This window comes from Mesoplodon mirus, assembly GCF_964341445.2.
Source record: "Mesoplodon mirus genome assembly, contig: SUPER_3_unloc_5, whole genome shotgun sequence".
NCBI classification, from domain to species: Eukaryota; Metazoa; Chordata; class Mammalia; order Artiodactyla; family Ziphiidae; genus Mesoplodon; species Mesoplodon mirus.
In genome coordinates, this window is record NW_028295690.1 from 541,866 (window position 1) to 613,954 (window position 72,089).

General features: G+C 42.3%; 1 pseudogene across 1 annotated transcript; it reads left to right on the forward strand.

Annotated features, from left to right (window-relative positions):
• Positions 1–17,109: 17,109 nt before the first annotated feature.
• Positions 17,110–52,229, forward strand: LOC309801731 (piwi-like protein 3; annotated as a pseudogene). The gene is made up of 15 exons: positions 17,110–17,168; positions 29,302–29,498; positions 31,487–31,598; positions 37,780–37,906; positions 38,113–38,230; positions 38,948–39,062; positions 40,234–40,412; positions 40,854–40,926; positions 46,591–46,775; positions 46,901–47,004; positions 48,991–49,061; positions 49,421–49,574; positions 50,281–50,401; positions 51,260–51,413; positions 52,095–52,229. The product of its transcript is annotated as a piwi-like protein 3 (transcript).
• Positions 52,230–72,089: the final 19,860 nt, after the last annotated feature.

The window sequence follows — 72,089 nt, forward strand, 5'->3', positions numbered from 1 at the left end:
CCTGGGAAGGCGGTGTGGTGTGCGTAAGTTCAGTGTCAGAGTTTCTGCCTCCTGAAGTTGGAAATGGGGGCCTGGGGAAAACAGGAGCCCAATGAAAATGACAGCCTGGGAAGGAGGTGTGTTGTCCATAGGTTCAGTATCAGACCTTATGCCTGCTGAAGCCGTAAATGGGGGTTGGGGAAAACTGGACCCTAATGGAAAATGACAGCTTGGGAATGAGGTGTGTTGTCCATAGGTTCAGTGTGGGAGCTTCTGCCTGCTGAAGCCGTAAATCTTCGCTGGGGAAAACAGAAACTGAGTGGTAAAAGATAGCCTGGGAAGGAGGTGTGTTATCCACAGTTTCAGTGTCAGAGCTTCTGCCTGCCGAAGCCTCAAATGGGCGGCTGGGGAAAACTGGACCCTAATGGAAAATGACAGCTTGGGAATGAGGTGTGTCCTCCATAGGTTCAGTGTCAGAGCTTCTGCCTGCTGAAGCCCAAAATGGGCGGCTGGGGAAAAGGGGAGCTAGCTGGAAAATGACAGCCTGGGAAGGAGTGTGTTTTCCGTAGGTTCAGTGTCAGATCTTCTGCCTACTGAATCCTTAAAGGTGGGTCTCGTGAGAACAGGAGACGATTGGAAAATGATAGCCTGGCTAGGAGGTGTGTTTTCCATAGGTTCAGTTTCAGAACTTCTGTCCGCTGAAGCGGTAAATGGGGGGCTGGGGAAAACAGGAGCCAACTGGAAAATGACAGCCTGGAAGGAGATGTGGTGTCCATAGGTTCAGTGTCAGAGCTACTGCCCTGTGAGCCATAAATGGGGGATGGGGGAAAACGAGCTGAATGAAAATGACATCCTGGGAAGGAGATGTGGTGTCCATAGGTTCAGTGTCAAAGCTTCTGTTGGCTGAAGTCATAAATGCGGGACTGAGAAAACAGGAGTCTAATGAAAAATGACAACCTGGGAAGGAGTTATGTTGTCCATAGGTTCTTTGTGAGAGCTTTTCCTGCTGAAGCCATAAATGGGGGTCTGTGGAAAACAAGAGACAAATGGAAAATGAGATCCTGTGAAGGAGGTTTGGTGTCCACAGGTTCATTGTCAGAGCTGCTACCTGCTGAAACCGGAAAAGGGGGGCTGGCGGAAACAGGAGACCAATGTAAGAAGACAGCCTGAGAAGGAGGTGTGTCGTCCATAGGTTCAGTGTCAGAGCTTTTGCCTGCTGAAGCCATAAATGGGGGGCAGGGGTGATCAGGAGCCAAATGGAAAAGGCCCGCCTTGGAAGGAAGTGTGTTGTCTATAGCTTCAGTGTCAAAGCTTCGGCCTGCTGAAGCTGTAAATAGAGGGCTGGGCAAAATAGGAGTCGAATAGAAAATGACAGCCTGGGAAGGGGGTGTGGTGTCCACAAGTTCAGTGTCAGAGTTTCTGCCTCCTGAAGCCGTAAATGGGCAACTGGGGAAAACAGGATCCTAATGGAAAATGACAGCTTGGGAATGAGGTGTGTTGTCCATAAGTTCAGTGTCAGAGCTTCTGCCTGCTGAAGCCCTAAATGGGTGGCTGGGGAAAAGAGGAGCTAGATGGAAAATGACAGCCTGGGAAGTAGGTGTGGTGTTCATAGGTTCAGTGTCAGAGCTTCTGCCTTTTGCAGCTGTAAATGGGGCATTGGGAAAACAAGAACCGAACGGAAAATGACAACCTGGGAAGGAGGTGTGTTATCTATAGGTTCAGTGTCAAAGCTTCTGCCTGCTTAAGCCTTAAATGGGGGACTGGGAAAAGTGGAGCCGAATGGAAAATGACAGCCTGGAAGCAGGTGTGTAGTCCATAGGTTCATGGTCGGAGCTTCTGCCTGCTGAAGCCGTAAATGGGGGGCTGGGAAAACAGTAGCCGAATGGAAAGTGACAGCCTGGGAAGAGGTGTGTTCTCCATAGGTTCAGTATCTGAGCTTCTTCCTGCTGAAGCTGTAAATGGGGGGCTGTGGAAAAGGGGAGCCGAATGGAAAATGACAGCCAGCAAGAGGAGTGTTCTTCATAGGGTCAGTATCTGAGCTTCTTCCTGCTGAAGCTGTAAATGGGGGGCTGCGGAAAACGGGGGCCGAATGGAAAATGACAGCCTGGGAAGGATGTGTGGTGTCTCTAGGTTCAGTATCAGAACTTCTGCCTGCTGAAGCCGTAAATCTGCGCTGGGGAAAACAGAAACCGAGTGGTAAATGATCGCCTGGGAAGGAGGTGCGTTATCCACAGTTTCAGTGTCAGAGCTTCTGCCTGCCGAAGCCTTAAATGGGCGGCTGGGGAAAACTGGACCCTAATGGAAAATGACAGCTTGGGAATGAGGTGTGTTCTCCATAGGTTCAGTGTCAGAGCTTCTGCCTGCTGAAGCCCTAAGTGGGTGGCTGGGGAAAAGAGGAGCTAGCTGGAAAATGACAGCCTGGGAAGGAGTGTGCTTTCCGTCGGTTCAGTGTCAGAGCTTCTGCCTACTGAATCCTTAAAGGTGGGTCTGGTGAAAACAGGAGACGATTGGAAAATGATAGCCTGGTTAGGAGGTGTGTTTTCCATAGGTTCAGAGTCAGAACTTCTGCCTGCTGAAGTGGTAAATGGGGTCTGTGGAAAACAAGAGACGAATGGAAAATGAGATCCTGTGAAGGAGGTTTGGTGTCCACAGGTTCATTGTCAGAGCTTCTGCCTGCTGAACCCGGAAAATGGAGGCTGGCGAAAACAGGAGACCAATGTAAGAAGACAGCCTGAGAAGGAGGTGTGTCGTCCATAGGTTCAGTGTCAGAGCTTTTGCCTGCTGAAGCCGTAAATGGGGGGCAGGGTTGATCAGGAGCCAAATGGAAAATGCCCGCCTTGGAAGGAAGTGTGTTTTCTATAGCTTCAGTGTCAAAGCTTTGGCCTGCTGAAGCTGTAAATAGAGGGCTGGGGAAAATAGGAGCCGAATAGAAAATGACAACCTGGGAAGGGGGTGTGGTGTCCATATGTTCAGTGTCAGAGTTTCTGCCTCCTGAAGCCGTAAATGGGCAACTGGGGAAAACAGGATCCTAATGGAAAATGACAGCTTGGGAATAAGGTGTGTTATCCATAAGTTCAGTGTCAGAGCTTCTGCCTGCAGAAGGCCTAGATAGGTGGCTGGGGAAAAGAGGAGCTAGATGGAAAATGACAGCCTGGGAAGGAGGTTTGTTTTCCGTAGGTTCAGTGTCAGAGCTTCTGCCTGCTGAAGCCAGAAATGGGTGCCTGGCGATAACAGGAGACCAATGTAAGAAGACAGCCTGAGAAGGAAGTGTGTTGTCCATAGGTTCAGTGTCAGAGCTTCTGCCTGCTGAAGCTGTAAATAGAGGGCTGGGGAAAATAGGAGCCGAATAGAAAATGACAGCCTGGGAAGGGGGTGTGGTGTCCATAAGTTCAGTGTCAGAGTTTCTGCCTCCTGAAGCTGGAAATGGGGGCCTGGGGAAAACAGGAGCCCAATGGAAAATGACAGCCTCCGAAGGAGGTGTGTTTTTCATAGGTTTAGTGTCAGACCTTCTGCCTGCTGAAGCCTAAATGGGGGCCAGGGGAAAACAGGGGCTGAAGAGAAAATGACAGCCTGTGAAGGAGGTGTGGTGTTCATAGGTTCAGTGTCAGAGCTTCTGCCTTTTGCAGCTGTAAATGGGGCATTGGGAAAACAAGAGCCGAATGGAAAATGACAACTTGGGAAGGAGCTGTGTTATCTATAGGTTCAGTGTCAAAGCTTCTGGCTGCTTAAGCCTTAAATGGGGGACTGGGAAAACTGGAGCCGAATGGAAAATGACAGCCTGGAAGCAGGTGTGTTGTCCATAGTTTCATGGTCAGAGCTTCTGCCTGCTGAAGCCGTAATTGGGTGGCTGGGAAAACAGTAGCCAAATGGAAAGTGACAGCCTGGGAAGAGGTGTGTTCTCCATAGGTTCAGTATCTGAGCTTCTTCCTGCTGAAGCTGTAAATGGGGGCTGTGGAAAACGGGAGCCGAATGGAAGATGACATCCTGGGAAGGATGTGTGGTGTCTCTAGGTTCAGCGTCAGAACTTCTGCCTGCTGAAGTCGTAAATAGAGGGCTGGGGTAAGCAGGAGCCGAATCGACAATGACAGCCTGGGAAGGCGGTGTGGTGTGCCTAAGTTCAGTGTCAGAGTTTCTGCCTCCTGAAGTTGGAAATGGGGGGCTGGGGAAAACAGGAGCCCAATGAAAATGACAGCCTGGGAGGGCAGTGTGTTGTCCATAGGTTCAGTGTCAGAGCTTCTGCCTGCTGTAGCCCTAAATGGGGGGCTGTGGAAAACTGGAGCCCAATATCAGAAGACAGCCGGGGAAGGAGGTGTGTTGTCCATAGGTTCAGTGTAAGAACTTATGCCTGCTGAAGCCGTAAATGGGGGTTGGGGAAAACTGGAACCTAATGGAAAATGATAGCTTGGGAATGAGGTGTGTTGTCCATAGGTTCTTTGTCAGAGCTTTTCCTGCTGAAGCCGTAAATGGGCGACTGTGAAAACAGGAGCCGAATGGAAAATGACAGCCTGGGAAGGGGGTTTGTTGTCCATAGATTCAGTGTCTGAGCTTCTGCTTGCTGAACCCAGAAATGGGGGGCTTGTGGAAACAGGAGCCGAGTGGAAAATGAGAGCCTGGAAGGAAGTGTGTTGTCCATAGGTTCACTGCCTGAGCTTCTGCCTGCTGAAGCCACAAATGGGGGGCTGGGGAAAACAGGAGCCAAATGGAACTTGAAAGCCTGGGTAAGAGGTGTGTTTTCCATAGGTTCAGTGTCAGAGCTTCTGCCTGCTGAAGGCATAAATGGGGGCTTGAGAAAACAGGAACCTAATGGCAAATGCCTGCTTGGGAAGGAGGTGTGTTGTCCATTGGTTCCTTTCAGAGCTTCTGCCTGCTGAAGCCGTAAATGGGGGTCTGTGGAAAACAAGAGACGAATGGAAAATGAGATCCTGTGAAGGAGGTTTGGTGTCCACAGGTTCATTGTCTGAGCTTCTGCCTGCTGAACCCGGAAAAGGGGGGCTGGCGGAAACAGGAGAACAATGTAAGAAGACAGCCTGAGAAGGAGGTGTGTCGTCCATAGGTTCAGTGTCAGAGCTTTTGCCTGCTGAAGCCATAAATGGGGGGAAGGGTTGATCAGGAGCCAAATGGAAAAGGCCCGCCTTGGAATGAAGTGTGTTGTCTATAGCTTCAGTGTCAAAGCTTCGGCCTGCTGAAGCTATAAATAGAGGGCTGGGGAAAATAGGAGCCGAATAGAAAATGACAGCCTGGGAAGAGGGTGTGGTGTCCATAAGTTCAGTGTCAAGAGTTTCTGCCTCCTGAAGCCGTAAATGGGCAAATGGGGAAAACAGGATCCTAATGGAAAATGACAGCTTGGGAATGAGGTGTGTTATCAATAGGTTCAGTGTCAGAGTTTCTGCCGGCTTAAGCCTTAAATGGGGGACTGGGAAAACGAGCCGAATGGAAAATGACAGCCTGGAAGCAGGTGTGTTGTCCATAGGTTCATGGTCAGAACTTCTGCCTGCTGAAGCCGTAAATGGGGGGCTGGGAAAACAGTAACCGAATGGAAAATGACAGCCTGGAAGCAGATGTGTTCTCCATAGGTTCAGTATCTGAGCTTCTTCCTGCAGAAGCTGTAAAAAGGGGGCTGCGGAAAACAGTAGCCGAATGGAAAGTGATCGCCTGGGAAGAGGTGTGTTCTCCATACGTTCAGTATCTGAGCTTCTTCCTGCTGAAGCTGTAAATGGGGGGCTGTGGAAAACGGGAGCCGAATGGAAAATGACAGCCAGCAAGAGGGGTGTTCTCCATAGGTTCAGTATCTGAGCTTCGGCCTGCTGAAGCTATAAATGGGGGGCTGCGGAAAACGGGAAACGAATGGAAAATGACAGCCTGGGAAGCAGGTTTGTTGTCCATAGTTTCAGTGTCAGAGCTTCTGCCTGTTGAAGCTGTAAATAGAGGGCTGGGTAAAATAGGAGCCAAATAGAAAATGACAGCCTGGGAAGGGGGTGTGGTTTCCATAAGTTCAGTGTCAGACTTTCTGCCTCCTGAAGCTGGAAATGGGGGGCTGGGGAAAACAGGAGCCCAATGGAAAATGACAGCCTCCGAAGGAGGTGTGTTTTCCATAGGTTTAATGTCAGAGCTTCTGCCTGCTGAAGGCTAAATGGGGGCCAGGGGAAAACAGGGGCCGAAGAGAAAATGACAGCCTGCGAAGGAGGTGTGGTGTTCATAGGTTCAGTGTCAGAGCTTCTGCCTTTTGCAGCTATAAATGGGGCAATGGGAAAACAGGTCCCGAATGGAAAAAGACAGCCTGGGAAGGATGTGTGGTGTCTATAGTTTCAGCGTCAGAACTTCTGCCTGATGAAACCCATAAATGGGGGGCTGGGGAGAACAGGAGCCAAATGGAAAATGACAGCCTGGGAAGGCGGTGTGTTGTCCATAGGATCAGTGTGAGAGCTTCTGCCTGCTGAAGCCCTAAATGGGGTGCTGGGATGAACAGGAACTGGGTGGAAAATGACACCCTGGGAAGATGGTGTGTTGTACATAGGTTCAGTGTCAGAGCTTCTTCCTGCTGAAGCCCTAAGAGGGGGACTGTGGAAAACAGGAGCCCAATATAAAAAGACAGATTGGGAAGGAGGTGTGTTGTCCATAGGTTCAGTATCAGAGCTTATGCCTGCTGAAGCCGTAAATGGGGTGCTGGGGAAAACTATGGCCTAATGGAAAATTACAGCTTGGGAATGAGGTGTGTGGTCCATAGCTTCAGTGTGAGAGCTTGTGCCTGCTGAAGCCATAAATCGGCGTTGGGGAAAACAAAACCAAGTGGTAAATGATAGCCTGTGAAGGAGGTGTATTATCCACAGTTTCAGTGTCAGAGCTTCTGCCTGCCAAAGCCGTAAATGGGCGGCTGGGGAAAACTGGACCCTAATGGAAACTGACAGCTTGGGAATGAGGTGTGTTGTCCATAGGTTCAGTGTCAGAGTTTCTGCCTGCTGAAGCCCTAAATGGGTGACTGGGGAAAAAAGGAGCTAGATGGAAAATGACAGCCTGGGAAGGAGGTGTGTTTTCCGTAAGTTCAGTGTCAGAGCTTCTGCCTACTGAATCCTTAAAGGTGGGTCTGGTGAAAACAGGAGACGATTGGAAAATGATAGCCTGGCTAGGAGGTGTGTTTTCCATAGGTTCAGTGTCAGAACTTCTGCCTGCTGAAGTGGTAAATGGAGGGCTGGGGAAAACAGGAGCCAACTGGAAAATGACAGCCTGGAAGGAGATGTGGTGTCCATAGGTTCAGTGTCACAGCTCCTGCCCTCGGAGCCATAAATGGGGGACTGGGGAAAACAGGAGCTGAATGACAATGACATCCTGGGAAGGAGATGTGGTGTCCATAGGTTCAGTGTCAAAGCTTCTGTTGGCTGAAGGCATAAATGCGGGACTGAGAAAACAGGAGTCGAATGAAAAGTGACAACCTGGGAAGGAGGTATGTTGTCCATAGGTTCTTTGTGAGAGCTTTTCCTGCTGAAGCCATAAATGGGGGTCTGTGGAAAACAAGAGACGAATGGAAAATGAGATCCTGTGAAGGAGGTTTGGTGTCCACAGGTTCATGGTCAGAGCTTCTGCCTGCTGAAGCCGTAATAGGGGGTTGAGAAAACAGGAGCCCAATGAAAATGACAGCCTGAGAAGGAGGTGTGTTGTCCATAGGTTCAGTATCAGACCTTATGCCTGCTGAAGCCGTAAATGGGGGTTGGGGAAAACTGGACCCTAATGGAAAATGACAGCTTGGGAATGAGGTGTGTTGTCCTTAGGTTCAGTGTGGGAGCTTCTGCCTGCTGAAGCCGTAAATCTGCGCTGGGGAAAACAGAAACCGAGTGGTAAATGATAGCCTGGGAAGGAGGTGTGTTATCCACAGTTTCAGTGTCAGAGCTTCTGCCTGCCGAAGCCTTAAATGGGCGGCTGGGGAAAACTGGACCCTAATGGAAAATGACAGCTTGGGAATGAGGTGTGTTCTCCATAGGTTCAGTGTCAGAGCTTCTGCCTGCTGAAGCCCTAAGTGGGTGGCTGGGGAAAAGAGGAGCTAGCTGGAAAATGACAGCCTGGGAAGGAGTGTGCTTTCCGTAGGTTCAGTGTCAGAGCTTCTGCCTACTGAATCCTTAAAGGTGGGTCTGGTGAAAACAGGAGACGATTGGAAAATGATAGCCTGACTAGGAGGTGTGTTTTCCATAGGTTCAGTGTCAGAACTTCTGCCTGCTGAAGTGGTAAATGGAGGGCTGGGGAAAACAGGAGCCAACTGGAAAATGACAGCCTTGAAGGAGATGTGGTGTCCATAGGTTCAGTGTCACAGCTACTGCCCTCGGAGCCATAAATGGGGGACTGGGGACAACAGGAGCTGAATGAAAATGACATCCTGGGAAGGAGGTGTGGTGTCCCTAGGTTCATTGTCATAGCTTCTGTTGGCTGAAGGCATAAATGCGGGACTGAGAAAACAGGAGTCGAATGACAAATGACAACCTGGGAAGGAGGTATGTTGCCCATAGGTTTTTTGTGAGAGCTTTTCCTGCTGAAGCTGTAAATGGGGGAATGGGAAAACAGGAGCCGAAAGGAAAATGACAGCCTGCGAAGGAGGTTTGTTGTCCATAGTTTCAGTGTCTGAGCTTCTGCTTGCTGAACCCAGAAATGGGGGGCTTGTGGAAACAGGAGCCGAGTGGAAAATGAGAGCCTGGAAGGAAGTGTGTTGTCCATAGGTTCACTGCCTGAGCTTCTGCCTGCTGAAGCCACAAATGGCGGGCTCGGGAAAACAGGAGCCAAACGGAAATTGAAAGCCTGGGTAAGAGGTGTGTTTTCCATAGGTTCAGTGTCAGAGCTTCTGCCTGCTGAAGCCGTAAATGGGGGTCTGTGGAAAACAAGAGATGAATGGAAAATGAGATCCTGTGAAGGAGGTTTGGTGTCCACAGGTTCATTGTCAGAGCTTCTGCCTGCTGAACCCGAAAAGGGGGCTGGCGGAAACAGGAGAACAATGTAAGAAGACAGCCTGAGAAGGAGGTGTGTCGTCCATAGGTTCAGTGTCAGAGCTTTTGCCTGCTGAAGCCATAAATGGGGGGAAGGGTTGATCAGGAGCCAAATGGAAAAGGCCCGCCTTGGAAGGAAGTGTGTTGTCTATAGCTTCAGTGTCAAAGCTTCGGCCTGCTGAAGCTATAAATAGAGGGCTGGGGAAAATAGGAGCCGAATAGAAAATGACAGCCTGGGAAGAGGGTGTGGTGTCCATAAGTTCAGTGTCAGAGTTTCTGCCTCCTGAAGCCGTAAATGGGCAAATGGGGAAAACAGGATCCTAATGGAAAATGACAGCTTGGGAATGAGGTGTGTTATCAATAGGTTCAGTGTCAAAGCTTCTGCCTGCTTAAGCCTTAAATGGGGGACTGGGAAAACGAGCCGAATGGAAAATGACAGCCTGGAAGCAGGTGTGTTGTCCATAGGTTCATGGTCAGAACTTCTGCCTGCTGAAGCCGTAAATGGGGGGCTGGGAAAACAGTAACCGAATGGAAAATGACAGCCTGGAAGCAGATGTGTTCTCCATAGGTTCAGTATCTGAGCTTCTTCCTGCTGAAGCTGTAAATGGGGGGTTGCGGTAAACGGGAGCCGAATAGAAAATGACAGCCTGGGAAGGATGTGTGGTGTCTCTAGGTTCAGCGTCAGAAATTCTGCCTGCTGTCGCCCTAAATGGGGGGCTGTGGAAAACAGGAACCCAATGTAAGAAGACAGCCTGAGAAGGAGGTGTGTTGTCCATAGGTTCAGTATCTGACCTTATGCCTGCTGAATCCGTAAATGGGGGGCTGGGGTAAACAGTAACCTAATGGAAAATAAGAGCTTGGGAATGAGGTGTGTTGTCCTTAGGTTCAGTGTGGGAGCTTCTGCCTGCTGAAGCTGTAAATCGGCGTTGGGGAAAACAGAAACCAAGTGGTAAATGATAGCCTGGGAAGGAGGTGTGTTAACCACAGTTTCAGTGTCAGAGCTTCTGACTGCTGAATCCTTAAATGGGCGGCTGGGGAAAACTGGACCCTAATGGAAACTGACAGCTTGGGAATGAGGTGTGTTGTCCATAGGTTCAGTGTCAGAGTTTCTGCCTGCTGAAGCTGTAAATGGGGGGCAGGGGTGATCAGGAGCCAAATGGAAAAGGCCCGCCTTGGAAAGAAGTGTGTTGTCTATAGCTTCAGTGTCCAAGCTTCGGCCTGCTGAAGCTGTCAATAGAGGGCTGGGCAAAATAGGAGTCGAATAGAAAATGACAGCCTGGAAGGGGGTGTGGTGTCCATAAATTCAGTGTCAGAGTTTCTGCCTCCTGAAGCCGTAAATGGGCAACTGGGGAAAACAGGATCCTAATGGAAAATGACAGCTTGGGAATGAGGTGTGTTGTCCGTAAGTTCAGTGTCAGCTCTTCTGCCTGCTGAAGCCCTAAATGGGTGGCTGGGGAAAAGAGGAGCTAGATGGAAAATGACAGCCTGGGAAGGAGGTGTGTTTTCCGTAGGTTCAGTGTCAGAGCTTCTGCCTGCTGAAGCTCTAAGTGGGTGGCTGTGGAAAAGAGAAGCTAGCTGGAAAATGACAGCCTGGGAAGGAGTGTGCTTTCCGTAGGTTCAGTGTCAGAGCTTCTGCCTACTGAATCCTTAAAGGTGGGTCTGGTGAAAACAGGAGACGATTGGAAAATGATAGCCTGACTAGGAGGTGTGTTTTCCATAGGTTCAGTGTCAGAGCTTCTGCCTGCTGAAGCCCTAAATGGGTGGCTGGGGAAAAGAGGAGCTAGATGGAAAATGACAACCTGGGAAGGAGGTGTGTTTTCCGTAGGTTCAGTGTCACAGCTTCTGCCTGCTGAAGCCGGAAATGGGGGCCTGGTGGAAATAGGAGACCAATGTAAGAAGACAGCCTGAGAAGGAAGTGTGCTGTCCATAGGTTCACTGTCAGAGCTTTTGCTTGCTGAAGCCGTAAATGGGGGGGGGCAGCGGTGATCAGGAGCCAAATGGAAAATGACCACCTGGGAAGGATGTGTGTTTTCCATCGCTTCAGTGTCAGAGGTTCTGCCTGCTGAAGCTGTAAATAGAGGACGGGGGAAAATAGGAGCCGAATAGAAAATGACAGCGTGGGAAGGGGGTGTGGTGTCCATAAGTTCAGTGTCAGAGTTTCTGCCTCCTGAACCTGGAAATAGGGGGCTGGGGAAAACAGGAGCCCAATGGAAAATGACAGCCTCCGAAGGAGGTGTGTTTTCCATAGGTTTAATGTCAGAGCTTCTGCCTGCTAAAGCCTAAATGGGGGCCAGCGGAAAACAGGGGCCGAAGAGAAAATGACAGCCTGTGAAGGAGGTGTGGTGTTCATAGGTTCAGTGTCAGAGCTTCTGCCTTTTGCAGCTGTAAATGGGGCATTGGGAAAACAAGAGCCGAATGGAAAATGACAGCCTGGGAAGGAGGTGTGGTATCTATAGGTTCAGTGTCAAAGCTGCTGCCTGCTTAAGCGTTAAATGGGGGACTGGGAAAACGAGCCGAATGGAAAATGACAGCCTGGAAGCAGGTGTGTTGTCCATAGGTTCATGGTCAGAGCTTCTGCCTGCTGAAGCCATAAATGGGGGGCTGGGAAAACAGTAGCCGAATGGAAAGTGACAGCCTGGGAAGAGGTGTGTTTTCCATAGGTTCAGTATCTGAGCTTCTTCCTGCTGAAGCTGTAAATGGGGGGCTGCGGAAAACAGGAGCCGAATGGAAAATGACAGCCTGGGAAGGATGTGTGGTGTCTCTAGGTTCAGCGTCAGAAATTCTGCCTGCTGAAGCCGTAAATAGAGGGCCGGGGGAAGCAGGAGCCGCATCGAAAATGACAGCCTGGGAAGGCGGTGTGGTGTGCCTAAGTTCAGTGTCAGAGTTTCTGCCTCCTGAAGTTGGAAATGGGGGGCTGGGGAAAACAGGAGCCCAATGAAAATGACAGCCTGGGAAGGCAGTGTGTTGTCCATAGGTTCAGTGTCAGAGCTTCTGCCTGCCGTAGCCCTAAATGGGGGGCTGTGGAAAACAGGAACCCAATGTAAGAAGACAGCCTGGGAAGGAGGTGTGTTGTCCATAGGTTCAGTATCAGACCTTATGCCTGCTGAAGCCGTAAATGGGGGGCTGGGGTAAACAGTAACCTAATGGAAAATAAGAGCTTGGGAATGAGGTGTGTTGTCCTTAGGTTCAGTGTGGGAGCTTCTGCCTGCTGAAGCTGTAAATCGGCGTTGGGGAAAACAGAAACCAAGTGGTAAATGATAGCCTGGGAAGGAGGTGTGTTAACCACAGTTTCAGTGTCAGAGCTTCTGACTGCTGAATCCTTAAATGGGCGGCTGGGGAAAACTGGACCCTAATGGAAACTGACAGCTTGGGAATGAGGTGTGTTGTCCATAGGTTCAGTGTCAGAGTTTCTGCCTGCTGAAGCCCTAAATGGGTGACTGGGGAAAAAAGGAGCTAGATGGAAAATGACAGCCTGGGAAGGAGGTGTGTTTTCCGTAAGTTCAGTGTCAGAGCTTCTGCCTACTGAATCTTTAAAGGTGGGTCTGGTGAAAACAGGAGACGATTGGAAAATGATAGCCTGGCTAGGAGGTGTGTTTTCCATAGGTTCAGTGTCAGAACTTCTGCCTGCTGAAGTGGTAAATGGAGGGCTGGGGAAAACAGGAGCCAACTGGAAAATGACAGCCTGGAAGGAGATGTGGTGTCCATAGGTTCAGTGTCACAGCTCCTGCCCTCGGAGCCATAAATGGGGGACTGGGGAAAACAGGAGCTGAATGACAATGACATCCTGGGAAGGAGATGTGGTGTCCATAGGTTCAGTGTCAAAGCTTCTGTTGGCTGAAGGCATAAATGCGGGACTGAGAAAACAGCAGTCGAATGAAAAGTGACAACCTGGGAAGGAGGTATGTTGTCCATAGGTTCTTTGTGAGAGCTTTTCCTGCTGAAGCCATAAATGGGGGTCTGTGGAAAACAAGAGACGAATGGAAAATGAGATCCTGTGAAGGAGGTTTGGTGTCCACAGGTTCATGGTCAGAGCTTCTGCCTGCTGAAGCCGTGAATAGGGGGTTGGGAAAACAGGAGCGCAATGAAAATGACAGCCTGAGAAGGAGGTGTGTTGTCCATAGGTTCAGTATCAGACCTTATGCCTGCTGAAGCCGTAAATGGGGGTTGGGGAAAACTGGACCCTAATGGAAAATGACAGCTTGGGAATGAGGTGTGTTGTCCTTAGGTTCAGTGTGGGAGCTTCTGCCTGCTGAAGCCGTAAATCTTCGCTGGGGAAAACAGAAACCGAGTGGTAAATGATAGCCTGGGAAGGAGGTGTGTTATCCACAGTTTCAGTGTCAGAGCTTCTGCCTGCCGAAGCCTTAAATGGGCGGCTGGGGAAAAGTGGACCCTAATGGAAAATGACAGCTTGGGAATGAGGTGTGTTCTCCAAAGGTTCAGTGTCAGAGCTTCTGCCTGCTGAATCCTTAAAGGTGGGTCTGGTGAAAACAGGAGACGATTGGAAAATGATAGCCTGGCTAAGAGGTGTGTTTTCCATAGGTTCAGTGTCAGAACTTCTGCCTGCTGAAGTGGTAAATGGAGGGCTGGGGAAAACAGGAGCCAACTGGAAAATGACAGCCTTGAAGGAGATGTGGTGTCCATAGGTTCAGTGTCACAGCTACTGCCCTCTGAGCCATAAATGGGGGACTGGGGACAACAGGAGCTGAATGAAAATGACATCCTGGGAAGGAGGTGTGGTGTCCCTAGGTTCATTGTCATAGCTTCTGTTGGCTGAAGGCATAAATGCGGGACTGAGAAAACAGGAGTCGAATGACAAATGACAACCTGGGAAGGAGGTATGTTGCCCATAGGTTTTTTGTGAGAGCTTTTCCTGCTGAAGCTGTAAATGGGGGAATGGGAAAACAGGAGCCGAATGGAAAATGACAGCCTGGGAAGGAGGTTTGTTGTCCATAGTTTCAGTGTCTGAACTCCTCCTTGCTGAACCGAGAAACGGGGGGCTTGTGGAAACGTGAGCCGAGTGGAAAATGAGAGCCTGGAAGGAAGTGTGTTGTCCATAGGTTCACTGCCTGAGCTTCTGCCTGCTGAAGCCACAAATGGCGGGCTGGGGAAAACAGGAGCTAAATGGAAATTGAAAGCCTGGGTAAGAGGTGTGTTTTCCATAGGTTCAGTGTCAGAGCTTCTGCCTGCTGAAGCCGTAAATGGGGGTCTGTGGAAAACAAGAGATGAATGGAAAATGAGATCCTGTGAAGGAGGTTTGTTGTCCACAGGTACATTGTCAGAGCTTCTCCCTGCTGAACCCGGAAAAGGGGGGCTGGCGGAAACAGGAGAACAATGTAAGAAGACAGCCTGAGAAGGAGGTGTGTCGTCCATAGGTTCAGTGTCAGAGCTTTTGCCTGCTGAAGCCATAAATGGGGGGAAGGGTTGATCAGGAGCCATTGGAAAAGGCCCGCCTTGGAAGGAAGTGTGTTTGCTATAGCTTCAGTGTCAAAGCTTCGGCCTGCTGAAGCTGTAAATAGAGGGCTGGGCAAAATAGGAGCCAAATAGAAAATGACAGCCTGGGAAGGCAGTGTGGTGTCCATAAGTTCAGTGTCAGAGTTTCTGCCTCCTGAAGCCGTAAATGGGCAACTGGGGAAAACAGGATCCTAATGGAAAATGACAGCTTGGGAATGAGGTGTGTTGTCCGTAAGTTCAGTGTCAGCTCTTCTGCCTGCTGAAGCCCTAAATGGGTGGCTGGGGAAAAGAGGAGCTAGATGGAAAATGACAGCCTGGGAAGGAGGTGTGTTTTCCGTAGGTTCAGTGTCACAGCTTCTGCCTGCTGAAGCCGGAAATGGGGGTCTGGCGGAAACAGGAGACCAATGTAAGAAGCCAGCCTGAGAAGGAAGTGTGCTGTCCATAGGTTCAGTGTCAGAGCTTTTGCTTGCTGAAGCCGTAAATGGGGGGCTCTGGAAAACAGGAGACGACTGGAAAATGACAGCCTGGAAGTAGGTGTGCTGTCCATAAGTTCAGTGTCACAGCTACTGCCCTCTGAGCCATAAATGGGGGACTGGGGAAAACAGGAGTCGAATGAAAAATGACAACCTGGGTAGGCGGTATGTTGTCCATAGGTTCTTTGTCAGAACTTTTCCTGCTGAAGCCGTAAATGGGGGGCTGGGAAAACAGGAGCCGAATGGAAAATGACAGCCTGGGAAGGAGGTTTGTTGTCCATAGTTTCAGTGTCAAAGCTTCTGCCTGCTGAATCCGTAAAGGCAGGGCTGGTGAAAACAGGAGCCGAGTGGAAAATGATAGCCTGTGAAGGAGGTGTGTTGTCCATAGGTTCAGTGTCAGAGATTCTGCCTGCTGAAGCTGTAAATAAAGGGCTGGGGATAATAGGAGCCAAATAGAAAATGACATCCTGAGAAGGGGGTGTGGTGTCCATAATTTCAGTGTCAGAGCTTCTGCCTCCTGAAGCTGGAAATGGGTGGCTGGGGAAAACAGGACCCCAATGGAAAATGACAGCCTCCTAAGGAGGTGTGTTTTCCATAGGTTTAATGTCAGACCTTCTGCCTGCTGAAGCCTAAATGGGGGCCAGGGGAAAACAGGGGCCAAAGAGAAAATGACAGCCTGTGAAGGAGGTGTGGTGTTCACAGTTTCAGTGTCAGAGCTTCTTCCTTTTGCAGCTGTAAATGGGGCATTGGGAAAACAAGAGCCGAATGGAAAATGACAGCCTGGGAAGGAGGTGTGTTATCTATAGGTTCAGTGTCAAAGCTTCTGCCTGCTTAAGCCTTAAATGGGGGACTGGGAAAACCGGAGCCGAATGGAAAATGACAGCCTGGGAAGGATGTGTAGTGTCTCTAGGTTCAGCGTCAGAACTTCTGCCTGCTGAAGCCATAAATAGAGGGCTGGGGGAATCAGGAGCCGAGTCGAAAATGACAGCCTGGCAAGGCGGTGTGGTGTGCCTAAGTTCAGTGTCAGAGTTTCTGCCTCCTGAAGTTGGAAATGGGGGTCTGGGGAAAACAGGAGCCCGATGAAAATGACAGCCTGGGAAGGCAGTGTGTTGTCCATAGGTTCAGTGTCAGAGCTTCTGCCTGCTGTAGCCCTAAATTGGGGGCTGTGGAAAACACGGGCCCAATGTAAGAAGACAGCCTGGGAAGGAGGTGTGTTTTCCATAGGTCACTGTCAGAACTTCTGCCTGCTGAAGCGGTAAATGGGGGGCTGGGGAAAACAGGAGCCGACTGGAAAATGACAGCCTGGAAGAAGGTGTGGTGTTCATAGATTCAGTGTCACAGCTACTGCCCTCGGAGCCATAAATGGGGGACTGGTGAAAACAGGATCTAAATGAAAATGACATCCTGGGCAGGAGGTGTGGTGTCCCTAGGTTCAGTGTCAAAGCTTCTGTTGGCTGAAGGCATAAATGTGGGACTGAGAAAACAGGAGTCGAATGAAAAATGACAACCTGGGAAGGAGGTATGTTGTCCATAGGTTCTTTGTCAGAGCTTTTTCTGCTGAAGCCGTAAATGGGGGGGCTGGGAAAACAGGAACACCAGGGGGAGAGGCCCTCTGCTGCCCATGAGTGGTCCCAAATATGGGCTGTGGGTTGGTTTGGGGGCCAAAAGGATGGTTAAAATTGAAGTGGCCTAGGGCACCATCGGCAGATGTGCGGTGATGGACACTGTTACGCCTGCAGGGTGCCTCTGCTCCACCCTGAAACCTGGGAGAGACCTAAAAATTACAGCTTGGGAAGAGGCTGTCGTGTCCATGTAGAAATCAGAGTTTGCAGTAGACTGGAAGGTGAAACTTCCCGATGCCGTGGCCATGCTATTGGAAGGGATTCCCATAGAACTTATTGGCCGCCCGGTTGAAATAGGGGGATTGATGGTAGGGACTGGAAGAGGGGTAAGTAAGTATAAAGGGGGGCTAGAATCTACACAAACAGGTGTTGGGGGTTCCTTTTCATGGAATGGTTGCTGGAAGGAGAAAGCCTGGATGCTAGGAGGTGTGGGGAGTTCAGAAATAAGAGGTGTGTGGCTGTGGCTGAATGAAAAGGTCCTTCATTCTTCTTTAGTGGAATTCCCAAAATGGGATCAGAAGCTGAAGGAGGAAGAGAATCAGCAGGACTGGCAGCTTAGGGACTGTGTATCTTGTTTCCTGATCAATATTAGGTGTTGGGGAAGGTGGAGGGGCAGACAGGATGAGGGACGTGGAATATAGGTCGGCCAAGGCGGTGGTAGCAGCAGGGACCTGCAAAGTGTGAGTGGCCGTGGGCAGGGAGTCTGCAGTGTGTGAGGCAGGTGGGGAGAGAGAAGGGGCAGGCTGAGGGGCACTGCAGTCTTCCTTGACCGTCCTTATATGATTCAGGATCTTGTTCCACTGACAGTCAGTGTTCTTCTCCAAGGTGCTTGGGTTTTTGGCAGCAGCTAAGCGCAGAAGCTTAGGAGGGGACAGCTCACCTTGATCCCATGTCAGTGCCTCGATCCCTGACGGGAGCGACCTCAGCCCTGGCAGCGGCAGAAAAAGCGGCAGGGGAATCCCCCTTGCAGGGCCTACTGCTGGTAGATACCAGGGAAGAGGAGCTTTTTGATGGGATGCGTGAAGACTTTTCACGCTGCAGCTCCTTCCCAGCCATCAGTGAGCCTGGTGATTTGGGCTGGTGGTCTTCACCCAGCACTTCTTTTGTTGGCCTCTCCAGCAGCAGGGAGCAGCATGCGGTTGGGGCAGAGAACACCATGGCATGGGATGGGACCTTCACCTCCCTCTCCTTTGGGGAAGGAAGTGGGAGGTGACTGGATGGTACCAGATTCCTAACGTTGACTACCTGCTCAGGGCAGAAGTAGTATTTGGAGTACTCTGATAGCTATCCTAATAGATAACATTTTGTTCATTTCAATAGTTTTAATGAGAGAGCTGGGAACTAGGGACACACAGCATCAAGGTTTTTATAATGCATTTTGTAAGAGTTCTTTTTAAGTGTGTACAAATATAGAAAATATATGCACTCATATACACCTCTGTTGCTTTATTTAGCGCTTTACAAGAGCCCCTCAGTGAAGGGGTAGTAGCAGCTCTCAGTATCCTTCCTTTATGATGAACTTAATTTATGCAAAGTTACATCATAATTTATTTGTAACTGTGAAACTAGACTTAGTTATTGAGTAGACCCTCCCTAGAAACCTATGGCATTAATAAAACCAACAAAAATTTGTTCAATTTCCAATGATACACACACTACAGACTGAATTATGGGCCATCCATTTTAATGAAGGGAAGAAGTGCTGTAACAAATACAGAGCAAACGGAATATGAAGTTTTGTCCTCCATTAATATTAGTGACGGGTAAAGTGGGCTCCAACGCCTTCAAGGTAGCTGTAGACCATCATCTCTGTGTCATGGGCAGAGGGATGTTCAGCCAGGATGTCTTTCTCTGTCACTGAGAAAAATTTCCATAATATATAATGATGCTTACTGAAACAGATATGGGGCATTTGGGTAATTAGGAATCCGTTAGCATATTTTTCTCTCTTCTCTTTTTCATATATGTCATCTTTTTCAGCAGATGTGTTTGGCTAATATTGGGAGGTAACACGAGTAAGAAAGGATATGATAAGATTCCTTAGACATTCTTGTTTCTTAAAAAAGAACTGCTTCCTTTCTCTGTTAGAAGTAATTTCATATTCAGATGGAAAGCATGGCTTCCCGAAGCTGTTAACATGTTCACTTAGTCTTGGATGTGACCAGTAGCACAGAACTCTGGTGGAACTCAGTAAGACTCCAAATGGTAGCAAGTCAGCATGTCATGGAAAGCACACCATAAGCAGGGTAAAAACTAGATGTGCAGGGGCAGCAGGAATGGTGGCAGGCACACATATTGCACGTGTCTCCTCTGCTCATGCGTACATTTTATCGTCCCATAAACGTTCCTTACAAAACGTAAGTTCAAAGATAAAATTATTAAGAATTTCAAGACAGCAGTAGCAGAGCATGAAACCAAGCAAGCGTGGGGCCTTCCTGAGCATTGTTCATGAGGGACGTGATAAACTGATAAAACAACCAAGGCTCTGAGATACCCACACCATGTCAGTGACAGAAGTCCAAGCTACAGATATTGAAGGAACCCTCAATGCCGCTCAGGTACCGAAAGCCCTGTCACTGAGAATGAACCAAAATATAAATTTGGGAGGATAATTTATGGACATTTAGGACTTTGGATTTTTAACCCACAATAACAAGAAAACTTCATTTCAAAAGAAAGTGTGAGGTCTTCAAGTTTGCTTTGGTTATTGAGGGTCCTTTGTGGTTACATATCAATTTTGGGGTCGTTTCTTCTATTTCTGCAAAAATAGGGGATTTTGATAGGCATTGTATTAAATCTGTAGATAGCTTTGTATAATATGGACATTTTAACAATAGTTCATGAACATGGGGTGTCTTTCCATTTATTTATGTCTTCCTTAATTTCTTTCAATAATGCTGTAGTTTTTGTTTGTTTTTTTTTTTTTTTTTTTTTTGCGGTACGTGGGCCTCTCACTGTTGTGGCCTCTCCTGTTGTGGAGCACATGCTCCGGACGCGCAGGCTCAGCGGCCATGGCTCACGGGCCCAGCCGCTCCGCGGCATGTGTGATCTTCCCGGACCGGGGCACAAACCCGTGTCCCCTGCATCGGCAGGTGGACTCTCAACCACTGCGTCACCAGGGAAGCCCAATGGTGTAGATTTCAGTGTACAAGTCTTTCATGTCTTTCGTTAAGCTTATTCCTAAGTGTTTTCTTCTTTTTGATGGTATTGTAAATGGAACTGTTCTCCTAATTTCTTTTTCAGATCGTTCATTGTTAATGTACAGAAATGCAAGTGATGTGTATATGTTGATTTCTTACTCTGCAAACTTTGCTAAGTTGTTTATTCTAATAAATTTTTTGTGAAATATTTAGCATTTTCTATATCTTTTTCAATAGTTTCCCTTTCAGCCTAAGTGTATCCTTAAATCTAGGGGACATTATGACCTCCATCTGAGGCTTTCATCTTAATTATCAACTTATTCAGAGTCTTAGTTGGTTAATGTTCTCCTTATTGTTTGCCACTTTGGAGAATCCAACAAAATGTTCTACTCAAGGTGAGACCTCTTTTCTCTTCCACCTCTGAACCTGAATATCACTTATTACTTACTTCATTCTCTTAGAAGTTTAGCATTCGAAGTTTAAGTGGTGATCCTTCTTAAAAGAGGTCAATATGCTCACCGAATTCAAGACCTCGGGTGAGTTGTGTCAAGTGTATAGGAATCATATTGACTTCTTGGCTGTTAGCACCCCTGGAAACATTTCTAAAGTGGCATTTGAGCTTGATATTCAGGTTTATTGGACACCACATTAAAGAGGTTAACAGAATAAGAGTAGGCTGGTCTTTCCTAAAGCAGACTTTATTCAAGAGTGACCTTGTAGCCACGTGCATCAGGCTCATCCTCATTGAGTCACTGAGAGCCCTCAACCCCCTAAACTGTAAACTCCTTATAGACAAGAATTATATTTTATAGCTGTTGTTCCCCTTCCCTATGCCTAAACATGCCTGAAATAGAAGGTGCCTCTACGAACAGGTGTTGCTTTATTTTAAACTACATTAAGTACATGTATATGTTCATTTCCCTCTGGGAAAGGAGGCTGCATTCCACAGGATTCAAATATAAAGCCTTTAAACTTCTTTGAACCCATAGATATATAAGTAGTTGCATAACTATCCTCCCTCTATACAACTCTAAGATGATCATATCAAAGTATGGTCATTAATTGTTTTTAATTGCAAACAGATAATAAAGCAAAAGGAACTTATTCCACCAAAGTAAAGGCCAAAGTTCGAAAAGACAAATTAATATGGGATTTGTTACTATTTAAATAGTAAAGAACACTGACAAGAAATATCACAGTGCTGGTTGCTATTATCATCTTTTCATTTTCCATTACAGTTGTTTATATTATCTTCATGGAGTTTCACTGAAGTTATCAAGGTTTTTGAATAGTCAAATTAAAAACCAAAATCCCTTGAAATGCCAATACAAAGAAAAATGAGTCAGAACATGAAAAAATGCTTTAGACAAGTTGACAACACATATTCTTTGCTCATTTCTCTTTTTGAGAGAAGTTCCTTTTTATTCGCACCCACATGTACAAGACACTGAATAAAATACAACCCCATCACTCGATGGTGATAAAAAAAGGAAAGACAAGCTGTTTCCAGAAAATTCCTCTATTTATTCCTAGTATCTTGTTGCATCTGGCAAAAAAGAGCATTTTGAAATATTCTCTGAAGTTTTGTATTTTATAATTTGCTTATTTATCTCAATGTAAATATTAAAAACACATGAGAAATATTTTGACATTTGGCATTTGACTATTTCTATCTATTTCCTTAATGTTTCCTTTGCCTCCTATGATGATCTTTTGGGATAGACAGCACATACCGCTCTCATACTCCCCAGACTCTACAGCCCCATACACATGCAAAATAGCTTGTGGGGATGTGTTAACATGCACTTGGTTGAGGCAGGAAGGCTGTAGGATACATCATTTATACACCTCAACATTTTAAGTGTTTTTGGAAAGTAACCCTAGTTTGAGTGCAAATTCCATCGATTTATCAAATGCATTTCAGGTATACCTAGATATGTCCAGTCAAATGGAAAGGCTATATTACTGGGAGACTATTTACATGAGCAAGTGAAAAGAAATCAGTGGAAGAATATATTATAACCAAGAGTCAGATATAATAGGTCAATCAAATAGAATGTAGATCCCAGAAGCATATCCACACATATAAGGACAATTGAATTTTCAACAGAGGTTCAAAGCCAATTTAGAGGAGAAAGGATAGTCTTTTTGACAAATGATGCTGGAAGCATGTAGTACACGGATATTGTGCATAGATAGCTATATGCAAAATTATGACCTCTGATCCCTACTTCACACCATATAAAGAATTAACTAAATGTAGATGAAAACATGAATCTCTAAAACATGGACAGAATCTTTTTGACCTTGAGTTAAGTGAAGATTTCCTACAGATGATACCAGAAACAAGATCCATAAAGGAAAAAAGTGATAAATTGGGTTTCATCTTTGGAAGCCATTATTAATAAAAGCCACAGGTTGGAAAAAAATATTTACAAATTATATACATGAAAAGACTTGTATCTCTAACACATATAGAACTCTCAAAACTCAGTAATTAGAAAAAATTTTAAAAATTAACAGTATGGGTAAAAATATTTTAAAAGAGATCCTGCCAAGGAGGTGTACGGATGCAAATAAGCACAGGAAGTTGCTCACTGTAATCAATTATTAGCTAAATGAAAGTGAAAGCCCCAGGAGATACCACTACATTCCTATTGAATGTCTAAAATTAGAAAAGTCCAACCACACCACGTATTGGTGAGGCAGTGTAGGAACTGGAAGTCTTTTACACTGCCAGTGGGAAGGAAGGTGTCATAGTCACTTCAGTCAACAGTTTGGCTGTTTCTTTATAAGTTGAACATACACCTACCGTATGATCCAGCCTTTCTGCACCTAGATATTTATGCAAGAAAAATGAAAGTATATGTTCATACAAAGACTTGTACATGGATCATCATAGCATCTTTATTTTTAATAGACAGAATTGTAACAACCTCAAGCACGCATCAACAGGCGAATGAATAAACGTACTGTGGTATCCTCATACAGTGAAACACTACTCAGCAAAACAAAGTGATAAACTATTGATAGCCACAAAAATATGAATTACTCTCAAAATGATTACATTGAGTAAAAGAAGCCAGATAAAAGAGTCCTCACTGTGTGAATCCCTTTATATAAATTTCTAGAAAAATGCAAACACATCTATAACGATAGAAAGCATATCAGTGGTCATTTGGGGATGTGGAGGGGTGGAATGTGAGGGGGGAAAAGGGGCTTTATGAATGAGGCATAAAAACACTTGCAAGTGATGGATATGTTCGTTTTCTTGATTGTGTTGGCAGTTCCATGGGTATATGCATAGTTCAGAACTTAAATTGTGTTCTTTAAGTATGTGCAGTGTACCGTGTGTCCGTTATATTTAACAGAGCCATTAAAAAAGGCTAAGAACAGACGTTTGTCTCGACAAATGTAGCAAAGAACAGAAAAGTCAAGTACAGTATGATCTCTGTCCATTGAATTTTCCTATACTTTATTTCCCTCAAAAAATATATCCCAGTTCTTAAAAGAGATGGGACTCTTAATAAAAGGTAAAAACAAAACAAAACAAAACAAAACAAAAACCGGCAAAGCCATCAGCAGGGTGAGCTCCAGCTACTTTTCAATTGTGAGACACTAGGTGCACGGTGCAGACATGCCAGGATGTTTGTTCTTCCTGCACAATATTTTAGAGAGGAAATTAAACCACCCCTGTTAAATGCCTGCAAGTGACGGCCAGAGTGGAGTTTGGAGAATGATGGCTGTGATCTTTAATATGGTTGTGCCTTTGTAAAGACTCTCACTCAGAATTTCCAGGGTAATTTTGGAGTCAACTTGTTTTTGTTTTTTGGATGATATATATGTCTTAACTCACCTCAAGAATATATACACGTAGACTTGAAGTTAGGGACCAGCTGGTATAAATTTGTGTGGTTATCTCCTGACCTTACCTTGTAGCTTCCTTTTGTTCCTTGATTGTAGTTAAGCTTCATCTTCCCTCAAGGCCTTTGTATTTGCTGTTCCCATGTCTTGGAAATAATATTTACAGAAAAATTGTCCATAAATGATTCCTTTCTATTTGGCACTCATCTCTTAAAGATATTTTTTTCCTTGATTGTCCTACGAGCCTAACTCAGTCCCAATTTATCAGATTACCTTACTTCTTTCACAGAATAATAATAAAAACAAATATTATCTTTGGTGTCTCTTTGTATTTAGATGAACTTCTTCCCAAAGAACTCAAGCCCCGCAGTGACAGAGGTTGTTACTTTTCTTATCCCTTATTCTGTGTCTTAGAACTGTGTCTGGCATGTAGTAATCACTTGAGGTCTGTTGACTGGGTAAAGAAGATGTGAGTAGATGAACAGATTTGGAGTTATTTGAGGTCGCGCTTAATGACGGATGGTGTTGGTGATTCAAATTGTAGGTTTTAGAGTTGGAAGTGATCTTGCTGGTCTCACAGCTACAGCAAAACTCTCCCTACTGTAACATCCCTGACAGACGATCAAGTCTGAGCTTGAATAACTGTATATGGAAGACCCTAACCAGGGCACCCTCCTAGTTCTCTTCAAGCAGATCACAACTTTCCATGGGAGTTTGCTCCCAGTTATTCAGCTGTAATTAGGAGAAAACGGTTTGACTTACCCACAATCATCTTCTCATTCTCCCTGTTCTAGTTCCTAGAGAATAGACAGGAAGAGTTTCCTCTAAATTACATCCTTTGGATTTGCATTCTTGCTTGTACCAAAATAAACACCATGCTATGGCAAAATTCCCCTTGATTGTCTGCCACTTATTGCTACATTGCTTGTTAGTGTTTAGAAATAATTTGTCTTAATGTTCCACATTATAACTGATGGAGTACCTAAATAAAAGAGATCTCAGTGTTATGTCAGAAGCAATCATACAGATATTTTAACTTACCCTTTTCATGTATTTAATGCTGATGCTGTGTGGAATTGAGCAATAGAGTCACCGCATTATTGCCATTGATGAAAAAACATATTTATGGTGAAATTTTTGGTAACTTTGAAAGCTTTACCTGATGCGGAAATTGTCAGCTACATCTTAGAGCTCTGAGCATTTCTCAAAAAGCTGTGATACGAAACATCTCTGCCTTTTCTTGTATTTCTGTTATGTTCAACCACTTCACAAAAAGCATTCTTCATATTCCTGAAATAATGATGGGCTTAGTTGAGATTCTTTTGGGACCTAAGGGACCCACATGTGTTCATAATAGTGTTGAGTTACACAGAGCCTGGATGTTTGGCTCCAGACTGAAAGCCCCATGGAGTCGCTTTTTCACATCTGTTTACCAGTGTGTATGAATGGGAGAAAACCAAAGTTCTGGTTCATTTGATCAAGGTGAGCCAAAGTCCTTTTACTTTTGCTGTGACAAACAGGTAAAGAGGTGTAAAATATCTGAAACCAGCCACTTAGGGTTTGGTAGAATGCTTAGAGGATATACAACAAAAAGAAAAACAAGTGAGTACTGCTGGCAAACTGTTTCAAGGACAGATAACGAAATAATAATAATAGTAACAACAATAGTAAGGTTGATTTTAAAAGACTTAAGAGTGGCATAGATTCCTAACCACTCTACATGTATTAACTCCATGCCACATCTTTGTAGAATGGGTGAGGTTATTAACCCCTTGTTTTTTAAAAAGGAAGTGAAACAAAGAAGAAACACTCCTGAAGTCCCACCACTAATAAGTGGTAAAGCTGGGGGAAAAAGATCCAGGCAAATTAATTTCAGAGTTAGTGGTCTTAACCAGTAGGTTATGTCCCACAGGTAATATTTGCACGTTTTGAAATCACTTTTCAAATACTATTTCTACCCCTAAAGTACACAGGGAATACCCAGAGAAATTGGCATTATAATTATTGTTATTTCTTTGCCAATAATCTGTTAACTTTTGGCAGTTCAGTATCCTTCCCCAACTTCTTAAAAATTCAGCCAACAATCCCAAAAAAATAAGGGCTAGTGAAAATAAATGTCTTCTAAATCCAGTTCAAGAGAGCAACTAAAACCTAAGGCCCCCAAGGATGTAAAAGAGAAAGCAAAAGAAAAGAAGAGACAAGAAGCCCAAACCCAATGATTAAGCTCCACGTTGTTAGGTAAAGGGGCACTTAACTAATGCTTCTTTAACACCTTGTGCACAGAGACATGGCTCTACAGAAGCCAAGGAGTCTCCCTTTCATCACTGATTTATGGTATGCTTCTGGCAGGGTCACTTCCTTCTTTGAGCCTCAAAGCTTTTCATGAATATAATGAGGGAATTAGAACAAAGTGAGCTCTCACAAGCCAGCTCTCATGTTCTCTCGTGGTACCTGTGAGTCTAGGTAAGTGCTGAATGTCGTTAACATGACAGGTTATATTTTTCTTAACCATTTCTCTTCTCCTGATTTTTATGTAATTTCTAATACATAGTAGAATACTAGAAAAGAAAAAATACCAAACTGAAAAGTAACTGATACACTAACTTTCCATTCTCATTTCACTGCCAATTCAGCCAAAAGCCATCTGTAGAATTCTGATGCAGACCATGAAAACACACTCTAATTGTTCCAAAGTCTTTGCCATACTTGGTAGTCCTGTGATTTCCATTGGCAGAACTATCTTGGACTGTCATCTGCAAATCAATGAAAAAGAAATTAAGTAATAGGAATTCATATCAATGGTATTGGAGAAAGAAATCCTTGAAGTTATCTTATTGTGTGAACCTTCATCCATGTACAAAATTGACAAGAAAAGTTAAGCTTTAAAGGCAACATATTCCCATGAATAGAAGGGAGAACATAACACAAACAATATACAATGCTGAAATTATGTACATGCACATATATACAAGTGGTCTTGAAATATATTCCAGGATATTAATTGGATTAAGTTTTGGGGCACTAAAGCATTTTTTCTCATAGAGAACATTATTCTTTAAGACACATACAGACACACACATATCTGCCCTGCTGGCCTCTCATAGTTTCAGTTGATTCCAATCATTTCCCCATATATTTATTCTCAGATTAATGATTTTTGAACAAGTGTTCATCTCTTTAGAAATACCTGTGCCATGACCGCAGAGTGCTCAGATTTTTTTTGGCATTTGGTGGCATATGATGGGGAAAATGATGAGTTGTGTGACAGGAGAGGTACAAGGTGAACCTTAGAGTAAGTAAGACTTTGTGCATAGTTCTTAATCCCAAAAGGAAAAGAGAAGGATAGCAACAGCAGTCATTGGAATAAAGGACCTCTCAGATGAATCAGCATTAGGATAATTCATTGGTTACTGACTGTCCAGTCATTTTACGTTATAAAGTATTCCTGAGTGACTGCATCATTTTATGAAAGGATCTACCTAACTATAGCTATGTCTTGCTGGAATTAGTTTAGATGGCAATAATGTGCATAGAGAATGGCAATTCTGAATTCATGTCTTCCCAAAATTGAAGACACTCATTAAGGTACAAGTTTACCCAACACCAAAAATGATTTATCCATACTATACTAACTGAGACTGTGTCTTACCATTCTTGTTTGTTAAAGGAGATAACAAGGCTAACTTTTAGTAGAGTAATAGCAGTATACTTAGAAAATGCTTTCAGGTTAAGTTTTGTAAGCAAAGTTCAGTGTTCACCCACCAAAAGCAAATCAGCTCATTTAGTATTGCAGGAAATGCCTTCATACTTTTTCATTGCCACTAAAGGAATTGAAAACACCTGTTGGATATATTCCCTCCTAGAATGTCATTTGTACACTTATTCCTAATAGGACCTGTTATTTTAAAAGCAAACTCCTATTATACAGCGCAGAATAGATACTCAGTATTTTTAGTGATCACATGGTTTTGGGTTCTAAGATTTGGGCTCAGACTTGCATTTCAAGCATTGCAATCTGGGCTTGTTAAATGATTTCCTTGCAACCAGGAAAAGTTGTTTATCTGAATCTAGAGCCCAATTAAGTAAATGTGATAGTGGTGATAGTGGTTGATGAAGCAGACTAGCATAGCAGCTAGGGCAATTATGGACAAGTTCCTTTCAACCTCTCTGTGCCTCAGTGTCTTCCTCTGAAACTGAGTTTCTTCATCAATGGTGATAAATACTGGTACCAATCTGACAGACTTATTGGAAGAAATGAAGGAGTTCACAAATTTCCTAAAGGCTTAATGTTTAGCTTGTCGTTACTAAATGCTGGTAATTAGTAGTAAAACAATATCCCTCTATTATTTATTATATCAAAATAATAATGATAAGGGCCTGTAATTTTATTTATTTATTTATTTAGTTTTGTTTTTTGCGGTACACAGGCCTCTAGCTGTTGTGGCCTCTCCCATTGCGGAGCAAAGGCTCCGGACGGCAGGGGCAGCGGCCATGGCTCACGGGCCCAGCTGCTCCGCGGCATGTGGGATCTTCCCGGACCGGAACATGAACCCGTGTCCCCTGCATCGGCAGGCAGACTCTCAACCACTGAGCCACCAGGGAAGCCCAGGGCCTGTTATTTTAGTAGTTCTATTTTTTGGTCATATAGTTTAGACTAACACATATTGTTTAAATGTGAAACCAAGAAGAAAAACAGTTTTGTTTCTTAAACCTGGTCAAGGCACCCAAATCACCTAATTCAGAAATGTTTCTAATTTGGCATCTGCTTTGAATCTGTCACATCCAGAGAAAGTTTATTGTCTCAGAAAGTGACAGCCTTGTATTTGTGTAGCATAGAAAAGAAGATACAAGCTAGATAAGATACATATACCCCTTATCCTAGTCATGCCACATAGAGTGCAAAACTATTCCTGCTGGGTTCAAACATTGTGATCCAGAGCCTGCCATTGCCTATTATCAGGAGCAGCAAAGGGTAAGAACCGTATGTGTTTTCCCTTAAGTTGGTCTACAACACAGATACTGTCAATCAGCGTCTGATAGTACCCTCCCCATGGACAAACTTCTGTGCTCTTTTGAGCATGCTCAGATGGAGTCTACCATCAGTGTGGTGGGAGTTCACTTCGCTTCAAGTGTGTCCACGTTGAAGGGTGAAATTAACACATACTAACGAAATTGTGGCTGTCCAAACTAGGAAAATAGTTAAAGAATCAGGACAGGAAGAATCAGGCAAATACTCATTCGGCATCAACCCAATAAAAAAGCTTCTTGGTGAGAAAATAGTTGCCAAAGATGAAAACCCAGAATAGTGCTACTTTAGCCTAACCACAGTGTCAAAGCAAATAACACACATACACAAAACGCAAAAGGAAGCCCTCTTCACACTAATGCCCCAAAGTCCTTTATGGGTCTTCAAATTGAGCAGGTATGTTGGTTGATTACTTGGGTAATTTCTCTGAAAATATTGTCAGTCATCACACTTGTGTCTCTGTGTATGTATTACTCCTTGGTATACGTGTATATAATTTACATATGTATGTATCACATATATCCTCACATTTGAGTACAGATAATAGTTTAAGCCCATAGGTGATAATAAAAATGGTTTAACAAAGATGATGTATTACTTATAACTAGTGTATCTGGTAAAAATCTCTGTTTGAAGGTCCTTCAAAAGACCAGTGATTATTAAAAATAAGAGATTAAAACTGACTCTAAAAGCCTCAATTTTAGACAGTGAGTTTAGGTTCCCTAATACCTGGATTTACGTCCAGAGCTGGGATCTTGACACCCACATCTAACTTATTTGCAGATCGGAAATCTGGCCTGGCTATATTACTTCCATTCTTCCATATGAAACTGGTCTTACCCTCTGTGCTGATGTGAGCCATAAACTGCTCCGAATGGAAACTGCTTATGATTTAATATCACACACTCGTGAAAAAGCCAGAGGAGAAGATGCAAAAGAGAAATTCTTAAAAAATTAGTTGGGTCATCTGTTCTTACAAAGTATGTCTGCTTTTTGGAAACCTATCCAATCACTTTGACTTTTTTTCATTAGAGATGTTCCTAGGGTTTTTGAATGATTAAATGTAGACATTCAGAAGTAGAAATAGCATGAAAATGGCAAGAATCACTGGATAATTTTTCTCATCTGGTTGTACAGCATGGGAGAGGAACATGTGTCAGTTGTAAACTCTGAGGCTCTTGTGAGGCCTACTGTTAACTCAGTTGTTGGCTCTGAACGCTCACTTGCACTCAAGAGAGTACGCATCTTCCAAATTTCTCTTTTCCTTTCTCTGTCTAGCTATTTTTAAAAATTGGTGCTTAATTACAATCTACTAGAAAATTTCCATTCGAAGGAAGCTTTTATTTTTAATCTCCCTCTACACCAGAAATCTTAAATTGATAAGAGGATGTTTTGGCTAAGTAACCTTAAATCCAATCTTTAAGAAGAGCAAAGTTGGAAGACTCGCACTTCCTAATTTCAAACCTTATTATGAAGCTACAGTAACCGAGACAGTGTGACGCTGGTGTAAGTATAGACCTAAAACTCAGTGAAACAGAATAGGGAATCCATGAATTAACCCTCACTTTTATAGTCAGTTGACTTGAACAAGGGTATGGAGATAATTCAATCAGGGAAAGAACAGTCTTTACAACAAGTATTGCTGGGATAGCTGGATATTCACCTGCCCCTTCATCACAGGATACACAAAATTAACTCAAATTCACTAAAAAATTAACTCAAAATAGACCTAACTAAAAGAGGTAAAAATATAAAATTCTTAGAAGAAAACATAAGAGTAAATTTTGACTTTGAGTTAGGCAAAAACCTTATTAGATAAGACACCAAAAGCACAAGTAATGCCCAAAGAAACAAATAAATTGGACTTAACCAAATAAAATGTTTGTTCTTTAAGGTATACTGTCAAGAAAGTGAAAAGACAACTGGCAGAACAGGGGGAAATACTTGCAAATCACATGTAGTAAATAATTTGTATCTACATACATAAGGAATATTTACAACTCAATAAAAGAAACTCAACTTTAAAAAATGGGCAAAGGATCTGAATAGACATTTCTCCAAATAAAATATACAAATGGCCAATAATCACATGAGAAGATGCTCAACATCATTAGCCATGAGGGAAATGCAAATTAAAGCCACAATGAAATGCCACTTCCTATCTACTAGGATTGCTAAAATTTAAAAAGGAAGATGTTAACAACTGTTGGCAAGGATGTGTAAAAATTGAAACCAACCATTATACACTGCTGGTATATGTATGGCCTCTTTGGGAAACAGTCTGGCATTTCCTCAATGTGCTAAATATAGGATTACCATACGACCCAGCAATTCCACTCCAGCTTATATACCCAAGAGAAATGAAAACATATCCACCACAATTGGTATATGAATGTCCACAACATCACTATTCATAATAGCTTGAGCATAAACAACCCAAATGTTCATTAACTGGTAAACGGATAAACACAAATGTGGTATATCTATACAATGATATATTATTTGTCAATAAACTGGAATGAAGTAGCAATACATGCTACAGCATGAATGAACCCTGAAAATATTATGCTAAGTGAAAGAAGCCAGTCAGGGAAGATCACATATTATTTGACTCAATTTATATGAAATGTGATGAGTAGGCAAATGCATAGGGACACTAAGTAAACTAGTGGTGGTTTAAGGACTGGGGGAATTGGGTGGAAACAAGGAGTGACTGCTCATGGTTCAGGTGTTTCTTCTTTGGGTGATGAAAATATTCTAAAATCGCGTTATGATTGCATTACTCGGTAAGTATACTAAAAAACATTGGACTGCACACTTAAATGGGTGAATTGCATGTTATGTGAATTAATCTTAACAAAGCTATATATATCCTGCAATTACCTGTAGGATTTTAAACCACTTCTTTCTTACATGGTTTCATGCAATAACGTCAGGAATAATACCACATATTACATTTATTCCACAGGTATGACAACAGAACCTATAGGGTGGATGGTATTACTTGGGAGAAGTCTCCCAGCTCTACATTTACAAGATCGGATGGCAGTGAAACCTCCTTTGTAGACTATTACAGGGAGTTATGAAATTTTATTTCTTCAAACATATTTGTCTTAAAATTTTTCATGTTATACAATTAAGTATATTTCTCAAGTCTTAGTTAGACACATATATATGTATTTGTATATATTCTCCTTTTGGGGTATTATAGCGTGGCTTATATCTGTTATCCATGTATTCAGTGTTTTGTGTATAGGGTAATGTCACATAATTAGAATGGCTCCAAGATGGCCCTCCCTGTCAGGCTTAGAAGTGGCTATGGATGTTTTGACCATGTAGATGGATTGTTAGGTAGAAATAAAATATGGTAAGACTTCAGAAATGAGAACTTTATGTAGGAGTTTCAGCCCTACAGAACTTGGTTCAAAAAGAAGAAAAAATGACCAGTTACAATCTGAGATGATGTCTGTTATGTGCTAAATCTCATAATTCATGGATTCCTCTATTTATTTATTTATATTTGCCTGTGTTGGGTCTCCATTGCTGTGCGCGGGCTTTCTCTAGTTTCGGCGAGTAGGGACTACTCTTCATTGTGGTGCGCGGGCTTCTCATTGTGGTGGCTTAGTTGCTCTGCGACATGTGGGGTCTTCCCGGACCACCGAACGAACCCGTGTCCCCTGCATTGGCAGGCGGATTGTTAACCACTGTGCCACCAGGGAAGTCCCTCCTCTATTTTTTTAATTTTTAATTTTTTAATTTTTTTTTTTTGCGGTACGCGGGCCTCTCACTGTTGTGGCCTCTCCCATTGCAGAGCACAGGCTCTGGACACGCAGGCTCAGCAGCCATGGCTCACGGGCCTAGCCGCTCCGCAGCATGTGGGATCTTCCCACACCAGGTCATGAACCCATGTCCCCTGCATCGGCAGGCAGACTCTCAACCACTGCACCACCAGGGAAGCCCTCCCTCCTCTATTTTTAATTTGAGTGCTCACAAATAAACTCAGGCCAGTTGGTGAGGTTGGTTTTCTAGCTTTAGCAGATGAGAGAAAGGTAATTGAAGGAATGGCAGATATTTGTGGCAAATGGAAAGAACTTATAGATGGATGCTTTTTTTTAAGAAAGCTTGTATTATACTGGGAGTCAAAACATAGCTACTTGGAACAATTGCAGGTACATAACCCTCTGACATCCCTTCAAGGGAGGGTTATTATGACATTATCCTCATTTGTGTTCCACACTTATTACTTGTTCATTCAATCCCAAAAGCATTTAGTGAGTGCCTATTGTATATCTTGGGTATACATTAGTAAGACTATTTAGTTCTCAGCTCTTAAGGCACTTGCATTCTCATGGCAGACAGAGAGATGACAAACGAGAAGAAAACTATTCTAATAGTTATAAGGGATATGGAGATAATTAAAATTGGGTGGTACTATGGAGAACATCTGGTGGCTATTAGTCTGCAAGGTCATGGATATCTTCTCTGCGAAGCTGATATGTAAATGGCAGCAAGGAGCGAGCTAGGTACGGATGAGGGAGAAGAGGTAGAACAAAGGCACTATTTTTGGGGTGGGCATGGTGTACCCAGAGCCCAAACTAGGCTGGAGTGTTCTCTAGAGAAGTAAATTGGATTTTATTGTCAAATCATATTATGTAGGGCTTCCCTGGTGGTGCAATGGTTGAGAGTCTGCCTGCCGATGCAGGGGACACGGGTTTGTGCCCCGGTCCGGGGAAGATCCCACATGTCACGGAGCGGCTGGGCCCGTGAGCCATGGACACTGAGCCTGTGCATCCGGAGCCTGTGCTCCGCAATGGGAGAGGCCACAACAGTGAGAGGCCCGCGTACAGAAAAAAAAATCATATTATGTAGATATTTGTAAGATTTCTGTCTAATATACAGAGAATGGGCTGTACGGGGGTAAAAATGGAGGCAGGAAAACCAGTGAGGAGGTTATTAAATCAGTTGACTTAAGTGATGATGGTGGCCTGGAGCAGGATGGGAGAAGTGGGTGAAAATGGAGAGGACATAGTGAAGGCTTGGTTGTAATAAGTGTAATAAGATTGTTCTGGGATGAGATAGGCACAGATGGAATTGCAACCTGAAATATCAGTAAGTTAATTTTAAAAGGTTTATTTCTGGCTTGAATAAAGTCTAATGAGAGTCAGGGAGACTCAGTGATCTCATCTGTTACCATTTTGTGGCTCTACCATCTCAACAAGAGGACTCCAAGGTTGTCATGTTAGAAGAAAAGAGGTAGAAGCAGCATACTGGCTCTTAGGTCCCTTAGACTGAAAGTGATAGGCTAATGCACTACTTTCACTCATATTTCTTTGTTAAAATTCAGTCCTATAGCCTGAACCTACCTAAGTGGACACTCTTTTCTTTCGTGTACAGATGTGGTGAGTTCAGTATCATCTCTCTGCCAAAGGGGGTAAAAAAAGTATGCTCTTTGGGCATGCTGATGAGTCTGGAGTCCCACGGTGTAAAGCCTGGAGTTTTCATTTTGGGAATTATTAGCTCTTACCTAGTCTTGGATTTTGATATGCAGTCACCTAGGCAGAATATATAGATGACCAAGAGAATGTAATATTTCAGGAAAGAAAGATATGCGTCTCTGTAGAATGTTAAGATGAGGTTAAATGAGAGCGTATACATATGCCCCAATTCACCAAACTGTACACATTATGGGCAGATTTTTGTATACCAATTATACCTCAATAGAGCTGGGGGAAAAATACACAGTGAAGAGTATATTGAGTTTCATAGCATGGAGTTCACTGCCAAGAGCAAATTGTGTAATGGTGGGCATTGAAGTCCAGGTGGAGGGTACTGAAGGAAAAATTTAGCAATGTTTGCATAGAAGGGAAGAGAAATGCTATGTAGATGAAGGATTTTTTTAAGTCAGAGAATACTACAGTGTGTGTTTATCCTGGTATAACTAGAGAAGGAGAAATTGTTAATACGGAAGGCAAGATAAATGAGGGGTAATGATAGGAACAAAATCCCTGAAGGAAAGAAGAGGTTAGAATCCATAGCTGTAGTAGAGATTACAGACCCTTTTCTGGAGCAGGACACATCCTCCATAGTAATCAGAGGGCAAGAAGAACATACATATGTGTAGAGAGAAGGCAAACACTGGGCAGAATATAAGTGTATTCCTGTCTGAATCCTCAGACATTCACTTCTCAGTGAGTATGAAGCAAGACCATTGGCTGAGTTAGTTGATGGGCAGCGATGAGGGAGATGTATAGCAGATTTGAGAAGAGATGAGAAAGTGTGAAATGCTGGTTTTTTGAACGGGTAGGAAGCATAACTAGGGAATCTGAACAGAACACCCCTTTTAGATTGTGGCAGACTAACTCTAGAACCAGTCAGCAGGGTTTGGTTGTTGGTTGCATGGGCAGAACAGACAGCTGGGTTTTACCAGGGTTTGAGACTTGCCAACGTAGCATGATCAAGGCATAGTGAAGGAATGAATGGCATTTGTGAGGACGTGATTGTGACAGGCTATGGAATGCAAGCTGGGGAAGTAAGGGAGGTGAGGCTGTGAGAGAGTTAAGGACCTCTCTCCTTCTCAGTTTATGTGTGCTGAATCCTCCACCTAGGCTGATGTTTGCTTGTTCATCCTACAAATTTTATCTCAAAGATCTTTGATTAAGAAGAGCCGTTCTGGATCCATCCATGTTGCTGCTAATGGCATTATTTCATTCTTTTTTCTGACTGAGTAATATTCACTTGTGTGTGTGTGTGTGTATACACCACAACTTCTTTATCCATTCATCTGTCGATGGACATATGATTTACTTATATGTGCAATCTAAAATATGACACAAATGAACATATCTATGAAACAAACAGACTCACAGGTACAGAGAATAGACTTGTGGTTTCCAAGTGGGAGGGAGTCGGGGAGGGAAAGATTGGGAGTTTAGGATTAGCAGATGCAAACTATTATATATAGGATGGAACAACAACAAAGTCCTACTGCATAGCACAGGGAACTATATTCAATATCCTGTGATAAACCATAATGGAAAAGAATATGAAAAAGAATATACATATGTATAACTGAGTCACTTTGCTATATAGCACAAATTAACACAGTATTGTAAATCAACAATACTTCATAATTTTTTTTAAAAAGAGCCATTCTGGATATCCCAACAGTACCCCTCCCTCCCATGCATACACTGACCTGCAACATCAGGCCTCTGTGAGGTCACCCTTTTCTGTTATGTACTTGTATTTCATAACACTTATCCCAATTTGTAATTATATATTTGGGTGATTTTTATAAATCTCTCCCCTCCCCAATAGACTATGAGTTTCATAGGACTAGGAGAGCTATGATTCTGCTCTTTGCAATACATATCTCTTATACCTTACACCATGACTGACACATAGTAGTTCATACACATAGGTTGTAATAGATAATTCATGCATGTTAGAATCAGAGAGTAGTGGGATTAGTAATAATTTGAGAGAGTGTGTCACATTAAGGCAAACTACCTTCTCAGCATGTGTTGATATATAGAGTCTTACATGTAAACATAAGAAAATGGTTCCAGCAGATTTACTTGAGTGAAATGGATGTGCTGAAATATTTGAATGACTAGGGTAGTCTCAGGATGCCCTGGTAGGAGCTGAGTCTCATAAGAGTCTCATAATGAGATCTGGGAAAAACTGCTGAATTCATAGATGAGGCATTAGAAAGTAGGCACAATCCTACCTTTCAAATAATGGAAATAGGGACAACAGGACTGATTTGTTTTTTGGACCTAAAACAATAGACTGCAGGTTTCTTCTTCAGCAAAGATGGGTTTATTTGGGATCAGTGGAGAATTGCAATTTGGGGTCTGCAACCCTGGTGAGCCATGTGCAAGTCCCACTTGAGGAGGACAGGAGAACCCTTTCATAGAAGAGAAAAGAAAGTTGGAAGGGCTTTAGTAAACAAAGAGACCATGGCTTTTCATTGGCCAAGGTCTTGCCTGGGAAGAAGAGAAGTCTTTCTTCTTCCTGTTGGGCTCTGCTATCATGGCAGGGTATGAGAGAGCTCCCCCTCTGGTCTCCTGACTCTATTTAATTGAGGTTTGTTTATTTTTTTATTTTTATTTTTATTTATTTTTTATTTTTTTTTACAAATTTAATCAGTTATACATATACATATGTTCCCATATCCCCTCCCTTTTGCATCTCCCTCCCACCCTCCCTAGAGGTTTGTTTATTTTTTACAAAAGCTATAAGAAATGGGAAGTGTGATTTCTAAAGTTCTCTATAGGAGGAAGAGCATGTCCAAAGGCTTTGATAAACTGGGTGATAGGAGCTGTGGATGAAGCTTAAAATGATGCCATGATTCTACATGCATGTATATACCTGCACAAGTGCCCTCCTTAAAGAAGGGTCTAGGACAAGGAAATAGGGGGTGAATCTTAGCTGCCTTCAAATAACTACAGTGCTTGAAGGAAAAAATATATAATCTGCAACAATAGCATGAGAATTAATAGTAGCCACCCAGCTTGAAAAGAAAAGAGCCATGAAACCTCGATTTGAAGTCTTCTTGCCCAAAGTTGGAACTCCTTTTGAAGCTCTCAGATGCTTAAATGACAGATGATACCAGAATTCATGTGGTTAACTTATTGATGAGGACCTTGCTAGTAAGCAGCTTAGGAAGATCTACAAAGAATCTCCACTTTGTGTTGGGGAGTAAAGTCACTCTGTTGTACAAGAATTTGCTGCCTTAGGGATAGGAACTTCTGTATGTGATGTCTTAGAAGATGCCTTTCCCTACTGGAAGCAGAGACTAAGGGTTTAGGGGAAATAAAGTAAGAGGAATGTTGGGAATAGATCTGGAATTGCCACTCTAAAAAGTTGCCAGGTTTTTTTGTCCCCCATTAGTAGAGGAATCCTCTTGAAAATTCTCAATATGTTTTAGGAACTTTCAAGGCATTACTGTGGTGAGAAAAACATACTACACAAGTCTCACCCATCTACATCTATAATAAAAAGGGTAGCACAATGATTCCATTATATTTTGTGGGTGTTCTACTCTCCTTGGCCATCTATGTTTATAAGTGATCCCTGGGACATCAAATTAAGAGAATATTAAGAGTGTTTTGGAGGCTTTCTTAAACTGGGGGAAACAATATCACCACACCTCTAGGCCTCCATTTGTGATCCAAAAATGCACTTTTGTACCTATTTATTTGATGTTACTAAGGTTTTGCTAATAGGCATGCCAGTGTTCGTTTTTCTGTTGAACAGCACTGTGGTACAGTGGTCACTACCTTAAATCAGCCACTTTTGATCACCAAGGGCAAATGGAAAATGAGCCGACAGGACACACTCCATCAACCTATAATGCTGGTTCCTGAGCTATGCCACCTGACAGGTACTGTGGATTTATACCATTTTCATAAAAGAGAGCCCTTCTTTAAAGTCACCAATATTACTTTACAGGATTTTCACAAGACTCCACATGACCCAGACTTGCTCTCTCTGATTTTCTTCTTCTTCCGGATACAACAGTTAAGTTTTCTCTAATAGAAATCTATTCTTGCTAGTTTGGAGTGTTATCTTTCGGATTTTTTTTTTAAGGCTTAACGGATGACCTGCATAAAGACTACAGAATGATGAGAGAGTTGTCCACCTATATGAGGATGGATCCAGGTAGAAGGCAGCATAAATTGCTAACATTCATGGATGCTTTAAGGGAGTAAGTGCGTGGCAATTCCCTGGCTGTCCAGTGGTTAGGACTCCATGCTTTCACTGCTGAGGGCCTGGGCTCAATCCCTGGTCAGGAAACTAAGATCCTGCAAGCTGCACAGGGTAAGTGCTACTTTTCTGTGTGTGTGAAGTGGAGACCTGTGTGGATCACTTGGCATCTCAGATTCTTCAATTAAAAAGTGACAATTGGGGCTTCCCTGGTGGCACAGTGGTTGAGAGTCCGCCTGCCGATGTGGGGGACACGGTTCGTGCCCCGGTCCGGAAAGATCCCACATGCCGGGGAGCGGCTGGGCCCGTGAGCCATGGCCACTGAGCCTGCACGTCCGGAGCCTGTGCTCTGCAACGGGAGAGGCCACAGCAGTGTGAGGCCCACGTACCACAAAAAAAAAAAAAAAAAAAAAAAAAGTGACGATTGGGAAGAAAGTGATATTTGGGGAGTGGGGAGGTGCAACTCTATTTTTTTCTGTCATTGCAGTGTCAGAGGAGGCCAAGAGGGGCTAAGAATGAAATAGATTCTAAGTGTCTGCACAAATGTGAGAACAAAGACAAGATTGAGTCTTAGGGAGTTTACCTGTAGCATCTTGACACAAAACACAAGCAATAAGGAACTTTAGATGAGAGGAACACTGACTTGTGTTTTGCAAATGGATAATTGCCTCTGCATATTTTCTTGGATTTGAGCATGTGGAAATATTTTTTCTTTCAGAAATAATACTGTGCAAAAGGAGCTTCGAGACTGGAATTTGGAACTTGAGACAGAGTTTTTATTCTTTTCTGGAAGAATTTTGCAAGATGTAAGAATTCATCAAGGAAGAAGAATTGTAAGACAGCTGCAGAATTGTCACGTCAAAGTTGGGTCAAATTAGTAACAACCCAAAGGGGAACTAACTCGGTCATGTCAATAACTATGACTGCTGTTTTCAGACTACCTGTCATTTCCATATGAGAGGACAAGCCATCATTTAATAAGAATGCAGGTAACATGCTTGGCATATAGTAGACTCTGTATTATATCTTTATTAGTATTGTGCACATTCTCTCATAGTAAAATGATCTTCCAAATGTATCCTTAAGAGTCAAATACCATAATAACCCATGGTATTCTAGTGTGACTAACCTATATCTTAAGGAAAAATAGCTGACATTAGACCAGATGTGAAAGACTACAATGTACATAGATTTCCTTGGACTGCCTTTTTTTTTTTTTTTTTTTTTTTGCGGTACGTGGGCCTCTCACCGCTGCGGCCTCTCCCGCTGTGGAGCACAGTCTCTGGACGCGCAGGGCCAGCAGACATGGCTCACGGGCCCAGCCACTCCACGGCACGCGGGATCCTCCCAGACCGGGGTGCGAACCCGTGCCCCCTGCATCAACAGGCGGACTCTCAACCACTGCACCACCAGGGAAGACCTGGACTGCCTTTTTAAGTCAGCGTTTAATTCCACCCCCAGGATTCTCATCTCAGTTGTTTGTGATTTCATAGATCCGTGAACTTTGAATATCTGTCACGTGCAATCTTATGTTACCTGTTCTTGTCCTTCAGCATTTTGAATGAGCATTATAATGACAGTAGAAAGCAAGTGGTTTGTTGATTTCTTAATTTTAATGGACCTTTACCTAGAATATAATGTGTTGGAGCTTTTCAGGATCAACTGACAAATGAGAATTTCATGTTTAGATTTCATGTAAAACTCTGTCCAAGTTCTTACTCTGTATCTTGTGGGGAGGGGTAACAAGGGAGGGATTTACTTTTTTTGCAAACATGTTTGAAAACATGTCAGCTTTTGTATTCATTAGTTATAATAAACTTATTTTTAAAGTACTTAAAAAATCTTGTCATGGCTGAAGTTTAAAATGGTAATGTTTCAATGGGAGATAGCACAGATTTACAGTGGAAAGGATTGTAAATGGATAATTGCCTTTGCATATTAGATGATGTTGGTTTTCTTTTTTTTTAATGAAGTTTTATACCATGTCTTGGAATTCTCTTCCAGTTTGACAACCATAATGAAGATTGGTCAAGAAACACAAGGGTACCTGTACTTAGAGCAATGTCACTGGATCATTGGCTAATACTCTACACTAAGGGAAATTATGGAACAGCCCTTACCTTTCAGCAGAATCTACAGAAAATCACACCCAAAATGGGCATAATTGTCAGAAATGCAAAACTGTAAGTAGAGCAGAAATTATCTACAATTTCAAAATCGATTGCTGGCAATTTGAAAGTGGAAAAACTTCTTAAATTGTAGGAATCTGTCACATTATCCAAACTCTGAAAGTGTGTAAGCAAAAAAGTAAAGTCTGCTCCAGCCCACACATATTAAATCAGGCTTTTGTGATCTATGGATTTCTGGCTATTGGGCTACATCTTGAAGACATGAGAATTAGCAACTTGATATGAGTGGACGGGGGAGGAGGGAATAGCAAAAACTACTTCCCAGTCTTGTTTCCAAAAATTGAACTTGTTTTTGTCTTAAAAACCTTCAACTGAAATACTTACCTTGGCAGTTTATCTTGCCTTGTTTTATATCATGTTTCATTGGCTGTATAAAATGTGACATGTTTCACTGTTCATTACTTTTGAAGTATAGATGAAATACTTATTTTCTAGGCTTGAAGCAGATGATACAGTCCATTCTTATATAAGCACCTTTGAAAAACATGCTTCACAAAAAACACAGATTGTAAGTGTCTATTTGATGTGTGCCCCGTCCTTAGTGAGCTGCATTTGTATGTATTTTAGAATTTGGATGTTGCCATTGGTTTCCTAAACCAGCCAGAAAATATAAATTTACCCCTATAATGTAGCTGAATACAGACTTTGGGGTTTAAGCTACTACTTAATATCACCATGTTATGCTCATTCTTTTAGGCTTGAGGACTTAGAATTATCTTTTAAGTCTCAGATTAAAAAACACCATACAAATATTAAGTAATATGGATTATGGTAGGCACACATTCATCATTTCTCTCTCCAGCTGTAACCTGCAAAGTCTATGATCTGTTCTCTTCCAGTAAGTGTTCTTTCTTTTGTCTGGTATTTTTCTTGGGATTTTTCCTTTCTCCCATCTGTTGTCACTACGTTGTATCTGAATTACTAAAGCAACATCTTTTTCCTTTCTTCCTTGGATTCTTTTCCCAAACTCATCTCCCATTCTTCCCTCATCATCCAGGATGCTCTTTATATTTATCTATCTATCTATCTATCTATCTATCTATCTATCTATCTACCTATCTATCTATCTTGGCAGTGCCAGGTCTTAGTTGCGGCATGTGGGCTTCTTAGTTGTGGCATGCAGGGCCTTTTAGTTGCAGCATGTGGACTCTTAGTTGTGGCATACGGGATCCAGTTCCCCAACCAGGGATCGAACCTGGGCCCCCTGCATTGGGAGCGTGGAGTCTTACCCACTGGACCACCAGGGAAGTCCCCAGGATGCTCTTAAAAGGGATCTTTGTTTCTTGATCCTGAAACCAGGATATTCCTCCTATTGTCTTTTCCATAGAGCCTAGACTTTTCTCTCCTTTCAGCTTCTACCAAGCAACCTTGTAGGCTACTCTGAAGGATACCTTCTGTGAGCCATTATTATACTCAAATGAAATGTCTTACTTTTGAAATCCTGTTCTTAAATCTGTGTCTTGCTTCCTGTTACTTTGATTGAATGCCATGCTTCATGCTTCTCTGGTGCTGTAGCCTTAAATGCTCAGCTAGGTCAAGGAAGCCTCTGGTGGGACTCAGCAAAGCATCACGTGTTAGAATGGAGTTCAAGAGGCCTTGGTGGTGGTTTGCATCCCAACTCATCACATGACTTTCTTTGTTCATTTAGCATCTGCCTAGAAAGTGAAAGACTGCCTTTCTAATTGTGGGAATTTCTCTTAAGAAAGTTTATCTGAAACTTGAATGGGAATTTGCCCCACTTTTACTAATTTATCCTAGTTTTGCTTTTTGGAACAATATCTTTTATTCAGGGCAGTCCCTTAAATATTTTAAGGTATCTTTTCAAATGGTGGGGAGAGCATGCCTACAATCTTATGCATTCCAAACAACTGGGAATGACCAATAAAATAGGAACTGGAAATTATGTGTAAAACATCTTCTGGCACAAATGTAAGTCTCCCTAGACCAGGAACAGAGGGGAATTCTCGTATATAAGCAGGGGTGAAGCCATGTGGCTCACAAATTTCAAACGCTGTGTGGCGCTGGGTGGGGGCCAGAACCAGGCTGTGTAAGGTAATCCACTGAATGTGATGGGAAGACATCAAGTCAAATATTTATATTATATCCCAAATTAAACATTAACTTCCCAAATATTAATATGAATTGGTGGTAACACTACCAAGAGTTCATAAGTACTCACATAGTTTGGGAATAGTAAAGAATTTAATTCCTATAAACGTGTGAGCTGGTGGAGTAAGGCAGAAATAGAGGAAATAAAAGCATAGGTAAACTATAGACAATTTTAAAACCAGGAAGGAAAAGCAATCTAGTACTGTATTAATAATTTAAGGCTAAAAGAATAAAAATAGCCCTCTTACACATAACATTAATAACCTATTCCTCAAAATCAGATATTGGCAGTAAAAATGGCAACTGTGAACATAGTCCCTGTTATTTTAAATAGAGAATCTTTTACAAATTTTCTGTTTAAAAATGAGTACACACCAATCCAATCTAAAACCTCCACTATCTATTTTCCTGAATATTTTAAAACTTTTTTCTTTTCACTTTATATTTTCAGACTTACAGGAAGAGTTGCAAAGACAGTACAAATCTCTCTATAACCATCATCCAGATTTCCCAACCAGTAAATTTTAGCACATTCCTATAATCATTCTCTCCCTCTCTATATCTACCTACATATAATCATTCTTTCCTTCTCACTATATATACATATATATGTATATATATACACGTGTCATTATTCATAGTAGTTACATGTGTATATATATGTTTTTTCCTGAGCCATTTATCTGATCTATACCCCTAATCCAAATTCTTCCAATCATTCCTTTTTACAGCAAAATAAATTATTTGGTCCATCAAGGGTCAGCTGAGGCATCTAACCAACAGGCTTTTTCAGTCTTCTTTTAATCTGGGAAGTATCTTCAATCTGTCTTTGGGTTTTATGGCCTTGATATTTTAGAAGTGTACTGGCCAGTTATTTTATGGAACAATCCTCAATATAGGTTTGCCCATTTCCTTATGACTAGATTCAGGTAATGCATTCTTGCAGAATATCACAGAAGTATTCTATGGTTTACTAAATCCATCATATTTGGAAGACCATGATGTTGATTTAACTGGTCTTTTTTTTTTTTCTTTTCATGGTTTAAGTCATCAGCTCTCCATGTAATAATTTTTTATCATTATTAGAGTTTAGTTGATGTACAGTGTTGTGTTAGTTTCTGCTGTATTAACTGGTCATTGTAATTTTGCTCATTTGATTAAGTTGAGGTCTGGTAGGTTTCACCATTATAAAGTTACTGTTTTATCCCTTTGTAATTGATTAAAGTTATTATGGTGCGACACTTTGAGACTATGCAAATGTTCTGTTTCTCATTGAAGTTTCACTCATTAATTTTAGCATCCATTGAGGATTCTTGTCTGAAACAGTTGTTAGTTAACATAGTCTCACCAAATAGTGATGTCTATGTTTCCAATATCCCTTCTATATTTATTAGTTGATATTTTATTATAAGGAAGAGCTCTTCATTCTTACTTATGTAAACACAGACTCATGGATTCTTATTTAATGGATCATAATCTTTTAATCTCATTGGATGCTCACTTTGTCCCCTTCACACTCACTATCCTACGAAAGAAACTACTTCCCTGACTTCTTATCACCATAGCTTAATGTTGTCTGTTCTTGAACTTTACCTAAAGAGCCATGTGGCTTCAGTCTTGTGTTGGTTTTTCTTTGGCTCAGCATTGAGGTTTATCTTTGTTGGGTGTAGCTGTAGTTTTTTGTTCTCTTGCTCTAGATAGTAACCCATTGTTTTTAACTTAATGCATCCTATTGTCAAACATTTGGGATATTTGTAGTTTTGCTATTACTACAAATAATCATGACTACTATCATGACTACTTTTGTACTTGTCTTTAGTGCTCATATGTATGCATTTCTGCTGGGATGTACCTGGGAGAAGAATGTTCCTTGTCACTAGATGCTGCTAATCAGATTTCTAAATGGTTATACCAAGGTGGTACACACCCACCATCAGCTGGAACATTCTCATAGCTTCATGTCTTTAAAGCATAGTATTATAAATCGAATCTGTTTAGAGTGGTAGGCTCAAGATTTAACACGAGTACCCTTTCCTTGGCAGGACCTGGTCTTTGATTTCTGTCCTTCTCCCTCTTTGAGGAGAGGCTGTTAGTCTTTTCAGAGCCTCCCAACCTCTCAGCCGTGTTTACTGGGATGGGCAGATACCTCAGGAGAGAATGCAGCCTCAGTTGCTGGGATCACCTCTCTGGGTCCCTACTTCTCTCCTATCGTAATCCTATCATTCTTTATTGCCTTGTTAAACTGGCTGAGCCTGAAACAGGCATGTTTCTATATCTTCATCAGCTTGAATAGCTCTTAAGAGGAGACAGGTCCATGCTATTCCAGAAGCTGAAATTTTAGGAGACAATATTAGCTGACCACTCTCAGGAAACTCAGATCAGCAGATTTAAAAAAAAAAAACAGAATCTAGAAGATTTTAAACTTGTAGCTAAAAGCTTGACCTATTAACCTACTCACATATATATATATATATATATATATATATAGAGAGAGAGAGAGAGAGAGAGAGAGAGAGAGAGAGAGGAAGGAGAGACAGGGAGATGTGTGCGTGCACGTGGGCATGCATGTGTGTGTGTGTGTGTGTATAAAATATGGACTCAAAAGATTAGGTGCTCTTTAAAAGTGCATCTATAAGTTCATTTTGTCTTTGTCTTCAACTGATCACACTGGGCTTGGAGAAACCTAGCCAAATAATGTAGGACCAGGATCCTATCGACCACATACACTGACCACAGTACATTACAATTAGAAATCATTAAACCACGTACACCTGAAGAAACCATTATTTTTTTAAGTAACAGTGATATTAGAGAGAATAATGGAAATTTATTAAACTCTTACAACCGAGGGACTATATAAATAAGTACTAGGCATCAAAACGTGGGTGACACAGCAAACTAGAAATGAGACCAACAGCCCTTGACGAATACACTGGGAATGAAGTCTGGATTTTAATGCACCAAGAACCAAGTCAACCAAAGTAAAATAGAATGAATGAAATCAACAGTAAAAAGAGAAACTAAATAGAAAACAATCTGCAAATAAATCTAAAGCTTTGGAAAAGTTAAAATTAGATACTGTCAAGAATAAAGAAAAAGAGTAAGTCTCAACAACACTAGGAATAAATAGAGTTCATTATTAGAGATTTGCTGGTGGTTAAGGAAATATTAGGAGAACACCATGGGCTAGAGTGGGCCACTAAGTTCGAAATAGGTTGATTATATTTTTCAAAAAAACTGGTTAGTGTGGTGAATTATAGTGTGGTGAATATTTCTTAGTCCATGCAGGTAATGCATTTAATAAAATCTCATACTTCTTCATGTGAAAAGAAAAACTCACTTAATCTACAATGAGAAAAGAATTATCCTAATCTGATAAAGAACGTCTGCCAAAAACTTCTATAAGCATCATTATGTTCAAAAGAATATACTGATGATTTTTCCCATTAGTCAGAAACAAGGCAAGCAGTAGCCTCTCTTCCTAACTGCTCAGTGTCCTACTGAAGGTCCTGGCGAGGGTTTGGAAACTTGCTCTGCTGCTTGTAGATCAGGCAGTTTCCATAACAGCCCCCAAGCTTGTTTGCTGGTGGGGGCAGATAATAGTATTTATCTCAGTCGATTGGTGAGAGAATTAAGTGAATCAAGTAGAATGCTTGGGAAGTGCCCACACAGAGCCATCATCCCATCGACGGTGACTGTCCTGAGGACGGTATAGATCAGTCTGTGTTTTTAACCCACCCATATTGACTTCATGATAAACTTCTGGAAATGGAATGACTCCTGGGAATGGAATGACTAGGATGAAAGGGTTTTGCAAGTTTAAAGGATCGATGCATATTGCCAAATGCCTGTCTCGCAGCCTGTCTCTTCCATACACTCACACTCACACTTGTTGAATGCAGTGTGATTCTAGACCCTTCACCCTCATGGATTCAGATATCTATTTAATAAATAGTCTCTACTTTGTCAGTGCTCCACCTATATAGCTTCCTCGACACGCATCCATTTCTCACATCACTGTGTTCTTGCATTTTGGGGAATGTCATGTTTGCTTTCTTTCAAGGTCCTTTTCTTGCTGCCCACTGAAAATAAAGAAATTTATGAAGGCATAAAAAGATATCTGTGTGTCAGTTACCCGATTCCAAGCCAGTGTGTGTTGAAACGGACCTTAGAGAGACCATCACTACAAAGATTGCCCTACAGATGAACTGCAAGCTAGGAGGTGCCCTCTGGAAGGTGGATATAGAAGTACGTGGGGATTTTGTTGCCTTCTCTTGCTTTCATCTGTCTTTGGTAGAATTTGTTAAGGTCCTATTTAATTGGAAATTTGCTTTGTGTTCTAACTCAAGCTGCTACCTGGTTTAAAATTTAAGTTGCAGAATGCAATGTTCATCATTATCGATTGTTTCCATGGTATTGTACATCGACGGAAGTCAGTCGCAGGATTTGTGGCAAGCATCGATCCAGACTTGATGCGGTGGGTAAGCTTTGGCAGACAGTGTTTAGTGGGGAGCTATCTGGAGGCCAGATAGGAGAGGCGGACCTAACACACATTGTTGGCAAGCTCCATGGGCAAGTTGTTCTTAGAGATGTGCTCTCCTGATCTTCTGGCAAAGTCAGGCTCCCAGAACATTCTGTATGGAAGCCTCTGATCATTCTCTATTGCTGCCTAACAACTATGACAAAATATGGCAGCTTAAGACGACACTCACATGACCATGGACAGTCCTGTGGGTCAGATGTTGGGCACTGCGTGGCTCTCAGGGCCTTACAAGGCCAAGATTTTGTTTTTTGGCTGCACTGCGCAGCATGCGGGATCTTAGTTCCCTGACCAGGGATTGAACCCATGCCCCCTGAGGAGGAAGTGCAGATTCTTAAACACTGGACAACCAGGGAAGTCCCAAGGCTAAGTTAAAAGTGTCACAGAAGCCACATTCTCACCTGGAGGCTTGGGATCCTCTTCCCAGCATACGCCGATGTGGCAGAGCCAATTTTCTTGTGATTGTGGGACAGAGGACCCCACTTCCTTGCTGGCTGTCACCTACAGCTAGTCTCAGCTTCTAGAGTTCCATCCACATTCCTTCTGATGTGCTCCTTGCCTCCCCTCCAACTTCCAACCCGCCAATTCACACTGTGCTCTTGTTCTCTTTTGAATCTCTCCATCTTCCTCTTCTGTCATCAGCCAAAGAAAACTTGCTGATTTTAAAGGAGCTCATGAGGTCGGATATCATCCATCTGGAGACTCTCCTTATCCTAAAGTCAACTGTGCCATATAACATCATCACAGGGGCTAGATCTCAGTATGTTCACAAGTTCCAAGGATGAGGACAGGTAGAATTCTGCCAACCGCAGGATTTGATCAGTGAGCCTCTGCATAGGGACACATGAGGAAGCACTTAGGATATACGTGGGTGAAGACACCTATGGGAACATACCTAGTGGCCTGTAGGTATCATAAGATCTTGTCTTCATACATTTGTATATAATGTACCTGAATAAGGAGATGTGCTTCTATAGCCTATGATTCTCCTTTTCTCCAGGGACCTTCTTTTTTCTGTGCTTAGAGTAGAAAATAAAACCCATAGTGCAGATGGGTTTGCATATTCTTCTCTTGTGCATTATGGTATGTGGGACAGTCACAAACCACCACTATGTTCAATGTTGTTTGTGGCCCACCAAGTATAATTCCACAGTATCCTTTAAGGATCTTTTTTTTCCAGTCATACTCTAAATACAGTAACATGGATTTACTCTGCCTTTTTTAGTAGAAAATGTTGTGATAATAGGTAAAAAGTTAAGCTTGCATTCATGCAATAGATATTTTTGAGCACTTGCTATGTGTAAATACTGAGAATGCAGCAGTGAAAATGTAAAGCCAAAATACCTGATCCCATCCATCGGAGTACAGATTCAGATGAAGAGGCAAACATACATCATACCCTATCAGGTCATCCTAATACTCTGAAGTAAACAAAAACGCAATAAGGGGATAGAAACTCTAGACAAACAGGTGATTTTACTTGATACATTGAGCAGTGGTCACAATAGCTATTACTGTTTTGAAGCAAACTGCTCCCTCCAAAGCAGATTCATATGGATGAACCATTGTTTAAGACATTGAACTAGAAGTAGGAGTCTCCAGAAAAACACTGGGTTTGCACTTTGTGGAATTCCCCAGGAGCTGAAACAATATGAGTCATATGTATTCAAAGCATGTATAATTTGTAGTTAATGTTAACAAATGTTTCCATTCTTACTCTTTGTGTGCATGCAAAATGTTACAAAATGCCTAAGATATGTGAAGAGACCAATACTTGGATCTCTACAGCAGGATGAAGAATGGATCTTTAATTGGGTCCTCAACCACTGATAGTGAATTTTTTTTGGTCATGGATTAATTTCATCATTTTGATTCTGAATTAATCTTGTTTTCCAAACTAATGGCTTATTTTTCTCCATACAGGTGGTTCTCTCAATGCATCATCCAGCAATCGGGGCAGGAGCTTGTCAATGGGCTGACGACCTGTTTGCATAGTCAGTGCCTGGTGGAAGTTGGAGGGCTTGAGTCTATACTGGTGGAGATACTGCCCCCCCACCTGGGACATCTGGCAATGAGTGAAAACATTTTTCATTGTCACAATGGGGATAGAGTGCTAGGGATGCTGTTAAATGTCTTACCATGCATGGGACAGCAACACTCCCTGTCCCTGACCACCACAAAGAATTATCTGGCTCAAAATTTTCATACTGTTGTTAAGTATGGACTAGACTGAAGATTTAAGCAGTGTCCTGAAAGCTACCATGTTGACAAATGAACATAGAAGTTGTCAAAAACAGTGGCCACTTTGTTCCAAGTTATGGTTTATTTATATGTGTTTCTGACTTCCTTTCAGCTGCCTTGAAGCTCTGGTATGAACAAAATTCATCTCTGCCACATTCTACCATTGTGCATCGAGTTGGAGTGGGAGATGGACAGTTTCAAGCACTGATTGACCAAGAACTAAAACAGATGGAGTCCTACTTAGAAAATGCTTACAGAGGACACAAGTGGGTATATTACTCATTAAGTGCAGATTTTGTAAGCTTTACATTTTAGTTTCCGGGGGCAGGGGGAAATATCTACAACAGTTGTGATGTGTGAATTGGAAAGCTGGATACAGAGGGCTTCAGTGGATGGGTGGGGAGAAAAAAACAGACCCTTCCCACTTTGTGTTCCATGCCCATGTCAGAGGAGAAAGCAGAACTGAAGCCTTGCAGTAGCAGGTTGTTTCCCCATATGGAACCGCATGATTCTTCTCTTTTTCTAATCTCCTTCCAAACCTTGATGGAGGAGGGCTTGCTAACCTCAGATATTCCTAAAAATCCATGAACATAGCCTGTCAATGGTTTGTACTATGCAGCTCCTTTATCCTGGAGTTCTGTACGTCCCAGGACTGGGGATTCCTCTCAGTTCCCTTCTCTGGCTTCACCTGTTTGTCAGTGAAGCCTGGCGCCCAGCACAGACAGTACTAGTAATCCTGACTTTGGGAGGAAGGGACCCTTCCCCTAGGATCTGAATGGCTATGAATAGAAACCTCCTCCTTTACTTCCTGAATCAGGCTCTTGGAGCTAAGACAGTAAAATTGGGGTGTGTGGAGAGATACCATCTGCAGACTCCTTTTAATGGCTCCTATGTGTGGGCTGTTTTCGACACTCTGAATGCTTCTGAGATAATGCAAAGCAAACAGAGTGACATTGATCTTAATCTTTTAAGTGTCAGACTAACTTTCATCGTGGTGAAGAAACAAACATCAGATTTTTTATTGAAAAGGATGAAGACTTGACAATCCATCTCCAGGAACAGTTATTGATTTAGAGGTGACTAGGATGGAATGGTAAGCCATCTTTCTTTATTTTAAAGATTCCTTTTTATTTAAATAGTAACAGAGTTTTTTAAGGTTTGCATGATTTGGACGAGAAAGGAAGAATTGACCTAAAGAAGGTTAAAAATGATAGGTATATTAGATGATAATTTTTTCTGTCTTCAATCATTTTGTTTTTCAGAGAATTTTAAAAACAGACAAATATTTATTGATCGTTCTATGATTCAGTTGTTAGGAAGAAGGCTAGAACTTCTGGTTAACTTTAGACTTCTAAGTGAATTATGCAAATAAGAAAGTTATGCAAAACCACAGCAAGAAATAAAACAGGACATTCATACCAACTGATAGGGAGAAATGAATTAAATTTGAAGGCAGAAACATTGATTTTTCTAGTAGAAGGCATGAAAGGATTGAAGAAAACAAAGCAAATGAAAAGTACAATTAACATAAAGTATAACATAAAATGACATAAACATTCAATATTTACAATAAATTGGTTAACCTTACCACTTATATAACTTAGTTTGAATATATTCTGGTGATTTGCAGAGATGGATATTCCGATCTTTCCCTAAATCTCTGAATCACATTACCTATGACCATGTCTAACATGATAATTTGATGTTTGCTGCCTCTAGGCATCAGTGCATATGCTTGTGAGTTTAAATCCCATGAGTGTTATTGTCAATGATTTCACTGTCCTTTGTGGATTTGCTTTAGCAAATCATTGCTCAAAATTTAGCCAGGCTTCTAAATATAAAGGAAACTCTGTATCATAGATTTCTGTAAATTGTTACTTCAAAGACTAGGTTTGCTACATTGTTTTTCTTCTAAAATAAGCTTGATACCAATTATGTTCTATAATTCTAGGTATGACTTTTTTATTGTGAGTCAGTCTGTGAAAGAAGGCACTGGCACTGGCACTCCCACTCATTATAATGTCATCCATGACATGCTTTACTTGAGCCCAGATGCAGTACAGAGTCTAACTTACATACTATGCCACATGTATTACACTTTTTTAGTAAGTATTCTTTTTCTTTAATTTGGTAATGTGCATCTGTTAATCCTATACTCCTAATTTATTGCTCCCCCCTGCACTTTCTTCTTTGGTAACCATAGGTTTGTTTTCTGTCGCTGTGAGTCTGTTTCTGCTTTGTAAATAAAAATAAGTTCATTTGTATGCTATTTTTTGGGTTCTACATGTAAGTGATATCAAATAATATTTGTCTCTGATTTACTTCACTTAGTACGATAATATCTAGGTCCATCCATGTTACTGCAAATGGCATTATTTCATTCTTTATGAATGAGTATTATTCTATTGTATACACCTACCATATCTTTGTCCATTCATCTGCTGATGGACATTTAGGTTGCTTTTGTGTCTTGGCTATTGTAAATAGTGCTGCTATGAACATTGGGGTACATGCATATTTTTGAATTAGAGCTTTCATCTTTTCTGGATATACGCCCAGGAGTGGGATTGCTGGGTCATATGGTAGCTCTGTTTTTAGTTTTAAGGAGGCTCCGTACTGTTCTCCATAATGGCTATGGTATTTTTTGATACTGATTTTCCTTCAGATCTGTGAAACTGTTCAAAATTGAATCTACTTTTTGAACCTTGGATATCCATAAAAATTTAAACTTAGGGAAAGTAGATATAAAGGTAAAAAAAAATTTTTAGTTGATCTTTCTCCTAAAGGGTATCATCCGAGTTCCTGCTCCTTGCCATTATGCCCATAAGCTGGCTTACCTGGTGGGCCAGAGTCTTCACCAAGAACCACATGGATCTCTGTCAAAAGTCTCTTTTACCTTTAACATAGAGAAGAAAGCATGATGGGATGTTGAAAACCACAATTTGTAAATTTATTTTCTCATTCTGCATCTGTACATCTGAAATTTTTTTCCTAGATGCACGATCAGAGTTTAAAACCATTCTTGACTGGACATGGATGAGACTCCAAGTGTGTTATGCTATTTTCAATACTACCACTAACTTAACATGAGGCTTCTCTTCTCCAGGCGGGAGAACTGACAGTGAGAGTTTTGTTTTACAATTTACCTCTCAAATGTGTTACAAGGACTTTATGATTAAACATGCCTGAATATTCTGTACTCCAAGCAATGCTGCTCTAATTGTAAAGGTTGGGGGACTTCCCTGGTGGTGCAGTGGTTAAGAATCTGCCTGCCAATGCAGGGGACACGGGTTCGAGCCCTGGTCCAGGAAGATCCCACGTGCCGTGGCACAACTAAGCCCATGTGCCACAACTACTGAGCCCACATGCCACAACTACTGAAGCCCACGTACTCTAGGGCCCATGCCCTGCAACAAGAGAAGCCACCGCAATGAGAAGCCCGTGGACCACAATGAAGAGTAGCCCCCACTCACCACAACTAGAGAAAAGACTGCACACACCAATGAAGACCAAACGCAGCCAAAAATAAATAAATAAATAAATAAATAAATTTTTTTAAAAAGGTTGGTCATTAGTCACATGGAGAATATATATATCTATGAACAAGTAAATTCTACTTGGAAAATCATACCTACTTTATTTTTGTAACATCCTTTTTCTCAAGGACAACAAAGACATAAAAGTGGCAAAATTAAATGGGAATTTATTTGTGTGTAATATTTTGTATGAAAGAAACAACCTATGTATGAAATAGTTTGTTCTTTGTACCTGCATGGGAATCTGAATTTTTTCTGGTGGAGCTGCAGTAAGGAGAGCTTTGCGATTTAAAAGTTGGTGGCTCAGGAATGTAATATTTTGTCACTTTTTCCACAAAGAAGGTAAATTAAGGGCTTTGTTAGCATTTCTGTTTAATTCATTCTCTTGTGCATGTCTAAGAGTGACATTATTGTGTTAGCTGTATCATCATCAGAAGAAAGTCTTGAATAAGTTGTTTAAATGAAGCTATCATGTTTTTCCTGAAAGCAGACACATTTTTTTTCTCTCTCCACTTAAAACTATCTTTAAATAGACTTAAGAAACAATATGAGGGACTTCCCAGTGGCTCAGTGGTTAAGAATCCACCTGCCAATGCAGGGGAGACGGGTTCAAGCCGTGGTCTGGGAAGACCCCACATGCCGTGGAGCAGCTAAGCCTGGGCGTGACAACTACTGAGCCTGCACTCTGGAGCCCGCGAGCCACAGCTACTAAGCCCACACACCACAACTACTGAAGCCCACACGCCTAGAGCCCATGCTCCACAACGAGAAGCCACCGCAATGAGAAGCCTGTGCACCACAATGAAGAGTAACCCCCGCTCACCGCAACTAGAGAAAGCCCGCACACAGCAACAAAGACCCAACAGAGCCAAAAATAATTAATTAATTTATTTATTTATTTATTTATTTAAAAAACAATATGTGAAACTTTTGTTCTCTTATACTCCTAGAGTGGTTTTTTTTTTGAGGTGGGGTAGTTAGGGGGCTTCAAATACATCAAAAAGGATATGTTTAAAAACAATATAATTGCTTTGATTATAGGTTAATCAATTTAGGTTTGCAATTTGAACCCATCTTATAAGAAACAAAATTAAAACAAGTCTTTTAAATATACTGTAATCCAGGTAACGTCCTACCTAGCTGTATTGCTAATAATGATAAATATAATATAGGATATGGTTTCCATGATTAAAGATAACACATTCTTTTCTAAAGCTAGAATTTGATTTATGATAATACATTTATGGTAGTACATTTCTAGAGAGCTACAAAAATCACTTGGAACAAATTCAAAGTAATGAGAACTTTCTGAACATTTCTTATAAATGCAATACAAATATTATTTATTCACAAAACTATAATGTCTAGAATTATAAATTTAAAATGTGATTCAATAAAGGTATTCATGTTAAAATCACTGAATTCAGTCTTGTTATTAAAAATATGGTCTTGGGCTTCTTAATCTACTGATTAGAAAAAATTGTTGCTTTTGTAAGATGAATAGAAATATTGTGACCAGGACACCATCTGACTTTATTAGCCTACTAGTCCTTTATAAATTAGATGAAGGAAACTGGGTATCAAATATTTCTAGGGGAAAGTGGGCTTCCCTGGTGGTGCAGTGGTTGAGAGTCCACCTGCCGATACAGGGGACACGGGTTCGTGCCCCAGTCCAGGAAGATCCCACATGCCATAGAGCAGCTGGGCCCGTGAGCCATGGCCACGAGCCTGTGCATCTGGAGCCTGTGTTCCACATTGGGAGAGGCCACAGCAGTGAGAGGCCCGCATACCGCAAAAAAACAAAACAAACAAAAAATATTCCTAGGAGAAAGCTTTATTGTTCCAAAGGCTTATAGATAAACTTTCTCCAGTGTATCATAGTACCTAAGTTTCACGTTACTGAGTAGCTTAGGAATGAATTTGGCCTAAGCAGCAATATAATATATAATCTAAGAATAATGAATTTCCTGACTCTGAGTTAGAGGTCTGATGTGGGCATTACTGGGCTAAAATAAATATCAGCAGGGCTGCATTCCTTTCTGGAGGCTGTAGGAGTCTGTTTCCTTCATTCTAGCTTCCAGAAGTTGTCTGCATTCCTTGCCTCCTGGCCCCCCTTCCATCTTCAAAGCCTGCAATGGCCAACGGAGTCATTCTCATATCCCACTGACACTGACTCTTCTGCCTCCCACTTCCACTTTTAATGGCCCTTGTGAAGATGTTGGGACCGCTTGGATAATCCAGGATATTCTCCCTATTTTAATGTTAGCTGATAGGCAGCCTAGCTCCATCTGCAACCTTAATTCCCTTTCCCCATATAAGGCAACATTTGGGTAGAATCCAAGGATTAGAACATAGACATCTTTGGAGGGGCCATTAACCTGCCACAGAGACATTGTCCAGGGCTGAGCGTGTCGGGGAACAGGGACACATGTGAATGTAGGAACTCCTTCCTCCAATGGGTGCCTCAGAATAAGAGAGACTTAGGGGAGCACCCACTGGAGTCTCAGGCAGCACAGCTCTTGAGCACCTGCCCCATGACCTGCACCCCTCTCCTCATCATTCTCCTCCCTCTCTGCATAGGTGAGGGCTGACCTGTTCTGGGTGGAATATTTGTGGGGGACCCCTCAGTTCTGCCCTGTACCCTCATTCACTTGGCTCACTCTTCCCTCTCTCCCTCTAGGGTCTTTGGCCCAGGCAGGGCTGACTTAGCCACCCTCAGCATCCAAGGGCCCAGGACAGATGGCCACCATCACCTGTACTGGAAATAGCAACAATGTGGGCAACCAGGGAGCAGCTTGGCTGCAGCAACACTCAGGCTGTGTCCTCACACTCCTGACCCACAAGTATGTTAACCGACTCTCAGGAATCACAGAGAGATTCGTGGGCTCTGGGTCAAGGCAGACTGGCTTCTCTCTCTCTGGTCTCCAGCCTGGAGATGAGGCTAATTATTAGTGCTCAGCATGGGACAGCAGCTTGGTGCTTGCATTGTGCTCAAGGTCCACAGGGAAGTGAGAGAAAGACCTTTGGGCTTCAGGCTACCTACTCGCTGCCCAGAGCATCGGGGAGCAATGGATCCCTGAGGAGATATGGAGTAGACAATATTGGGTACTTGAAGGGGCTTTTTTAAGTTGGGACTGCCAACAAAACTCAATAAATCCAGTTAAGGATGTTTAGAATTACTCATTCAAAAATATTTATATGCAGCACAGTTCTAAACCTACTGGGATCTACTTGATGATGTGTATTACATGTATTTATTAATGAAGAGGAGCTAGGTTAAATGTTTATTTAACCTCCGATTTTTTTTCCATAAAGGAACTGTAAACAATTAATGCCAAGAATAGCTAAAGGGACATTTACTTACCCAACTTCTTCCTAACAATCTTTCAATTCCATGCAATGATCTAATTTTTCAGTCCTGTGGATTATCCACCATTACAGCATATATTGGCCACTTCCTGGGGTCCCTAACGCTAGAACAGTAATGCTCTCACACAGCTTATGTTTTTGGATGTCAGTCTCTTCAATTGTGCCTCCAAAGCCCCACCTTCACCTTTTTCTACCAGTCCCTGAACACAACGGTGTGAGAATTAGAAGGGTGCCTTGGGAGCACAAATTGAGTTAAATCCCCAGTGAGGGTTTGGGCTTGGGGGAAGCATTTAGGACACAGAAACCTGACCCCAGAGGGTGATATCTTTAGGATTTATGGAAATGAGCTAGAAGGAGAAATGAGGGGGGAAATGCTCTAGGTGTTGGTAACAGCATATGTCAACAACAGAAAAAAAATTTTTTGGTTGTTCATCCAAGTAAATAATAGAATTTGCACTGGGCCTAAGTGTGGCAGATGGCGGTAGGGACAGGGTCAGGAGAAGTGACTCTAGATGTGTCTGGATGAGATGAAGGAAGGGTGCAGCCATGTTGTAAAGTTGACACATTCTAAGTATGCATTTGGCTGTAGAGGTCATGTGGAGCCTGAGCTAGTCAGAGTTCTCTAGAGAAACAAAAAGAGATAGAAGGAGATTTATTATGAGGAATTGGCTCACATACTCAGGGCTGTGCACATGCTCAGGAAAGACCTGGGAAGGTTCTAAGCTCTCACCTCTGGCTGACCTTGCCATTCTGCACAAGCAGGAAGTGAAGGCTTAGGTGGGGATTTCCACTGCCTGGCTGAGTGTTAAGACAAAAATCCCCATGCTCACAGAGCCCCTCAGTAAAGATTGGGTGACTTCTTGGTTCCAGGCTGTTAATGAAATCTCTATCCAGTCAACAAATGACCACCAAGTAACCAAACAGGGACGACAGTGGTCACACACGACACAGAATACACTTTAGTGAATTCCCCCAGAAAAGTCAATAGCAAAAAAACAACAAAAGAAAAAAAAACCCAAAACAAAAAACAAACCAAGGGCTTCCCTGGTGGCGCAGTGCTTGAGAGTCCGCCTGCCGATGCAGGGGACACGGGTTCGTGCTCCGGTCTAGGAAAATCCCACATGCCGCGGAGTGGCTGAGCCCTTGAGCCATGGCTGCTGAGCCTGCGCATCCAGAGCCTGTGCTCCACAACGGGAGAGGCCACAACAGTGAGAGGCCCACGTACTGCAAAAAAAAAAAAAAAAAAAAAAAAAAAAAAACAAGTACAAAAAAACAGCATAACAACAAATCCTGGGGAAGGGTGAGAATCTGATTCTCAGAGTTTCCATGTGATATTAATTTAAATGTCCAGTTTATGCCCCCCCACCAAAAAAAAGAAGAAAGTAAAAAAAGTGTCCTACGTGGTCCAGAAAAGAGTTGACATAGTAGGGCTGAGACTGCTTTCCTTAGAAAGGCCTGCTTGCTAGGTTGGCCCTTGGCTCGAGACTGGGAACTTGGAATCAAGACAGTCCCCACCATTCTCCAGTCAAAGTGGCTCACTGTGCCCAAGCTGTTGTTGCAAACACTGTGCTTTATGTTGAACATCTCTTTCCTGCTGAAATTCTTGAGTTTAGGTATGTGCTAGGCAGAGGATGACTAAATGACCAGCCCCCAGTAACAACCTCTGGGCACACAGTCTCTAATGAGGTTTCCTGGAAGACAACATTTCACATGTGCTGTCACAAGTTTTGCTGGAGGAGTTCAGTGTGCCTGTGTGACTTCACTGGAGCAGGATTCCTAAAAGCCTGTGCCTGGTTTCCTCTGGACCTCCTTCATGCACTTTTACCCTTAGCTTATTTTGCTTCGTGTGCTGTCATGGTAATAAATCATAGCAGCTAGTATGATAATATACTGAGGGCGGCGACAGAATCACATAGCCTGGGGGTGTTCTCGCCACCCCCCAAAACAGGCTGACACACAAGGGGAAAAAAGCCCTAGTAGACAGTATCTTCATGAAACTCCTGACAATGGACAAATACTTTATATCAGCTATTTTTTAAACCATTTTTTAAAACTGAAGTGTAGTTAATTTACAATGTTGTGTTAGTTTCAGGTATACAGCAACAAGATTCAGTTTATATATATATATATATATGTGTGTGTTCTTTTTCAGAATCTTTTCCATTATAGGTTATTATAAGATATTGAATATAATTCCCTGTGCTATACAGTAGGTCCTTCCTATTTATCTACTTTATACATAGTAGTGTGTATATGTTAATCCCAAACTCCTAATTTATCTCTACTCCCTCCCCCTGCTATCCCCTTTGGTAACCATAAGTTTGTTTTCTATGTCTGTGAGTCTATTTTTGTAAATAAGTTAACTTCTATCATTTTTTTTAGATTCCACATATAAGTGATATCATATGATATTTGTCTTTCTCTGTCTGACTTCACTTAATATGATAATCTCTAGGTCCATCCATGTTGCTGCAAATGGCATTATTTCATTCTTTTCTATGGCTGAGTATTATTCCATTATATATATATATATATATATATATATATATATATATATATATATATATACACACACACATATACACCACATCTTCTTTATCCAGTCATCTGTTGATGAAGATATAGGTTGCTTCCATGTCTTGGCTATTGTAAATAGTGCTGCTATGAACCCTGGAACATTTTTTGAGTATGTTCAAAGAATTAAAAGAAATCATATTTTAAAAACTAAACAATAGTATGAAAATTATATTCCTCGAAGTAGAGAATGGCAATAAAGAAGATAAAATTATAAAAGAGAACCAAATGGAATATCTGTAGTTGAAAAGGACAGTAATAACTAAAAATTTCACTGGAGGGGCTTAGATTAGTTTCCCAGGGCTGCTGTAACAAATTACTACCAACCACATGTCTTAAAAACAACAGAAATTTACTGTTTCACACTTCTGGAGGGTGGAAGTCTGGAGTCAAGCTGTAGGCACGGCTATGCTCCCTATGAAAGATCTAGAAAATTATTCTTCCTTGCTTCTTTCTAGCTTTTGGTATTTTCTGGAACTCATTGGTTTTCCTTGTCTTGCAGCTGTATCATTCCAATCTCTGCTTTCATTATCACGGGGCCTTCTTTCCTCTGTGTCTGTGTATCCAAACTTCCCTGCTCTTATAAAGACAACAGCCATTGGGTTAGGGCCCACAGTAATCCCATATAACCATATCTTAACTTGAGACCCTATTTCCAAATAAGGACACTGTCACAGGTACTGGGTATTAGAGATTTAATATATAACTGGGGGGACACAAACCCACAATAGGGCTGAACAGATGTGAGCAGGAGGAAGACAGAATCAGTGAATTTGAAGACAGGTTAACTGAGTTCCAGTCTGATGAACAGTAAGTTAAAAAAAGGGGGGGATAGGGAAGAAAAATGAACAGAGCCTTATGAGACCTGGGTAATACTATCAAGCATACCAACACATGCATAAAGAAGAGTCCCAAAAAGACATGAGAGAGAGAAAGGGAGGCCATGTGAAGTATTAGCCAAAATCTCACCAAATTTGATGGAAAACACAATCAATATTCAAGAAGTTCGATGGACATCAAGTTGAATAAGCCCACATCACAATAAAATGGTTCAAGGTCAAAGACAAAGAGAGAATCATGAAAGCAACAAGAAAGAAGTGACTAATCACGGGCAAAGGCTCCCCACTAAGTTTAAGGGTCGACTTTCATTAAAAATCATGGAGAACAGAAGGCAGTGGGATGACGTAGTAAAAGTACTAAAACAGGGAATTTCCTGGCAGTCCAGTGGTTAGGACTCCACGCTTTCATTGCAGAGGGGCCGGGTTCAATCCCTGGTTGGGGAACTAAAATCCCACAAGCTGTCTGCAGCGTGGCCAAAAAAAAAAAAAATGAAGTGCTGAAAGACATTGACTGTCAACCAAGAATTCTCTAGTAGAGATGCCCTTCAGTAATGAAGAAGACATTAAGACATTCCCAGATAAATAAAACCTGAGAGAATCCATTGCTATCATCAGGCCTATAAGGAATATGGAGTCCTTTAGGCTGAAATGAAAAGACAACAGAGTAACGCAAATCTACATGAAGAAATTGTTACATATGTAAATATAAAAGAAAGTGTAAATATAAGTACATAAGATGTATATAGTACAAACATATAAACAATGTACTATTTTCTTCTATCTGCTTAAAAAGGACACTTACAAGAATATAATAATCTACATTGCTGAACACACAATGTATAAAATATGTAATTTATATGACAATAACAGTATACAGAAGGGTACATGGAACAGATCCACAGATGAGTAAAGTCTCTGTAAGTCACTGAAATTAATTTGGTATTAATCCAAATTAGAATGCTATAAATTAAGATGTTAATTGTCCCCAGGGAAACCACTAAGTCTATAACCCAGAATCTATAGTAAAAGAAACAACATGGGAATTAAATTGGTACACTAGAAAATAACCAGCACAAAAGAAAGCAGCAATGGAGGAATATTAGAACAAAATGATATAACTCATACAGAAAACAGATGGCAAAATGACAGATTTCAATGCTACCTGATTAGTGATTAAATTAAATGTATTCATACATAGTTTACAGACTCCAATAGGCAGACATTGGCAGAATGGATAAAAAGCTATGATCTAGCTATATGCCATCTACAGAGTTGCACTTTAAATTCAAGATACAAAGAGATCTAAAGAAAAAAGATGGGAAAACGTATATCAAGCAAATATTAACCAAAAGAGAATTAGACTGGCTTTATCATATAAGGCAAAAAAAACATTATGGCAATTTTTTTCTAGAGACAAGTAAGGACATTTTAGAGTGATAAAAGGGTCCATTTCTCAAGGAGGAAACATTATAAACATTTTGCACTTAACAAGATAGTTCCAAAATACGTGAAGCAAAGTGACAGAATTGAAAAGAGAAACAGACTCCTCAACAATAATAGTGAGAAACGTCAATACTCAACTTTCAGTAGTGGAGAGAATCTGTTATTTCTTGGGATTCTCACATCAGCACTGTGGGGTGGACAGAGTAGGGGCTGTGGCCCATATTTTACGGTTCAGGGCACTGAAATTTAGAGAGATTGAGTAACTTGCCCAGAGTCACAACACTGAGGAGTGATGGGTCTGAGGCAGGGGAGGGAGTTGATTCCCTGGGGATAGAGATTCCTGAACACGTGGACATGAGATCATGCCCTGGATACACAAACCAAGAGCTCTCCTCACTCCCTTTCCCACATCCTCCTGCCCCAAGGATGCTGCAGGGAGACAGCTGATACTCGGAGGAGGTACCAGGCCCAAGAGAATGGCTCAAATCGGGACCCACCTCCTGGCTCTACGTTTCAATCCCTGACCCCAAATACAATGCCTTTCCCCCAAATGAAGACCCCCTGATGGAGCGGGATATCCAAATATGTGTGCATCTCCCCTCCCTTCCCCCTCAGCACTGGATTCTAGCAGCTGATTTGCAGTGAGACTTCCTGGTGGTCAGGTGACCACCCTGAATAACCAGTAGTCTACTTGACTCCCTAACGACTCAGAACCCAGGACATTCCAAACCAACTGCCCACATGACAGTTGCACAGAGAACTAGCATCATCTTCAACTGACCAAACCTGGATGATGAGCAGTTAATATTCATTATCTGGGAACAGGGTCTACTGGGCTGGTGTTTTGGTGGCTTAACAGATGAAGTTTACAGCCCCCCAGGGTCTCACTGACTAGAAACTGCCCAGTCATCTGAGCAGCTTGGACTAAGCCCTGGCTAAGAGCGGGCAGTGGCTGCATGGGCTCTGAGTGGGCACCTTCCCTGCCCAATCCTCCCTCAGCCAGATCCAGGCTCTGCTGTACAAACTACAGCCATTACTCCTGAATCTACTTACTGGTATTATTTCCACAGTACCTTCGGTGGAGTGGTTAGTGGGGGTGCTATTTGTGTCTGTACCCTGTTGTTTGGCCAGATGCTGATTCTGATGTGTCTGAACCACCGCTGCGGATGGCCAACAGATTATCTTGATCGCAGAAGGTATTCTTGTGCATCCTGTGTTTGATTCCTTTATAATCTTCCTTTTCTTCTTGGTACCCAAGTCATGATCCTGGAAAACACAAGAAAAATTGAGAGAACTATTGATATGTTGCTGGGAGAAGACCATGAGGAGGTGTCAATTCATTCCCAGGTCACATGTCTGTTCTCTTTGTTCACCAGCCTCTTAGGGGAGCCAAGTGAATCAAAGCTGGGCTTGAGAAGAGGGTGTTGCAATGTGGTGTGCACTTAAACTAGCCAGCAGGCTGACTGCACGGGGACATGACTTTATTTAGTGAGATAATATAGAAAGGGAGCACAGCACAGTGACCAACAGAGTGGGGGCTGGTGCCTGATGGTCTGGGTTCAAATCATACCAGAAGCCACGTGAACCTGGGAAAGTTATGCAGACCCTCTGTGCTCACTTCCTTGTTCTGTGATAATGGAAATGTTAATAGGGCCCACTTACTAGTATTACATGATGAAGCTTAATACAACAAATCAGGTAGACCCTGACGAAAAATGATGGGTACTTCATAAGTGCTACCTAAGTGTTCAAATAGTAAATGTCTGGAAGAATAAGCAAGAAATGTGGTAGTGTTGCCTCCAGAGAGGGGACCTGGATGCCACAGGGCAGGGGAGCAGGGAAGGTTATGGGTGTGATGCTTTAGAGCTTGTGAAGAATATCTGTTATCATCTCCTGTGATCCCCACATCAGCCCCGTGGGGAACTCACGGCAGGTGCTGTGATCCATATTTTATGGTACATGGCACTAAAATGTTGAGATTTTAAGTGACTTTCCCAGAGTCGCAAAGCTGATGACAGATGGATGTGGGACAGGAATGTAGTTGGTTCCCTGGGACAGAAATCACTGAACCCCTGAATCCTCTAGATGGTGCCCTGGACTCCTGAGCCCAGGGCTCCCCTCCCTCCATCCCCCCAATCCTCCTGCCTGCCCCATGGTTGCTCCAAGGACAGGAGGGGTCTGAGCCAACAGGAGGGCCCATGCCTGATCCAGCTGCCTCCCTTACATGTTGATCCCTGACTCCACAGCTGTTAAATATCCCTGAAAGAGGGTCCCTTGAAGGATCAGGGGGTCCCATCTACGACCCTCCTCCCTCAGCATCTTCACACACCGGGTGAGCCTCCTGGTGGTTTGACCAGTGGTTGGCTTGTCTCCACGTGGCCCAGAGGCCTGGTCTCTCCAAGCCAGCTGCCCACATGGCACATCTCTAACAAATTAGCTTGGTCTTCAACAACCAGCCCTGGATGTACAGTTAGTGCTGATTAATGAGGACAGTGGCCTGCTGGGCTGTGCTTGGTGGTTTAGTGGGTGAAGCTGGCGTGCCCCACTGTCGCCTGACTATTGATGTGAGCAACTGTCTGAGTAGCCTGGGCTACAGCCCGGCTGGGGAGGGGCCGTGGCTGCACCGGCTCTGAGGGCGCACCTTCCCTGCTCATCCTTCCTCATCAAAATCCAGCCCCTACAAACTCCTCATCCATCCCTAGACCCTGCAGTGGCACAGGAGAGAGGCCCATGTCCTCCTAGAGGGACCCCTCCATAGCCACAGCCTAGAGATCCCATCCCAGGACTGTCTCTGAGGATGACCCAGGCCCTCCCAATCTCTGTCACCAAATGTTCATTCCACTAACCCGATGGCACTGTCCCTTCTCTCCACGCAAACACCCAGTGATCCTGTCCACATCAACCACTGGAAATACTGCCATGAAATCCCAGTTTCCTTCCTTTCTGAAAACCTCTAGATTTAGACTGCTAACATTTGCTTTTGGATTTTGACATTGACATTCAGAAGTGTTTAGCCTGTAATTTCTCCTGTCCTGTAATATCTGCTGCTGGTATGACATCAGTATTCTCCTGGTCCGATGAAAGCAGTGTGGGTGTGTTCCCTCTGTATCTGTTCTCTGGAAGAGTGTGTAGGAGACGGGCATCATTTCTGTCTTAAATGTTTGGTAGAAATCAGAGGAAGCCACCTGGGCCTGAAGTTTGTTTTGCGGGGAAATTTTTTTGCATCTCTTTCTAATTGAAGTTTACTTGGTGTATTGTACAGGGCACAGATCTTAAGTGTAGAGCTTTATGGTGTCTTGTAAATATAAACACATCTATTACCAACACCCAGTTCAATACACAGGACATCCCCAGCACCCTCACAGCCCCCTGTAGAAGGGGAGAAGAATAAGTGCTAACTTATTCGGTTCTAAGAATGAAATCAGTTACTCCGTGTATATTCCAAGTGCAGTGATTTACACACAAATAACTCAAAATTAGTGTGGCAGCACAATCAGAGAGTAGTGGAGGGCGCTGGAGGGCTGGGAGAATCCAGTCCCTTTGGGATTTCCGCTGTGGAGGTCTGGGGCCAGAGTAAGGAAGCTGAGAGGAGCTTCTCAGAAGCATCTGGGCTTTTACAGAGGGAAAAACTACTGCTCCCCAGAGTGGAGCGCCCATTGTAATTCACTGAGCCCTCCCTTTGCGGAGAGTGCTTTTCTATACTTGTGTGTTATTTTACATAGAAATGTTTAAAAAATAAACCAAGGAGGAGATCAATTTTGCTTGATGTAAGAGCCTCCAGTGTTAAAAATAAAACATATATCTAAAATTAATGCTAAATCTGTACAGCTCTGACAGGAAGTAACCGGCACTCACTAGCTGACTCAGGAGCGGATGGGGAGCAGAGAGGTGGCCCTCCTTCCTAGGCCTCGTGTCTCATTTAAGCTGCCAGACGCTGCACAAGCTCCATCCCCTCTGAGTCTCAGGCTGAGGCCTCCAGGTCACGGTCTTCACAGGTGTCAGACCAGAACCTGCCACACAAAGGCAGGGACTGGAATCAGTGGGGAGGTGGGCTCCCTGGGGTCGGTGTGTGGGGCCCAGGGGGCTACTCAGACCCTGGAAGTGACTTTGGGCCCTGACATCCACAGGGCTCACATCCTCAGGGCACTGAGGCCTGTTTGCTGCTCTTTGCCAAGTGTGTTCTGGTATAAGAGAGAGATGTCCTACAGGGGCGATTTAACCTGGGCATTCGGCTGGGCGGCGTTCAAGTGACTGGTCCCCTGAACAGTGAAAGTGATGCAGAGGAAAGGGGAGGCCCTGGGGCTCCAGGGTGAAAAGTGTGGGTCCCTCTCACCTGGGCACTGTGAGGAGTGGGAGGTCTGATGACACAGGTGGGAGTAGTGACCCTGTCCCTCCAGCCCACACACAACACGGCCCATCATGAGACCAGCACAGTGGAAGTGGGCAGAGAACCGTAATGTTCCCTTTTCCCCTAATACTCATTTTTCTTTCTTTAACACCCCAGCCAAACTTGCCTGTGCTTTTTAATTAAAAAATATCCTGATGATCACTGCTTTGTGACCGCCTGGAGGGGTGGGATAGGGAGGGTGGGAGGGAGGGAGATGCAAGAGGGAAGGAAAAAAAATAAAAATAAAAATATCCTGATGCTGTGGTAATAGAATCATAAATTTTATAGCTTTGCTATATCCCAACATGAAAAGTTTACAGAAGACACTGCCTTTCAGAGTGTAATAAAACCAGATGTATTTGTTATTTAATTTTAAGGTCATAATTAATTTGGAATCCTGGTCCTTCAATTCATCCTAAATGAGCATTGCCTTGAATTGCCTTCATTTTTTGTGTGTGTTGTATTCAATTTTTACACATCTATGAAAAATCTATAGAACCTCAGGTTGAGAAATGGTGCCATGAGGTGACCCAGGCCTTTCAGTGGGGCTCCACAGAGGCTGAGGGGTCCCCAGGGGTTGGGAAAATCCCGGCCAGGTGTGGATCCTGCAGTGTCCCCTACTGGATACCAGGGCTACCGCGTGCCCACAGGGACGCAGCAGCGCTGGGCCAAGTGAGCTGTCTTCTTGCATGAGAAGAAGCCCCGGTGCCTCTGTCCTCCTCACCCTTTCCCCAGGAGGCCTGAACTGGGGGGTACCAAGGCCACTCCAGATATCTCACCACACCTGGTGATTAACTGGGGATGTTGCCTGCTGACCTTGGCGGGTTGGGAGGGCAAGGCTGGGTCCTGCAGAGGGAGATGTTGAACCTCACCAGGGACACTCTTTACAAAGAACACAATGTGAACACCACCACCAGGAGTGATGTATGTGGTGACCCCACAGACGCCTCCGGCCCCCCTCTAAACATAAGAGCCTGGCATCTTCAGGGGTTCTATGGAACGGGGACCGTTACCTGGCGAGATGCACTCAGGTCATCCTCCAGTTGCCTGCGCAGATTACCACCATTCTCTTGTCTCCACCTTTTTGTTCACACGCAGTGGTGACCACCTCCGTGCTCTTTTCTGGCTTTTGGGTTTTCCTGAAGCGCCAAAAAAAAAAAAAAAAAAGTCAGGGATGGTAAGGGAAGCACATACACTTAGTTGCCTTCTGCTCTTCCTCCTACCCTCTCCACGCTCACATTTCCTCTTCTTGTTCTTCCTCACCCTTTTACTTCATCCCTTCTCTTGAATCCAGGACGAGAGAATTTCTTTTTTTTTTAATTGGATGAGTCAGTCTTCTTTTATTTATTTATTTATTTTTAACATCTTTATTGGAGTATAATTGCTTTACAATGGTGTGTTAGTTTCTGCTTTATAACAAAGTGAATCAGCTATACATATACATACATCCCCATAACCCCTCCCTCTTTTGTCTCCCTCCCACCCTCCCTATCCTACCCATCCAGGTGGTCACAAAGCACCGAGCTGATCTACCTGTGCTATGCATGCAGCTGCTTTGCACTAGCTATCTATTTTACGTTTGTTAGTGTATATATGTCCATGCCACTCTCTCACTTTGTCACAGCTACACTTCCCCCTCCCCATATCCTCAAACCCATACCGTTTTTATGTTAAGTTATATTCTACATGTAGCTGGAAAAATGTTAAAATATTTTAAAGAACTGCACATCTATTTTTGAAGCTGATTTGTCTGTTCAAGGCTTGCTAGCACTTTATCCATCTCAGTACTACTTCACTTAGTAAACAAATGCAGTTGCCATAATTGCTGCATATGTGTCTGTGTTCCCTTCTAGGTTATATGTTTTTGAAGTTAGAAACTATATTTATATCACAGCCCCTATGTATAGCACAATATCCATTGCTAATTCAGATTGTGTTTTAAGATATGAGACAAAATTTAAGACTTTTATTATAGTCATAAACATCTAGCAAACCAACCAGAAAATAAAAGCTAATTTTCAATTGGTTGTCCAAGAACAAAAAAGAGAGGAATACCTAGTGCAAAACCATATCTCTAATAACTACTGTTGGATTTAGAGCACACACATGCTAACCTTATTTTAAAATATCTTCTTATCAAAGATTTGAGGTTGAACCTGAAAAAATTATATCAGAAGTGAAAATAATTATGTGGTCTGACCAGCCTGGATCACACAAAGTAAGTGTACACTATATATAAAGTAGATAAACTACGAGGTCCTACTCTATAGCACAGGCAACTATATTCAATACCTTGTAATAACCTATAGTGGAAAAGGATCTGAAAAAGAAATATATATATATATACATACATATATATATATATATATATATATATATATATATATATCTGAATCACTTGGCTGTACACCTGAAACACAACACTGTCAATCAACTATACTTCAAGTAAAAAACAAAACAAAACAAAACAAAACAAAGTAAGTGTAAAGGGAAGTATAGATTTATAAATTCACCTCTGATATCCAATGGACCAACTGAAAGACAACAGAAACTACAACTTTCTAGGAGACAGGACATGGCTAGCAAACCAGGCCGTTACCCTCGGTAATGGTCATACCTGCCAAAAAATATACAGACTAGCCTGCATTCATGAATACATAGGTATTCTTCACTTATCTGGCATTATTAGGCAATGAGGTATTGTATGTTAGGAGAAGTTTTTTTTAAATGACAAATTTAAGAGGAGTTATTTTAACCTTCACTCGGTAATTTGTTTCTAAAATTAAGAAATGTATCCACTGGTGTATCTAATGTTTCCGTGATAACTCGGGGTCATCAGTTCAATCAACGTTTGCATGAATAATGCAAATGGAAACAAGACAGGCATGCTTAATGAAACTGAAAATGACATAGCACTGGCTGGAATAACTGATGAGAGAGCAAGAAAAAAACAAAAATGAAAACAAACCGTGATCAAGAAACAATCAGTCAAGTTCTGACTTTCTGTAGTTAGTTTCAAAAAGAGATATCACAAATCCCAGCGAGAGACTCCAGCACCATTAGCTGTCTTTCTCCTTTGTTTCCACCTTCCTTTCCTTTTCCTTCTACCCTAGATTGTTCCAGGAAATGTTTATAGCTGCTTCCAAGACAAATGCTAATACTTACTTTCTCTCACACAAACTTCACAATATGTCACGTGATAAATAGTGTGGAGGTAAAAGACAATTCATCACAGGGACATCTCCTATGAAAATAAAATTAGAAACTAGCTTCTAAACATGCAGAGAGAAGGGCGTGGTGTCAGGCACTAATTTCCTTGCAAATTCCTCTCCATTTCTAATAGACGTTCTTATTTACCAAGATCCCTTTTTATTGGTGTCCTATTCCAGACTGCTCCACTCCGCCCATCCTCATCCTGTAAAATACATTCACACTCTTTTGTGACCCTACTTATTTGCCCATTAAATAATCAATCATAGAATTGTCGGAATTAAACATAGCGTGAAATTAAAATACTGGAGTCACTTGGAGGGTTTAAGCAGCTCCACCAGAAAATACTGGGCATGGATTTAAAGAGGCTGTGCGGGATTTGCTCTTGTCCAAGTTCTTTCTCAAGAAGTATCTGAAATAAGCCTAAATTCAGAGTTAATCAGATTGGCCTGCTTTCTCAGGGGGACTGGAATTCATTGCTCTTTCCCCTCAACTCCCTGATGTTAATGGCACTTTCCAGAGATGAGGTGGACTTCTCTGCCTACTGCAGAAGCTCAGTTCCCCCCGGGCCCACTTCCTGTCTGAATCCCACACCTGAGGCCAGATGCCAGCCTTCCCAGAACATTCGTGGTCTCATTTCAGTTTTTGACCTGCTCAGATTGAGTCCCTGTAGACTCTTTCTCAGCTTGAAACCTGATCTTCAACCCCTTTCCCTGACCTCGATGGTTACCTGCCTACTTTAGGTCTCAGGTGCTTTAGCTATAAAATGATATAGTTGCCCTTAATTCTAAAGTCTTCTTTCTAAAGCTCTGCAATGTGGTGGCTCCTTGAAAATGTTTCTCTTTGCTGGTTTTAATTTTGTAGAGAATTAAAACCACAGCTACTCTAAAAGACAGTAAGTTACATTGGATAAGGAAAGTGTGTTTTTGTAGTTAGATTAACAGGGATAGAAGACGACTTAGTATGTTTTAACATACTCATGATCCATTCTCGGGAGAGTCAGGGGAAGAAGGGGAAGGGAGTTAATAAAATACCAAATCATTGTGACAAATTAAGTTAACCAAGATGTAGCTGATTAGTTACTACTTGAATAAGCCACACATATCCAATTCAAGTTTTCCTTTATTTTTCTAAGAAGGGATCCCAGTGAACTGAGTCCCATGTTCAGTAACTCCACACTCAATGGCTTAGTCTTTAAAAACTGTTATGTTGCTGGAAGAAGAAATATTTCCCATCAGTCCTAATTGATGTTCAGCTATCACGCACATTTGAAATAAATTTATTACTTTTCCTGATCTCAGTGTAATACATTCCAAAGGGGGCAAAGAGCACACGAAAATTTATGAAGTCTCTATCTTCTACACTAAAGTGTGTAATAAATTACATACTATTTGTCTGTGAAATTCACAAGCCATAGAAATCACACCATTAGCAATGTATACAGTGGTAAACAGGTAATGATAATGATATAAAACAAAATAGACTGTGTATGTTGGCACTGCAGCCAATAAAGTAATCATTAAATGCATTCATATGCATCTATGCTAGTTAAGCTCTTTGAGGGCAATTGCTATGAATTCTACATACCTGTCAGGATATTATATAAAGCCCAGTTTCTATGGCCTTTATTCAAAGATGCTGAGAAAGGGTTACTGTGGGTAAATTCAGACCTTTTCTCAATATAGAATTTGGTCAAAATGCATTCTGAACAACAAAATTTCACACTGCTTTCAATTTTCCTACACTAATTGCCACCTCAACAAATGCAGGATTAAGTATAATGGATTATAAGAAGTTAGAAAGGAAAGATGGAAGAAAAGAAGGAAGGTAGAAAAAAGGTGGGTATGGAGTACTTCAATATTTATGTAAAGAGTGGACCTAAAACTAACCTGAGGTTACCCTAAACTATTAGCGTATGATATAGAAGCGTAAGTGAAAAAAAAAAAAAAAAAACAGCAAGGAAAACTCAAAGATTCTTTGTTTTTTCACTTTACTGCATATACACATCCATCTTAAACAATCTATATGCTTATATCCAATAAGAGAGCATTGTTTTGCAAGGCTATTTGGGTTCTATCAGCATATAAAGGTTGGACAACTCAACTTTAGCAGAGTTAGCCTTCAGGTGAATAATTGCTTCTTTCAGGTTGTGAGCATTTCAATTTTCCACAAATGTTTCCCAAAAAATGAAAACTGAAAGAGTCCTAGGACAGCGTCCTTTAGAAGTTTTATAGTATCAAGGTTTTTGGAGGAAGAGTATCCTTGTCAATTATCAACACAATGATTCCAAGCAGGTCAATTTATGCTGAGAATATTATATAACAGAACCCACTTCACCTCCATTATACTGAAAATGATCTTCCTTACTTCAACCTTGTGCTTCTTAGTAAAGTTGAAAATACTGAGCCAAGAACAGACAGTGACAATGCCAGAGACTCAGATGTACCTATAAGGTGCCTTCAGACAACATCAGCCACCCAGGCTAAAGTCCTGGTTTAAAACATCCCAACATGAATGAATCTCAAAAACCATATGCTGAGCAAGTGAAGCCAGATCAAAAGGGCACCTACTGTATTATTCAACTTACATGAAATTCTAAACTGGGCAAAATTCATCTCTAAAGATAAAAATCAGATCCGTGGTTGCCTTGGGGTGGGAGACGGGGATACTTTTGCAAAAGCCTAGGAGGAAACTTTCTAGGGTTTTAGAATTGTTATCTATCTTTATGGGGGTGGTAGTTATACAAATGTATACATTAATTAAAAGTCACTGAACCGTTGACTAAAAATGTCTGCATTTTATTGTGTGTAAATGATACCTTAATAAGGTTGATTGCAAAATGAACCAAAAACAAAACAATGCAGAGGAAGTACCTCTCAAGACCTCAAAGGAAATACACTGTTTTCTTCCAGGGTACCAGATTGGAAATGAGGCACTGGTCTGTTCTACCCTCAGATTATCCCGAGGATTATCTAGTCTATTTTAAAGCACTAGAGTCTCCTATCAGAAAATCTCACCCCATGTTAAATTACTTTGATTTCTTCTCTGCCTCTTCTCCCAACACAGTGAAGTCATTTACGGAAGAAAAACCAGCTTTTTCCAACTTTGCATCATCACATATTCTTTCCAAATCTATTATTTATGGAATAAAATTTAGCTACACTTTGTAAAAATCTAGCTTTTTGAGCCTTACAAATCTTAACAGTTAACCTATTGCCTCCATTGGAATTTTGAAAAAAAAATATTTTGAAAATGAATAGCTGAGATTTGACATTTTTGTGTTTTGTGATTTTCTCTTCACCTAAGAGAGAAGTGAGTAGGAATGAGAAACACATACATAAAGAAAAAGCAAATTATCTTGCTGCCTTTGCATGGTTATAATTTATAGGAGGCCCTTTTTAACAATAATCTATTATCAGGGTC